This window comes from Scomber japonicus, chromosome 15 (assembly GCF_027409825.1).
Source record: "Scomber japonicus isolate fScoJap1 chromosome 15, fScoJap1.pri, whole genome shotgun sequence".
NCBI lineage: Eukaryota > Metazoa > Chordata > Actinopteri > Scombriformes > Scombridae > Scomber > Scomber japonicus.
Window position 1 is genome coordinate 17,382,459 of NC_070592.1, and position 72,089 is coordinate 17,454,547.

A 72,089-nucleotide genomic window follows, 5' to 3' on the forward strand; every position below is an offset into this window, starting at 1 on the left:
ATCACATTTTAAATTTTTGGTCAATTCAATTCAATTCAATTCAATACACTTTATTTGTCCCCGAGGGGCAATTTAAAAGGTATGAGGAGCAGCATTTGCCAGAACCCTTTGGTACTGTATTCTGAATTAGAGGCAGTCAAAGGTTTGGACACACTTTCTCATTTAAGGGATTATGAAGGTGTGTCCAAACTTTTGACTGGTACTGAAATACTAGGCTAATGGTCTGTAACTTTTTACTTTGCAATTCAAGTAAAACAAATATTAGCACAGCTTTACCTTCCTTTACTGGTAGAGCAGCCAGCTCATTGTATATGTCGTTCGTCACTTGCAATTTCTAGCAGAAAGAAAGACAACAACACTCTTACAATGGTACTTAAAAAAAACATACAAACAAGTTGGCCATCCTACTTTACTGAATTATGCTCTCATTTATCTGCTGGATACTTTACTATCATTTAAACTGTTTTTAATATTTACCATTTACAGTTTAATGGGAATCAAATGGTTTTATCAGAACATTTAAGAACCACATTTTAGTATCACTCTGAAATCGTATACTTCAAAACCCATCAACACAGAACACCGAAGAGTTCCCCCTGAGAAATAGAGAGATTCGTCATCATTGACGAACCTGACAAAGAAGATGTTCATTTTTAAACAGTACTTTGCCTTAAAAATAAATACAATATATGGCAGGATAGTTTTCCTTCTAGCTGTGCATGCTCCTGCACGGTGCGCCAAATGATTGAGACTGATTTTCTGCCAAGAAGTGTGGTAGAGGGCGAGGGATAGAAAGAGTTAATGGGTCACCTGGAAGTCCCGGGCTCCTACGCCTTTCTCGACTTCAGCCAAGTGAGCCACAATCTCATCCAATTTGTCCTTAAACTCTGATGGCCCGACACTCCAGGTAGGGAACTTCATTTTCTGGTTAGGACATTCAGAGCACACAGTTAGCACATATAGCTTCACAAGCACCCTACATTATCTAAGAAAAGATTCATCAAGCACGTACCACATAGTTATAATGGTGGTTGAAGCTCCTGACATGACTGGACTGTTTCAACCTGTCTGGGCACACCTGACAGTAGACTTGTTGCCTTCCTTCACATGACACTGCAATCAGCTGGTTTACACCTATAAAGACAAAAATGCAAACTTAAACTGAAAGGAGACCAATTCAGACTCAGAGTCTTTTTTTTTTTAAATATATGAATAATACTTACCAATTTTATGACGACTTTCAGTTGACATGGTCTTACTCACAGAGGTATGTAATGGCTCTGTGGGGGGATTCTTATGTTCAGATATGGGAATGGTCCCGTGAGGAGCAGCAGGTGGGTTACTCTTACAGATAGGTGGAGCAACTTTAGCATTAGACCCCACTGAATTCTTCATATGTGCAGCATTCATGGAGGCTTCAGTACTGTTACATTTAATTGACTTTTTCTTAGCAGAGCTCACCACAGATTGAGATGCAGTTACCGAATTTTCAGAGCAGTCTGCAATCTTGGAGGCAAGTGGAGCTCTGCTTGTGGCTTCATGCCTCACTGTGGATCCTGCATGAGGGGTGGGTGCAGCTTTATGTGAAGTGGCTGTAACTTTGGATGCAGTTTCAGTTCTAGGGTCCATTGGTCTTGATGCCGTTACTGATTTTTTGGATGAAGTCGCATTTGAGATTGTTGCAATAGAGGTGGAGGTGGGTCCTGTCACTTTGGAGGTGGTGGTGGTGGTTGTAGGGGACCTAGAGATGGCTGCTGTACATTTGTTGGCAGTTTCTCCCAAATTGGTGGTTATAATACAACTGGGGGTGGGGGCTGCAAGTTTGGAGGCTCTTGCTTTCAAATTGGTGGGGTCTGGATTAGAACTGGAGGTTTTAGATGTTAACTTGGAGACAGCTGCCTTGGATTTGGCAGAAGTAGAATCTGAAGTTGCTGCAGTTTGACCCGTCCCCACTACTTTGGATGTGGTGGTTCTGTTTAATGATCCCATAGTTGTCCTTGGAGTGATTTCAGCTTTGGAGTGGGTTTCTGTGGAATCTGGATGCACACACTGTGTGTTTGTCCCACTTTTGGACAGGTGTAGGTGTCTTTTTGTGTCTTTTCTACTTCTGGATGCAGTCGGACAGCTGTTTGTGTTGTCAGCAGACTCAGGCACTTTGATACAGGTCATTTTAACATCAACTTCATTTGAGTCGTGGGGGAGTTCCTTTGTTTTGGAGGTGTTTTCAGTCATTACACATACTGATGATGGCTGTGCCTCAAGGTCTTGTGAATTATCAGTCTCCATCGCCACCTCCTTTGAAATAAAACAACCATATTTAGAGAACTGTCAAAGAACTAGACACTAAAACAATTACTGCCCATGACACACATAAACATGCTTGAGCTACAGAGAATTTGTCCCTTGCATTTGGAGGACGGGTTCAGGTCTCTTGCTCACCAAATGGCCACGGCTGAAGTTAAAGAAAACAAAAAAAAAAACCAGCCACCATCCACTACGTTTAGACAACTTGTCTGCCAACAAGTGTGAGAAAAAACAGACTTAAGCGCTAAAACAATAAAGTATAGGTGTGTGTGCTGTTTGTGATTCTGACTCATTCAGCATTAAACACCATTGTTCCAACAAACTTCTTTGCTATCTGGAAGGAGGCTCCAGAGCACACACGAAAGATCTGCTTTTTTACCCCAAGGCATCAGAACTCTGAACAACCTCTGAAAGCTGCCCCTCTACACGCCCACCTGCGATTCTCCAGATTATGACTCTTTGACCCCCGATCATACACTAAAGATCCTTAAAGGTTAACAGAACAGCAGTAATAAAGGATGCACTCAAAGGAATGCAGTTTCTTGTTTAAAATGTTTTCTACCTCATCGTTGGTACAAAACTTTTATTTTACTATAACATATTAAGAAATAACATTTGGTTTCCATCTGCAGCCTGGTTGTTACACAATCAAATACAACTTTTAAACATGTGTTGTTAATCTGACTGTCTGGTATTATTAGATTTAGAATATGTGGAGTAAAATTTGGATTACAATTATTGACAATTAATAATGTTGTATCTGCTAAAAGGGAACTTGATTGTTTAATCATCCCATAGTTGTCCTTGGAGTGATTTCAGCTTTGGAGTGGGTTTCTGTGGAATCTGGATGCACACACTGTGTGTGTTTGTCCCACTTTTGGACAGGTGTAGGTGTCTTTTTGTGTCTTTTCTACTTCTGGATGCAGTCGGACAGCTGTTTGTGTTGTCAGCAGACTCAGGCACTTTGATACAGGTCATTTTAACATCAACTTCATTTGAGTCGTGGGGGAGTTCCTTTGTTTTGGAGGTGTTTTCAGTCATTACACATACTGATGATGGCTGTGCCTCAAGGTCTTGTGAATTATCAGTCTCCATCGCCACCTCCTTTGAAATAAAACAACCATATTTAGAGAACTGTCAAAGAACTAGACACTAAAACAATTACTGCCCATGACACACATAAACATGCTTGAGTTACAGAGAATTTGTCCCTTGCATTTGGAGGACGGGTTCAGGTCTCTTGCTCACCAAATGGCCATGGCTGAAGTTAAAGACAACAAAAAAAAAAACCAGCCACCATCCACTACGTTTAGACAACTTGTCTGACTTAAGCGCTAAAACAATAAAGTATAGGTGTGTGTGCTGTTTGTGCTTCTGACTCAGCATTCAACACCATCGTTCCAACAAACTTCTTTGCCATCTGGAAGGAGGCTCCAGAGCACACACGAAAGATCTGCAAGAATAGTTTTTTACCCCAAGGCATCAGAACTCTGAACAACCTCTGAAAGCTGCCCCTCTACACACCCACCTGCGATTCTCCAGATTATGACTCTTTGACCCCCGATCATACACTTAGCAGAACTGCAGTAAGAAAGGATGCACTCAAAGGAATGCAGTTTCTTGTTTAAAATGTTTTCTACCTCATCATTGGTACAAAACTTTTATTTTACTATAACATATTAAGAAATAACATTTGCTTTCCATCTGCAGCCTGGTTGTTACACAATCAAATACAACTTTTAAACATGTGTTGTTAATCTGACTGTCTGGTATTATTAGATTTAGAATATGTGGAGTAAAATTTGGATTACAAATATTGACAATTAATAATGTAGTATCTGCTAAAAGGGAACTTGATTGTTGACTATTATCTGCTATTGATAATCAAAACTGAGGGCATTATGTTAAAGGAAGAGATGTATGTTATTCTGCACTTACTTACTGAACAAGCACGTGATTAAATATACCAGACTTTTATTATTTTTAAAAATCCAGTAAGAAGGGCAACCGAACATATTGGGATGACCTGAGGTGAACTCTTTTTTTAAAAACTGACGCCTGAGTTTCTAAAAACTAATGGTGTATTTTGGTGGAAAGTCCCGTGCTTATTGAAAATGACCACCTGCTCATTAATTTTAACTGAGCAGATATCAAAAATATAAGAAACCAGGTGCAGATTAGATCATTAAAAGGGACTTCTAACAACAAATATTGGTGCCAAAAGATAAGATAATGTTTTTTGGCAGAAAGATGATTGGATGAAACCATCTGGCCGTGGGGAGGAGTCAGTATAACCACCCCCAGGTTTGTTTGGGTAAAAGTAGAAGGGAAAACAGACTAGACTTTGTCTGTGTATGGTTCTGTGTTTTGCAGCCGGCAATAAAACCCTACTGCTTACAGCTTGGATGAGTCCTTGGTGATTTTTGATTGAATATTTTGAGACCCCAAAACCTTTTTTGAACAACGAAATGTCAGACAGTTTGAATGAAATTGAATTAAGTTTAAATTAAGTAAAAAAAACTTTTCCTGTTATGTGTTTCACCAGCCCAATTCTGACTAACAAAGGGAGGAAATGATTTTGCTATTGTGATCAATGCCTACTTGACCTACCTCGTGGTTGTCCATCCCAAAGCAGAACTCATGTTGAGCATTGAGGGTGGAAGTGCCTACAGGCTCAACATCCGACAGAGTTGAGGTTGAAGCGATTTCTCGCCCACTGTCCGGCTGAGCCACAAGACCCCTCACAGTCTGACTGGCTGTGAAGATGATGGAAAATACAGACGATATACAGTTTGGTATAAGTTCACACTTTTCAAATGTGTGCATCAAATCATTCAATACACTCTTTTTTATAATAGGCTCAAAATGAAACAGAAAGATGAAATAATACACAAAACACTCGTGGGTTGAAGATTAAACAATTATTGTACAATAAGAAGACAGCATACACACAGAGTGACGTCAGCTCATGTCAACAAGCAAAGAGCAAGCCTAAACTGTTAGGCATCTAAGAGAACAAAGAAATCATCTAGGATTGGTCAAACGTATCCCCCTATATGATTTGCACATCTTACACTGGTCATGCATGCCCAAAGTCAGGGCCTCAAGTTATAAATTATTTCTTGACACCTTGATTCAGAGCTTCTACCTTATTTGGATATATAGGCCAAGGCAGAAAAAGAGCAATGGGCCTCTTAATGATAACAAAACACACATTCCACAAGACACAAAGCAGCGATCTCACATCCACAATTTTGGATTGATATGACCAAACCCATTACTGATCCTTGTTCAATTTTACACACAGCTGCTGCCCTCAGGCAAACGCTACAGGACATTAAGAGTACGCACAAATAGATTACACAACAGCTTTTACGCTAAAGCCATAAATGCACTTAACTGCATTAAATAATGGTAATTATTTATTTCTTTTTGTTTCTGCACTTTAAAAGATGGCATCTCAATTTCGTTGTGCTTTGTACAATGACAAGACTTTCTATTCTATTCTATTCTATTCTAACATCAGATCATCAACAAGCAAAGAACAAACCTAATCTATTACAGTATCTAAAGGAATAAATGAATGATCTGTGATTGGTTGAACATGTTAACCTACATGACTATGGCCATTCATTTACATATGCATACATACTTATTACCCAAAAGTCATGTCACACAGGCTGTAGGTTTTCCAATAAAACTTATCCACTTGAGCTTATGGCTGACGCGTGTTCTCCAACAAATTGAGTTCTTCTCAGTAGATTGTCTTTCAGATTTATTTGACAAAAATACAAAAAGAAAAAGCATACAAATCCACAGGTACGTAAACTGTCTGTATCTTGTCTGATCTCCTGAACTCTATCCAAAACGTTTCTAATGGCTCAAAACAGTGTGAACACGGTCAGAAAAACCGGGAGCTCCTCTCTCCGACAGGTCATTCACAACTTAGCTTCTAAAACGCAGCGCCTCAAACGCTTAGACACTCTTAAAGCTACAGGCTCCTATTTTTATCTACTACATGAGAACCATTAATGACATTATAAAATGAAATACCAATATTTTGTGTTACCAAACCAGTGCAAATTTTAACAAAATACTAATTATGACTTATGAATTAACATTTTTAAATGCAATTAAATCATGAACTAATATTAATCCCAAAATATAATCAATCATGAACTTAACTCACTATGAAATACTTAAATTATTCATATGGCACCTACACAGGCCATAAATGATCAACTGGCACTGAACCATGTCCTGCCTTTTTTCAAAGACCCTAAAACCTTCACCTTATCTTGACACAACCTGGTAACCATCAGACTCCCTAATGTAGTCAATGAGAGCATTCCTCAGGATGGGTCAAGGCAGGGGTCATACATCCACACATCCCAAAACAGCACACAGTCATGTATTAAAATGATAAACTACACTTGTTGCTTCTTTACTTTTACCAAGGAAAGGTGTGCACTTACCTGCCTGAAAGTTTTGTTTTGAGATGATGTTGTAATTCTCTTCATCCAGATCAATAACCTGAAGTCCAGATACACACAACAATTACTTTTTAAAAAAAATGTACATCCAACTCTGTCCAGGACAGGCCGAAGTAAATAAGTCATACATTTGAACTCAGCTTGACATTTACAACCATTTTTGTACAAGAGAAAGAATTTTGACAAGGACCAAACCTGAGCCTCTCCAAATCCTTCATCTTTTTCAAACAAAGCAGCCAAATGCCTTATCTCCTCCCTCCAGTGATCTCCTTGTGGAGGCGAGACTTTCTGTAACCCCTAATGTCAGGAACATATAAAGGGGTATTACCACACTTTTACACAAAGAGATCACAATTAACACAAAAAAAATAATGTATGGTTGCCACCCGTATATTTGTATATGTACAGTATGTCATAAAAGCCACCGTAAAGAGTTACATTTTTGGTTTGCACGTTGTTTGCCGTCTTGTATCTGTGTGTGTTTAATCTTGCAATGAAGAAATTAAATTATATGGTCAGCTTCAAAAATAAGTTGATAGTAAACAATTTCCAATTTTACACTATGCATAACATAAGATGAAATGAAACCCCAAAGCTTCTTTCAGTTTCTTATCACTTCTTTTATATCACTCGGATGCTACAGCAACATAACCCCTTTGTGCATTTATCCTAGCATGAATTGTGCCACTGCTATTTCTTGGTTGTAATAGGAATGCTTCAATGACTGAACACACATGGTGTCCACAAAGTAATTACAAAAGCAATTGATGAGATATGTTCATCAGATTTGTTCTATGTACTCAGTGGTTATCAACTTATTTAATCACATTGCATTTGTGTATCGAACAAATATAGGGGACATCAAAGACCTGAAGCACTGATGCCATTGCCACCATTGATGAGGCTATGCTACAGTGAACATGGCAAACACAGCAAATCTACGTAGGTGCCAGAATGTATTCCTCAGTCTGAGTTCAGCAAAGAAACACTGTCCATGGGGACATCAAGACTAAAATGACCTTAACTTTTACATTAACTTCCTATGATTTTGCTAACGTGGTATAAATATTTGCAGAATGGTGGAATGACTACATGGATCAATAAATCTTTCAACATACATGTAACAGTATTGTACTATGATAGTGCCTGTTCCCATCCTCTAACATTTACTCACCACCAGATACATCTTCTGGTGATCAAATCCAGTAACATGGCAGATGATATCCTTCTCTGGGATCTTCAGAGAGCAGCACTCACAGAGGTAGATGGGGTCGCGCTGATCACCATTGCATTCAAAAAGTGCACCCAAGCCTGTAAGATATATTGTTCAACATTAAAAGGTGTGCTATCAATCTTCCATCTGGCTAGCAGGTTTCTTCACAGACATAGTGAAACTGTAAAAGTAATTAAGCTCAGGTAGATGTAAAACATACAACTTAATAACAATGTAATGAGAAATCACAGTGACGGCACGCAAGTGGTCGAGTGGTTAAGAGCGCATGCCATGTACGCAACAGACCCCGGTTCAAGTCCCAGCCGGCAGACCTTTCTGCATGTCACACCCCCCTCTCTCTCCCATAATTTCCTGTCTCTCTACTTTCAAATAAAGGCGTCTATGCCAGAGAAAATCTTAAAAAAAAAAAAAAAAAAATCACAGTGAGAATTTCTGCCTGTGAAGGAAATCTTATATCTAATCTGTTTTTCTGATGTAGTATGTACAAATTGTGAACACAATGTATTCTCTCTGTCTGAATGTGTGTTTGAATGAACTGTCTGGGTAAAGAGCGCTGAACTCAACGACTGGTCATAAACAAACTGAAATTCGGCCGAATAGCGAGACTCTGTCTCTGTTTGCTGACTTCTGTTGGTTGTTCTTTTCAAATCGACTTGATACACTGTAAAAAATTATTAGGGCCCAAGCACTACAGTGCGAAGGCCCTATTGTAATCGTCAAGATTATTAGGGCCCAAGCACTACCAGTGCGAAGGCCCTATTGTATCTGTAGAGATTATTATCGTTCCTATAAAGTAAACGCATTTTTGACAGCCTAAACTTGCCCAAAAAGTCACCAAAATGTGCAATCATGTCCAACCCAGCGAAAAATTTGATATTTTAAGGTGCGCCAAAATGGCTGTGGCAAAATGGCTCTGTAGCGCCCCCTAGAAAATTTAAAAAAGCGAGCCCCACCCCTGAGATTGTCCTAGACAAACGAAATTCGGTACACATATGTATCATGTAAAGACGCACAAAAAAGTCTCTTGGACCCATACCCTCACTCCTACAGGAAGTCGGCCATTTTGATTGAATCTGCGTTTTTGCCGCGATTTCGGCGATTTTCACGCATCGCATTTGAGCGAACTCCTCCTAGGGATTTAATCCGACCGACTTCAAATTCACTCAGAAACATTTTGAGACATTGGAGATGAAAAGTTATCAAAAACTTTCTGATTAGGGATCCGGTTTGGCCGTGGCGGCGCCGACAATTTCCTTCACCATTCCATCCTTCGCCATGAAATTTCAAACCCTCATAACTTGACTCCACATGGTCTGAGCTTTTCCAAATTTAATATGTTTGTTCAGTGTCCCAGTCTGAACACATGTACAGTCTCATATTTAGTGACAGTCATAGCGCCACCTACTGGCAACAGGAAGTCACTTGCTTCAGTCTTTCACTGATTACTCCCATAATCTTAAGTATTTATACCTCAAATTAACTCAGCTGAGACATAAGACCTTGGTGATGCTACATTCTGCAACTCATGACCCATCATCAAATACCGTTGACATGACAACACATTCAACGCCATGATAATACGATTACAGTTTTTAGGGGCAAAGGATGCCTCCACGGTAACGAAACTCAACACACACGTCTGGAGTGGGTTCATTTAACATCCTATGTACTTCAATGGGATGGGAGTGGCTAAACGGCTCAATAGCGCCCCCTTGAATATTTCAAAATTGAACCTCCGCCTTCCCGATTGACATAGAAGAATGAAACTCGCTAGGTTTATGTATCATCTCCAGACGCACAAAAACGCCATTTGGACCTATATCCTAAGTCCAACAGGAAGTCGGCCATCTTGGGAAAAATGCTATATTTTGCTGAGTTTTTTGGTCATTTCCAGGCCTCATATTTGAACGCACTAGTCCTAGGGATTTCATCCCATCCACTTCAAATTCACACACAGTCATCTTGAGACATTGGAGATGACAAGTTATCAAAAGCTTTTTCGCCCGTCATTCCTGGTTGCCGTGGTGACGCGGTGAATTTCGATGCCTCGCCATGAAATTTAAAACCCTCATAACTTGACTCCACATGGTCTGAGCTTTTCCAAATTCACCAAAGCAAGCCAGACCTGGCGAAAAATTTGATATTTTATGGTTTTTGTAAATGGGCGTGGCAAAATGGCTCTGTAGCGCCCCCTTGAGAAATGAAAAACATCGATCCCCTCGCCATAGATTGACATAGAGAAACGAAACTTGGTACACATGTTCATCATGTCAAGACGCACAAAAAACGTCAGGTGCCCATGACGTCACTCCAACAGGAAGTCGGCCATTTTGAATCAAAGTATTGATTTTAATGCCGATTGTGGCATCATATTTGAACGAACTAGTCCTAGAGATTTCATCCCATCCACTTCAAATTCACACAGAGTCATCTTGAGACATTGGCGATGAAAAGCTATCAAAAGCTTTTTTGTCCGTCATTCCTGGTTGCCGTGGTGACGTGGCGATTTTCGATGTCTCGCCATGAAATTTCAAACCCTCATAACTTGACTCCACATGGTCTGAGCTTTTCCAAATTTAATATGCTTTTTCAGCGTCCTGGTCTGAACACATGTACAGTCTCATATTTAGTGACAGTCATAGCGCCACCTACTGGCAACAGGAAGTCACTTGCTTCAGTCTTTCACTGATTACTCCCATAATCTTAAGTATTTAAACCTGAAATTCACTCAGCTGAGACATAACGCCTGTCATCAAAATCTTTTTGATGACTTCTTCCTGTTGGGCGTGGCTGTGCAAACAATTTCGATGCTTCGCCATAAAGCAGGAAGTCGTTATAACTCCTACTGACATTGTCCCACCTACACCAAATTGATCACACATGTAGAGGGTCCCGCCCTGAACACATCTATGAATCAATACTGCTTCATATACACAGCGCCACCTCCTGGACACAGGAAGTCAGCCTCATATGACAAACATTATCCGATTTACATGAAATGTACAGGATGTGTTCTCCACATCACACACTGCAACATGACATATAATTGGTGGGTGATCTCTAGCCCCACCTAGTGGACACATGCAATGTGACTTAGCCCCATCACACAGTGTTCATTACAACCCCCGGTGCCAAGACGTCTACGTGCCCGCTGTGTCTGCCGTGTAACTGCAGCACGCACCGACATGCGCGTACGGGGCGGTGCGTGGGGGGGCTTGGGCCCGATCATCGCTGCTTGCAGCTTTAATTATTATTATTATTATTCGTCTCCCACAACGAACGCCTTTTTGCCCCACTGAACGTGCCCCAAAAGTCACCAAAATGTGCAATCATGTTCGGCCCGGCGAAAATTTTGATATTTTATGGTTTGCATAAATGGGCGTGGCAAAATGGCTCTGTAGCGCCCCCTCGAAAATTTAAAAAAGCGAGCCCCACCCCTGAGATTGTCCTACACAAACGAAATTCAGTACACATATGTATCGTGTAAAGACGCACAAAAAAGTCTCTTGTACCCATACCCTCACTCCTACAGGAAGTCGGCCATTTTCTATCGAATATGCGTTTTTGGCGATTTCCACGCATCTCATTTGACCTAACTCCTCCTAGAGATTTAATCTGACCGACTTCAAATTCACTCAGAAACATCTTGAGACATTGGAGATGAAAAGTTATCAAAAACTTTCTGATTAGGGATCCGGTTTGGCCGTGGCGGCGCCGACAATTTCCTTCACCATTCGATCCTTCGCCATGAAATTTCAAACCCTCATAACTTGACTCCACATAGTCTGAGCTTTTCCAAATTTAATATGCTTGTTCAGTGTCCCGGTCTGAACACATGTACAGTCTCATATTTAGTGACAGTCATAGCGCCACCTACTGGCAACAGGAAGTCACTTGCTTCAGTCTTTCACTGATTACTCCCATAATCTTAAGTATTTATACCTGAAATTGACTCAGCTGAGACATAAGACCTTGGTGATGCTACATTCTGCAACTCATGACCCATCATCAAATACCGTTGCCATGACAACACATTCAACGCCATGAAAGTACGATTACAGTTTTCAGGGGCAAAGGATGCCTCCATGGTAATGAAACTCAACACACACGTCTGGAGTGGGTTCATTTAACATCCTATATACTTCAATGGGATGGGCGTGGCTAAACGGCTCAATAGCGCCCCCTTGAATATTTCAAAATTGAACCTCAGCCTTCTCGATTGACGTAGAAGAATGAAACTCGGTAGGTTTATGTATCATCTCCAGACGCACAAAATCGCCATTTGGACCCATACCCTAAATCCAACAGGAAGTCGGCCATCTTGGGAAAAATGCTCTATTTTGGTGAGTTTTTTTGTCATTTCCAGGCCTCATATTAGAACCAACTACTCCTAGGGATTTCATCCCATCCACTTCAAATTCACACAGAGTCATCTTGAGACATTGGAGATGACAAGTTATCAAAAGCTTTTTTATGACTTCTTCCTGTTGGGCGTGGCTGTGCAAACAATTTCGATGCTTCGCCATGAAGCAGGAAGTCCTTATAACTCCTACAGACATTGTCCCGTCTACACCAAATTGATCACACATGTAGAGGGTCCCGCCCTGAACACATCTATGCATCAATACTGCTTCATATACACAGCGCCACCTACTGGACACAGGAAGTCAGCCTCATATGACAAACATTATCCTATTTACATGAAATTTACAGGATGTGTTCTCCACATCACACACTGCAACATGACATATAATTGGTGGGTGATCTCTAGCGCCACCTAGTGGACACATGCAATGTGACTTAGCCCCATCACACAATGTTCATTAGGGGACCCGGGTGCCAAGACGTGTACGTGCCCGCTGTGTCTGCCGTGTATCTGCGGCACATACCGACATGCGCATACGGGGCGGTGCGTGGGGGGGCTTGGGCCCGATCATCGCTGCTTGCAGCTTTAATTTCAATTTATGATTGGGCTCAGTGTTGTTAATGATTCTGCAATTATTATTCCTCACCACAGAGCAGTATTTTTGCCACCACACTTCCATGAACTTCTGTTTGCTCCATCGTTAATAAGCTAACTCACTAAAAGCCTCGAATTAACCATTTTAATGTTTAGAGCTGTCATGGAAGAAAATATAGGGTTAACCTGCTGAATCAGGTTAACAGGCAATCCTTAGCTTACTGAATGAACTCACAACTCACACAATGTTTTAAAATTATATTCTGATTGGCTAATGTTTATCCTTGTGAAACACTTATTTCTGAAAACTGCAAAGCCAGCAAAACAAGATAACATCATGAACGTGGTGATTAAAAAAAAGGAAAGTTTAACAAATTCTGGACCCATGGATACTAACCACATGCTTTCCCATGGCAAAGTGCTGCAGTCACTCACAGCAATTAAACAATGATGATAATCAATGAATAACTCATACACAATCATTTCTTTGACAGAGCCGAAATGATCTTCAGTCCTGTAAATAAAAAAAAATTAAAAAAATGGAGGAAGGACTCAGGTGAGTCTACAAAATCATTGTGTCAAAATTATGGGTAATGAGTTTGCCAGTTTCATCGACTCTTTGGACAATAAACGTACTGTAATAACAGCATTGACGGTGGACAGCTTGTTGAAGCAATTTTCAATCATAAAACAAAGACTGACTCCGACCTTGGAATTTTTGCTGGTAAGTAAGGCCTCAGAGCACAGGGAAAAAAAGGAAGGAAAAAAAGAAAGCACTGACCAATCACAGTCTCTCGGCTCTTTTGCTTGATGTACTGCCACAACTTCATTCCTGGTTGTTTCTCATCAGAAGTAACTGTAATCACAATAATAGACTGAGATAGTTTCACAGAAACACTGAGAAGACTACACCACAAACTTTAATGTGACATCTACATACCTTCATCAATCTGACTCGATTTACAACTTTCTTCTTTAACTGCTGTGATTGCCTCCCTTTGTCCACAACCTGCCGTTATTTGGGATTCATCACAAGAAGCATCTTCTTTGGAGGTGAGTCGCTGTCTTTTTTTACCCATTTCTCTGTCCACATGTTCATCAGAACCTGTGTCCTGTGGTTTTACAGTCGTGTTTCTTGGCCTCTTTCTTTCATTAGCTTGGTACATGCAATTCTTCAAGGCATCTTTGCTTGTGGTGCCTTCTTTTTCCGTCTCTGCTGCATCACCTTGGCTAGTGTTCTGACAGTTTTCTCGAGTCTCCTCACTTGGTTTTCTTGTTGTCGGTTTTATAGGCTCCTCCATCTCCTTTTTTATCTTTTGGCATTTCTCACTGACTTCATTCTTCATCTCGTCTGAACTGGTTTTTGAAAACTGCTCTTTTCCCTTCTCTGATTCTTTTTCACTCTGTGGAAGAGTTTCCTTTGCAGCTACTGCTTTTTCTCCACTTTCATTGCTGCTATTATTGCTGATTTCATCATCAACTTCTGCTTCAATATTTTTCCCAGTCTCACTACTGTCTGTTGACTTTTTATTGGTCTTTGTCTCAGATGCCTCCTTTATAATGCTGTTTTTCGGATTGTTCTCTCCCACAGGGATCTTGCCCACCTCATTCAGAGTTTCTCTGGGGACTGAGAAAGAGACAATAGAAATACATTTAATTATAATCATCACAATGTTTGTATTCACTGAGCTAGTCTTTTTTAGTGATTATCAGTAGTGTAAAACAAATATTGTAGATTTTTAGGCAACTAACTTGTGATACACTTGTGATATTCTTCTTAATAGCCAAACTATATTTAAAAAGAAAAATAACTTCATGAAACACTACTAAAAACTAATTTACATAGTTTCACTATGGGTCAGGGTGCAGTATGCATATAAAACAATCTTCATATTTGACTAGTCTTACCCAACTTCTTCTTGTTAGTAATTGGAGGTTTAAGCTTTCCTTTGCCCTCTCTCTTTTTTGCACATGCCAGGATGTTTGTTGCTGAAATGTAAACAGCACAAGAACAGTGTGAAAAACAGGCTACAATATAACTGACAATGTGGAGCATTCATTGCATTACAAATACTCACCTGTATGGTAGGAGCAGGGCTCCCAGATGGGCTTGTCCAACTTTATTACCTTTGAAGGCAGAAAATGTTGAAACAAAATCATGAGCACATGACTATAGGAGATGCCACAGTAGTTTTAAATTACGTTCTGGTGCATAAATTAAATGTTTGCTACTGAATACCTGTACATGTGATATCCCGTGAATACGTGCTGCCTGTTTTGCCAAGTCCAGTAATGTCTCTACATTCACAGTGTCGGCTTTCAGCGAGCCTGGGTGGAAAAGTTTCTGCACACACAATTACACATGCACAAACACACAAACACAGATACACACATATCAGCTGCATGTTAAAACACTCTTGTTGGACAATATCCTTATATAATATCTGATTAGCATAGACATTCAGACATATCTTCTGAATTGCCATTACTGTACTTGTGTGTTTTCATCAGCCCCAAGACTGACAAAAGACACATAATATGTAATATATCTAGCATTGGATGGTGACATTACAGTGGTGGTGACATTTTTAATTTACTCATTTCTGTTGTGACCACCACCAACAGCTGCTGCAAATTTTCCCCAGAACAGAAAATATTGATGTAATCCACAAATTTCAATATTCTTGATACTTTGCATGTAATTTATATACGAAACAAACAATTTAAGGCCTAACACTGACCCCTGTGGGACTCCACAAGTAATATCTAAACAGTCAAATGCACAAATTGTTGCCTTTTTCCTCTATCGCTTTTCAAATCAATTCAGTTCTACCCGTCCGACACCATCACTTTCCATTTTGTAACCAATGATATCTTTTAGTATCTATAAATACCCAATGTGAGCATGATTGGTCAGTGCTGATCCTGAAGATGCAAAGATGAGAAGAAACAAGTAGTTCTTTTCAATGCAGGTTTAACAAGAGCTCAGGTCTAAGGTTACATGCATGAATCAAATGACAATGCACAAACAGACAGGAGCTTCAGGGCCCTGATCACAGGGCCTGGCCAAGTATTTTTGTTCAAATCCTGTAGTGCCTTCCCTTAGGCTTAGAGACCCTTGACCTCAGGCCTTTCTCTCACTGAGTGATTTACCATACTGTAAGCCAGTGTTCCTCAAATACAAATCTTAGAGGTCCACAAAAATTGTTTTCAATGAGTCATTAGTCAGTCAAGCCACAACAAATCAATGTATCCACCACCAACCAACTTAACAATACAGTGGTGTATAGTAGAAAAATAGAATATATGACTCAACTACAAAATGTATTATTAATTTGAACTAAATGTTCATAAAAACAAAAAAATTAAATAAATACTCAAAAACAAAATACATTGCCAACCCCTGCAAATAATCCAAAACACATATCAACACTTGTCTTTCACAATGCAGGCACAAAGGACACAAGAAAGGTGGAAAGACCTGTAGTGCTGTGCATCAAAAGTGACTCAACTATAAAGTAAAAATGTGGGTCGCTCAGGTCGCGCTGCAACTGCGCTTTCCCAACAAGTCACAGCTATCAGCGCATTGTTGCCATGGAGACTAAAATACACACGGTGAAGGACTGGAGTCACACATCCATACCAGCGATAAAACGGATAATTCCCACTCGCGCGAACACTCGTATTTAATAATAATATTTTATGGAAGATTTTTCCTTTTTTAAGATTAGACCAGGGTCCGCAGATAGTTGTCCTCCTCGCCGCCGCCTCCTCCCCAAGACTAGACTCAGTCAGCACCATGGGTGATCAAGCCTTTTGTTTCTGCTGCCACTCATCTGTGGAACGCCCTTCCCGAACAGCTGAGGGCGCCACAGTCTATTGATATTTTGTATTTTAATTATTTTCTGATGTTTTATGTTTTGTTTGTCTTGTAGCACTTTGAGTTTTGCTTTGGAAATGTAAAGTGCTTTATAAACCAAATGTATTATTATTATTATTATCTGGTTATTTCTTCTATTAACTCCATTAATGCCATAGATGTTGATCTGTTTGTTCTTAATCCATAAAGTACGGACTGTCCGTCAACAATGTACGCTTCTCATTGAAATTGTCCAAACTACGAATAAAAGGTTTTTTTCACTATCTTAAGGAACAGAGAAAGTAAAGACACGGGCCTATCATGGATCAAGTGATGTCTATCCCCAGCTTTACATAATGAGATAAGTAGTTTTCATTTTACATGGAAATGCATCAGTTCTGAATAACAGGTTATAGATTTAAGTTAGTGGGTTTACATCAACGATTTTCTTGACTAAAGTCATATGTTTATACTTGCTCACAGTTTCCATAATTTCATTTTCTTCTACGGCTCTCAGAACAAATTAGTTTGGATTTCTATCTAAATAGCCCCCACCACCCAATTTTCTGCAGATCATTGATTCCATCATTACATACATGCCCCAATAACTTACAATATAAATGAGGCTCGAGTATGAAAAATAAAAATGACCAACTTGAGTAATGGGTTGGGGGTTTTTTTGTTTTTTTTCATACAAATATAATTCAAAAGACAACTTCCACCACCCTCATCTTGAATCCCTCAAGGCGAAATGCAAGGTAGCCTACATTTAAAGCTAACTTATGAAAGCTACGGCTAACCAAGCTACATTAGCGATTATTTTCTTCAGATATCCATCTCAAATACTTTTCTGATTAATCATTTAACCTGTAAGACATCCAACCACTGCACAGGCTGACTAAAAATAGCTTGTTTTCCCCCAAAATCTTTTCAGTTTAACATTACTGTGATGATGCTAACATTAGCGCGTTAAAATTGGGAAAAGCAGCAAATACAGTACTCACACTTGAGAAGCTAGAATAGCGAGTGTTTGGGCCATTTTGAAAAAAATCATAGGTTATCAAACTCGAAAGTCATACGTTGTCAACTAATTTGATTAACAATAACCAACTCACCTGCATGCCAGTTTAGCTCAGCATCACAATGCAGTTTAGACATAAATTGCAAAGATGAATATTGATGAAAGCACTCACCTGTGACAAACTATTGTTGGTACCTTTTATAGTAGCTATAGCTACCTTTTTTTTGAGTTACATTGAAAATTACTTGAAAATATTATGGAAATGAAAGCAAGTCTCCATGGTAACGGCGCTTCCTCTTTGTTTCATTATGATAATGTGGTGCTATCTGTGACATTTTGAAAGCATTAGGCTAAGTGTGTTGTGTAATATGAATGTACCCAAGACGACAGTGGAAAAGTAGCTACTGAAGACAGTTGACCTTTTGCAAGACATGTTAGTTATCATTTAGCAGGAGTAACCCTTAAAGGCAGAACAAAACATGTCTAGCAATATCAAGGCCTGTGACCATATATGGTGAAAAAGAACAGTCTGTAGGCCTACTAACGATGATAAAGAAGTAGCTGTCTCTCAAGGCAAAGAAGACATGAAAACAACAAGGGGGGCTACTGCCCTGTAGGCATAGATAGAGGATGTCTTGGGTTCTGTAGTTTCAGAAACAGGAACTATCTCACTACACCGGACGTTGCTTAAGGGGGTCACATGAAGTCAGATATCCTGGAATGTGAGAAGGCTAAGCATGGAGTCAGATCAACAGCCAATCAGAAGAAGACAACACATCACACATTGCATAAACATGTTGTATTGTATATAAGACTGGGTCAGGGAAAAGCACAGTCAGTCAGACTTTGTGAACTGACACACACACGTGACACACACTGTTGTTCGTCAGGGATAGGAAGATCTCGACCCAGAGATCTGTATGCTTTATTCATTTACTGCTAAATAAAATGCTGTATTGAGACCCAATATCTTCTCCTATTGCTTTAAAACAAACATGCGACTCAGCTCACACATAGTGTAAGATTAGCTAGTGAAGAGAGCTCAAGTCCAACAATGTATATTATTGTATGTTCATGGCAACTGTATGTATTGACTACATTGTATACAGTGTGGAGCCTTATGTGAAACATAATGTATCCTTAGTCAACAACCTCTATGTGCACAGTTTGGTTCAGGTACCATGAGCTAATGAACCAGGCAGGGCTCTCCCTGAAGAGGAAATGCTCTGTTTGCTGTGTGATTAAGGTGAGACGGATGTTATGACTGTGGTCATGTCTCAGTCTGCTGTGTGTGTGCACTTGTGTGCCCTGTGTCTTTTTGTTTTCAGTTTCACATGCAAATAGGTGTGGGCCATAGCTGTGAGATGATTGGTCGAAATGTTTCACGCCCTGGCCTGTGATTGGCTGCAGCTGGGAAACCTCCTGATATATACAGAGCCAAGATGGCAGTCTGGTGGCAGCAGGCATTCCTCATCCTCCTCCTCTCCCAACCGGCCACACTTCTGCTTTGTCCATACCTTGTTTGAGATTATTTCTTTTGTTTTCTAACATTTGTTTTCTTAGGTCTATTTCTTACTTTCTAGACAGGATCAGGTTGTTATTTTGGCCTTAGTCCACCCTGAAGCCTAATAACTCAGCATTATACTTTATGTATATCTATATGTTCATCTATATATTTTTGTAAATAAATGATTTTCCTTATATTCAAACAAATCTCTGTTTGTGGCTACATGGGATTTGGGGAAGATAGGACCTTCTCATGTTATGTCCTAGGCACCCCTAGACTGGGGCATAACACTGAAGACAAAGTCCATTTCAAAAAATGGCAGACTGCCTGGACTGATCCCTCATCCACCAGTGGTACATAATCTTATTAACAACATTATTTACAAGCTAATCATTAAGGTAAATAATTAGAAAATGGCACATGGCACAGAGCCTTTATACAATTTCATGCTCAGCAAATCAGTCATTTGATTAACAAACAGTTGCCTTTTCCTGTTGGCGTGCTTCCAGCAGACATACTCCTTACATCCCAAATCCCTTTGATGTTGGTAATTATGGTGATCTCGGTTCCATCCAATTTCTGGTTGGAGGTATTACTTTCTGCAGCAAATACTTAGTACGTATTAAGTACTAGCGTCTCGTTTTTGCCCTTACAGTGACCTCTAACTTATAATGTGCAGAATTATTCATATAATGATCACTAATTGTCATACTTGCTAACACAGTACTGTGATTATTGTGGCTATGGAATAATATTTCTTGCTGGAGGCCCCCAAAAATTCTCTCACAGTCTGGACTATAACTCACCTAATCTACCCCCTACAGCACTAACTACCTGTGAGAGACTGCATTTCAATCCTCTACAGTATGTCCTCTACAAATGGCAGAATTGACAATAAAGTTGACTGATTTTTTGCTGTAAGCACAGAAACTAACCTCACCAATAAAATGTATGCAGCATGATCAGGGGCTAAAATGGACAAGTGCAATTACTCCAAGATGACATTACTTTAAAAATGGAACAACTAACAATTTAAAAGCTTGTAGAAACAGTGCTTCTGGTATTAGGTGTCATATGAGATCATTGATTGTTTCTTAACATGACATACTGTGCCATTTTGCCTGCCTTTACACTGCAGAGTTTAAAGCAATAATAAGATCACACAATCACCACGAATGAAAAACAATGCACTGAGAAGTGTTAACTAAAAACACTCACCAGAAATGTTACAACATGTTCCCAACTGAACACATGTGCATCACATTCATCTCCGGACAGCCTCTTAGCACAGAGCAAACACAGAAATGCCATTTCTGTGGGACGATGATGGCTGAAACGCACCTCATGCCTGACCAGAAACTGCTTACCTACAATAATGAGGTGAAGAAAAGTCAAAAACATCCACATTGAGGTTAAGGATTGTGTTCAATGCTACTGAAGTCAGAGGTGCTTGTTTAGGCTTTTCTATCATTTGTAAGTGCAAGCTGGAGAATTCTTTCATCGCGCTTGTCGTTGTCTCATACTGGACCTACTATTGTGTGAAATTAATATGCAAAATCAAGAAAACATATTTATCAATGATTAACCATCTTCATAGTGCACTTCTGATATCTAGCACGACCTTTCTCTCTGTAGGTACTCACCCAGCAGAGGAAATCTGTCATTCTCTTGGAGTTTGCTGTACGTTTCACATGGTGGAACTAAACAGACAAAACAGGCAGATGTGCACAAGTTAGATGAATATAATCAGGGCAATAATTTCATTTATGTAATTACGGAGAAGCAATGTTTTTTACCACTTACCTTGGCGCTTTAAGGAAGCGTAGTGTAGTTCAAGTCTCTCCATCACTGCAGACACAATCAAGAAAGAGATGCAATTTAGCTTCATATCTCATGTTTAGAGTAGGCTTGGCAACAGGCACAACCAAATCCAATTAATTAAATTCTCATTAAGCACAAATCACCAATTGCTTCATAAAATAATGTGGCTAAAAAGATACAGGTACAAGCCAAAACTGTTGTCTTGGCATTAATTGATGGCATCTCAAAACACAAGCTGTTCTAATTAAAACAAGAGAAAAAATACAGCAAGTGTGTACCTAACTAGCTTTGATTAAGTTTACCCACCTTTGCGGTAACTAGGTGGGCTGAGGTCATTCAACATCCAGATAGGGACATCAAGTATCTGAGAAAAGAATGATTTTCAATCAAAATATTATGACTCTTTGCAAGTAAGACTAACCTAGTTATAATTAATTACATTAACAATTAATATTAAAACCATCCTCTAAGAATAAAAACATCTAATATAAATTAATTAATTAAAAACAATAGGTAGACCTTAACAGCGTGCTATGTATCCGTTAAATCACTTCTGTACATCTCTGAACCTAAGTGAACATATTAATAAAAATTTAAAAAAGTTTGTATTCTGTGAATTGGTCTTTTACCTTCACCATCAAGGGACTGACTCCTTTTCTACTCTCCTCCTCGCTCGCCACTGATCTCATGGCTGCCACATCCAGATGGTCCTTCCAGCCAAATGGCAGCTGCCAGGGATTCTGGTACAACTAAAAAATAAGGACAAGAGATGGCCATTACATTAATGTTTTCACTACTTACAACAAACTTCATTGTGTTATCCAACACTTTATCATGTGTTTTAGTCATTCACAAAAAGGGGACCTTTTCCTCAGTGCTGCTCATGTGGGAATGTTGGGTCTCTTTAAATTAAAGCGTAAGGTCAAGACCTGCTCTATGTGTGAGATGACTTTATTGTGATTTGGAGCTATATGAATAAAGATTGATTGAATTGGCAGGTTTTATATTGCTGATTGCACACACACACACACACACACACACACACACACACAATGCATTATGAGGAAAGGTTTGATAAACTTGATACATGAGAAGGGAAACCCAATCAAACTATGTGGCAGCTACAGACTGAATATAATTACCTGGATATTGTAGTGCAAAGTTTAGGTGATAATTACTAATAATGAACAATGCTGTATCTGTTAAAAGGGTACTTGATTGTTGACCATCATATGCTAAAGATGATCAAATCTGAAGGCATTATGTTAAGCGAAGAAGTATATGTAAATCTGCATCTACTGAAAAAGAATGCTTTTTGCAAGGGTCAGCAATATTGACAGTATAAAAGATGCCCCAAATTTTGTCATTTATACATAGATTCTGTCTGTGTATTGTGATTCCGGGTTTTGCTGTCGACAATAAAACTCTAACTGCATTCAGCTGGACGTCTCCTGGTGATTCCTGATTCCTTTTTTTGAACTTCAACATTTTTTGAACAACGAGAAACTTATTGATATTTTGTCACATTAATATGTAATATAAATGTATGACAAAAAGGACACATACACATCGATTGCAAATACACACAAATTTGTGTTACGACTTCAACACCATTTAAATTGCCTGGACATTACTGTGGTCAACACAAATCATTTGAGGAAATATCTTTAATAAAAGCTCACCATTGTGTGTATGAGATGTCTTCGAGAGTCCATGTGTTTTATGAGACATGACTCAGGGAAACTGGCCTCACAAGCAAAGCACACATAAATAGATTTAGACTGATCCTGAGTGCTGAGACAAGTCACAACCAGGGACACGCCTAAACAGACACAAATACAAAAAAGTAGTACGACATTACACATTGTTGTTATTTATTTTAATAGTTAAACGACAACAAGTGGGTAGCTCACCGACAACTGGCCGTCCTTCCCTTGATCTCTTTTTGAGGTGATCGTATAAGCCCAGATAGGGTTCGCAAGCTACACACTCTGACAGAAAGAGGGTAAAGAGGAGCTAATACATGAACAACTTTATAAAATCAACTTCGACTTTGTGCCCCATTTTCCCATATTTAGCAGAGATATGTCAGATGAACACTAGTCAATTTCTGGACATTTTCATACCATTAATCATTGAGACAAAATGAATGAATGAATGCAGGGGTTCATCCTACAGCAAGATAATGACCCAAAACATAAGTCCAAGTTATGCCAGAACTACCTCAGGAAAAAAGATGGTGGGCTTAAAAACATTTTTTCAATAAAAAACTGGAAAAATTGTGGTGTTCTAAACATTTTGACCAACATTACTCATTGTATTGTTTTAAACTAATAAAGTGTTTCATCATGTTTTAAAAGAAGGAGAAAGATTTACCTGTTTGGTTGAAACCATCTTCTTCGTTCGCTGTAAGTAAGAATGACATCAATGAACACTGTACCACATTTATAATCACTGTTACATCACACAAAATACAGGAAATGAGAAAAGTGAACGATACCTTTGCCAAATAATCTCTTCAACGCCTGGGGAAGAACATTACAAAAAGATCTTGTGTAAGGTCATATTTTGTAGCACATCATGAATAATAAATCCTGATGTTAAGACTTTCTGTTGTAACGTATGAAAATGTTGATTTACCTGTTGGTGTTCCCCCTGAAACACGTGCTGGAAATACTGATAGGTATTCATAAAGATCATGTTGCAGTCCTGTTATAAGACACAAGGGTGAAACTAATGAAAAATCAAGCAGTGTACTGGACAAGCTTGTTCCTCAGAACATGGATTATAGTTGATACAGTAACAATATTCAGGATACTGTAGTGAAATAAATGTCTTCACCTGACAACGCAGTCTGTACGATGATGATGATGATGATGATGATGATGATGATACAGGAGTGCGCTCTACAAAGGAAAAACAAAGTCCTGCTTCATTCAGTGGTAATTATTTGGATTAAAATAGACAATCACAAAAGTCAAATGATATTGACACTGGTTTGAGAGTTACAAGTATTTAACATTTCCAAGACAACAGCTGACATTAGTTTAACAGTTTGATACGAATATACATCATCCGTTCTGCAAAAGGGGCTATTAAAGCCTGCTTTCACAACATTTAATTGCACTTTGCAAACACAATTTTACAATTAGTTTATTTTTTGTCTTTTAATTGGAACTTTTTGAAGAGAAAATGGGAAAAACTATTTGTCTAACTATCTCAATGTAAGATAAGTCCCAAACAAGATAATTGGTCCACTGGAAAAACTCCAACTAGTCAACAATGAAATAATACACACCGAGCTTCTTCCCCGGTGTGATGCTGGTAACCAAGCTGCCTTCCATGTTTTCCTTTGTGATGGCTTCCAGTTTCTTCAAAGCTAAAAGCCACCATAGGCTGAATTAATAAAAACATCATCATAGTTTCCATTGATCCAATACGCTAAGATAAATACAGCATATCGACTAAAATACCAACCTTCTGCATAACAGGAGAAGTTTACTGATGTGAATACATCAGGCTCCAGATTCACTTGCTATTAAGACATATAAGCCACACAGTGTCACATGAATACAAAGAAAAGCATCAGTTAGGGAATATTGAAACAAGTGCACTTATCAGACTGTGCATGCAGTAAAATAAGCTCTATTACCTTCATATCAGCATTTTCAGTTCCATGAATTTCCAGTGTCTGCTTTGCAAACTCAAGCATCGCTGAGGCAAAGGAGTTGTTGTTAATAGTGTAGCATTCCTTTGACAGCAAAGTGGAGGGGTGCCATGCTTTCTGCACAAATTAAAACCGATATGGATTACATGTTTGCCCTACAGCAACATTTCCAGTGTGGTGCAAATTGCTGTTATTTCCCTGGTGAGAAACAAAAGTCATCAGTGGCAGCTGACTTTAAAGTACTTTATACTCATTCAATACTGTTCAGTAGGGGTGTGACGAGTTATCGTGAGACGAAAACGCGACGATATTTCTCGTCGAAGTGAATTTTGTGTCACGAAGCTATAATTAAGGGGCGCACCAAAAAAAAAACAAAAAAACTTTGTGATAATTAGATTCTTTATTTACTTTATATTTATATATTAGAATTTGTTTCTACTCTTTATAATTTACTTGTCTATATTTGTGATTGTATTTAAAGGTATATAGGAATATGTAGAATGAGCAGAACAACGCCATCTAATGTCTCGAGATCGTAGTCGCAACAACCAAAAAGTAATTCCAGCAGTCGGGTTGCCAGGTCCGGTGCCGGATTTTATTTTAGCTCTAACTCTGTAAATATACCACTTTATCCACATGTCTAACCTTTTTAGGTGAGAAAGTATCCCTTTAGATCCACAATGTGACGCTAATTTGTCCAAATAACATCTGCTTAAAGTTTTGTTCCTGCGAATTCGGAGCCACTCAAGTTAGCCGTAGCGAGTAACGCACTTCCGGTCATTTTCACAAAATAAAACACCCGTTGCCTTTTATTATTAAGAAAACCATAACGATAGAGTTGGTGCCTTTATTTTGAAAACAGGAAGCGAACATACCCTCGCTGTAACCAAAGTCCTTCTAAGGCAAGTCATCTCACTCGGCGGCAAAATTGGCCACGCCTCCGGGCAGCTATTTGGCCATAGGAAGACCAACTGGCTATCTAAATGAATAGGGAGAGAGCTGTATCTCCATTTTCCGAGGTCTAAGGGACATAAAAAACATATGTTTTGAAATCACGATGAAAATCAAACTATAATCGCTGAAAGGGTTTGATGGTTTGGTATCAATTTAACGTTTTAAAAGCCTTTTTCCTTACAGGCATCTTGGACTGCGCATGCGCAATACTTCACGACAGTCTTCATTTACGGCAGGCACTGACAGCAAGACGTCATCTTACGCTCACAGCAGAGACAGGAGTTTGCTCACAGTCAACTTTCCCAGATCATGCCACAATTTTGGATAAAGCATTACAAAATATATGTACACAAAGTAGTATAAACTGCTGATCATGTGTTTTAAAATGTCGCTGTTGAAAATGACTTCCAAGTGTCGCAAAAACGTGACCGCGTAGGACCAGCAAAATGATTGGAGCAACGGCACCAGAAGAGGCGGGACATGTGCAAACACCGGCCATCTTGGCGTTACGTAGTTTCCCTATGCATTTCAATGGGAGTGATATGTCTCCTCTTATTATAATGTCTCTGCTGTAACTGACTTGAAACCACCGAGGTACATTATATTGTAACGCCAGTGGGAGTAGCAGCAATGTCTCTGCATGAACTGCCTAATCCTAAACACCGATTGGCTTGTGTGTGGTGTCGTCAGAAGCAGAAGAGGCTCACGGTCGTAAACATCTAGTCATGTGTAGTCTGAGATGGACGCGCAGGTCAGGAAATGACGTAAACGGACCGTATATGGTTTGTTATTTGTGTTATTACATTACGTGTTGGACTAAATACATGGACATATTGAGGAAAATATTCCGGTTTTATGAAAACGGATTTCATATTTCACAAGAATGGATACTTGGCGAGCTGTACAGAAAGTCCTGAGTCATAAGATGATCGTTGTGGATAAAGGGAAGACTTTGAAGGTATGTAGGCATGATAGCTTTTCTCACTTAGCTGAGTGGCTAGCCGAGCTAATCGGTAATACTATTACGGCTGTGAGCAACCATATAAGTCGTGAGTGGTCTTGAATGAATCAGAACAATCTAAGCTTTCCAACAATGTACGGCATGAGTATATATGTTTAAGGGTTGGTGTTTAAAACATTCAGAAGACCGTGTGGCTACCTCCTAACATCCGTCCCGTCCCGTGAACGGAACAGCGTGCGTTAAGAGGTTAATGATCAAATATCAAAATCCGATTAGCGTCAGAAAGTCAACCCACTCTCCACATTTCCATTGCTACCGTTTTGATACTTCATGGTACACAAACAAATAGCATCTCATATGAAAGCTAAGACCCTGGCGAGTTCAACAGTACCACTATTATTGAGCTAAAAACTCAGTGAACCAGCAGCATACAAAGGTAAACAACCACTTATTTACAGTGACTAACAGATATTCTGTCTTACCTTCAAAGTTTTGTGATGAAAAGTTGTACTTGAGAGCAAAAAACGCTGGTTTTAGTAAGTCCAACACGGCCGTGTTTGTTTACAACTCCATTTCACCCAGTGCCTGCCTACAGTAGCTGCACCGGAACAACAGACAACCCTGGCAACCCGCAATTCCGGCCGTTAATTGGCTGGTACAATGTACACAGAACGTGTCAGAACGTCATTGACAAACCCGTCAAAAAATTTTAAAAATATTAATTCAGGCTAAATTTTTTTTTATGGAAAAGCAATACTTTCATTCTGTACCCCTCAAAACGCCCCGTGGCTGTATTATTTAAAAAAATATATAGCTTTTAATAAATATTCTACATATTCAACCTTTAAATATTGTATTTATGGTTGTTATTTCCATAAATACCAAAATGATCCATCTATAAAATATCTATATGGGGAAAGCTTTTACAGTGCTGCATACTGCATATGATAATTATATATTTAGAAAGTAGAACTAAAGTGATTCATTACAAGATGATTAGTTAAAACATTTCAATTCAAATTCCATTTTTTGAATTTCAAATAAAAGAACAGTCATTTATTTCCTCATTGAAGTTTTCTTAAAAATATAGTTAAAATCTTGTCTCGTCTCAATCTCGTGAACCCAATATCGTGTCTCGTCTCGTGAGCTGAGTGTATCGTCACACCCCTACTGTTCAGCTCAGGAGGGACACAATTCTTTTACCCAAACGGTGTAAAGAAGTCTTACAAATCCTCCGGCGTTGAGCGAGGTCTTTGTACACTAGTTGTCACATACACCACAGATGTGATGTTCGCATAGTGACGTTCATGTTTTTCCCTAAAAGGGAGGGGACTATTTATTCAAGTCAGAGTTCAAAACTGCTCTCACAGATAGTAGCTGTATTCATTACTCAAACAAACCAGAAACTGCTGACACCACAAAAATAACACATATATTCTGTCATTCCTTGGTGTTAAAACCACTAACAACCCCGCACCCTTAATGCTTCCACAATTCGGTCTCTTCGTCAAATAACCATCCATATACATTATATATTATGTAAATCATTCATATATTATACATACATTCAATATACAATTTATTCTGTTTAATATTCAGTGTCACTTCTGGCACTTTACTGTACAGCTTTTACCATACACTATAGAGTATACACTTGACTTGCACAGATGAACAATCTATGTTACCATCACTGCATGGTGTATATTCAGGACACAGTCCCTTCTCTCTATTCTATTTTTATTTTATTCTAGCACATATTTTTAGATTTTATTTAGTCAGTTTTAGTTATTGTATATAATTTTGCATCTTTATTGTATTTGTTTCTCACTCAACACATTTATTTTTTGTGATTTATGTGAATTAGCTGCTGTAACACAGCAATTTCCCTTTGGGATTAATAAGGTATTCAATCTAAACATACCCCCCATGACAAATTATGTTTATTCTTGCCTCATTAGACCTCTTTGAGATTGTGTGGCAACACTTATTTTAATAATATTCTCAATGGTGTCATGGCTACTTACAAAGTAACAGAAGACGTGGTCAAAGCTCAGGACATGTTTGATGATCATGGAGGCAGCCAAAGTTAGGTTGCAGAGCGTGCAGAGGAAGTGTCTCCTCCCAGTCTTTCCAACACAAATGCATTCAACAAGGTGCTGCATGCCTACAACAGGGGAATAAACTTTAGTACAAAAAAAAAACTGAATTTTGATTTAATTCAGACTATAGGAAATGTTTTGTTCAATCAGGTGTCATGTTATGTACATTTACTGACCGAGAAGTGGATGCTTTCTGTTGCCATCTTTTTGGTAAGTTTGTATCATCTTCCTCTTTGGCCTGCCAGCTAGAAAGGAAATGAGGCACAAGTGAAGGAGTGTAGACTGAAGGAGGAGAGTGGATGTAAGACATGAATACAGATATAGATTGAGAGATCAGTCTCACCTCAAAATCCATTTATTAGCTATTTTGGAGCTTTGGATGATGTCATTTTCATGAGCAGATTAAGTTTTCTCAGTTGTCACTGAATAGCAGATGTTTACATTTACATGTTTTCTGATTACTTTTAGACTTCTCATCCACATTGGCTTAATAGCAGAGGTTTTTAAGCAAACATACATCATACACATGATATGGTTGAAAGCTCCAGAACAGCTACTCAATGGACTTTGTGGTGAGATTATTTTCTTGGCTGTGGTTTCCAAGGTCAAGAATGGTCTTTGAACCTCAGCATGCATATATTAGCTGGTTGGAGTGATTAATACAAATAGTGATTACATCAAAGGGCCAAAAACAATGTTTGACTTTTGGGAAAGGGTTAGATTGAATTGTTTATTGAATTCTGAAACTTTTTAACCTTTTTTATCTTGAGACTCATCCTGAGAAAAAAGTGTACACACCTTCGAGCAGCTTGAGAAGCTTTTCATTTTCACTGAAAAAGTGCATCACTGTGGGAAGAAGCATCAGATCACTTTCATTAACACGCAATTTAATAAAGTTCTTTAACAAATATTTTGTGGCAAAATTTTAGGATGACATACCTTCAGAGTAGGTACTTGTTTTACACTGTTCTAACAGCTTTTCAGGCAAATCCAAAAACTGCAGAGACAAAAAAAAAGGGTGATATATAGAGTTTTCACACACTTTTGCTGCCATATGAAGATATAACTTAAAAGACATGAACATTGTGTGCAGAGCAGACACCTTAGGAGAACACAACCCACCTTTAAAACTCGTCCAAGCTGTAACCCTATTTTAAAATATACATTTCCATTAGGTACAAACCTGTAGCTGTTCAGGCCCTCTGCTAGCAAGTGCATTCTTGATCCGATGGCTAAGAGTGAGATTCATATTCTTGCTGGGCATCCAGCTGAAACTCAGCCCATTTGGGTCAGCATAGTTCTAAAATTTAAAAAAATGAATAAATTGTACTTCCCAATTTTAAACATGGACTCAGTTTTTAATGACGTCAGGCACTCACAAAGTAGTTGAGGCTGTGGTCACCAGAGGAGAGGTGGTTTAATATCCTGTCTGAAGGACACTTTTCCTCACAGATATGGCAAAGGTAAAAGAAGGTTGACGACTCTGGACTGAAGCACACAGTCAGCATAGACAGGCCTAGGAAAAATACAGAAAAGTTACTCCCAACATGTTGAACTTCTCATATCTGCAGCAGCAGCACTGTACATCATCTCACAGGTGATGTTTACATTCCTATTAATGAGAAAGACGCGATTCAAGTCCAAATTACACAATACATGTATATCATAAAAACAAGTACAGACAATATTTCCATTTTATTATTTAGCATTGATGATAAGGTGTGCAAACCTTTTTCAATATAGATTTCAAGATTTGTCATTTCTGTGTTGTGTGTCACGTGCACTTAAAGACACTCTACTCACCTATGATGGATTGCTTGGTTGTATATTTGAATCCTGGACTCACAACAACAATGGTGGGAATGTTGGCTGTAAAGAAAACATAAGTGAAACCAAAAAATGATCAACAGTTGAGCTTCACAGGACATCCCATGATACTTCAACACTACACTTCAAATTGACAGGTAGCATAATGGAGATAATTATTAATTTTATATATGGATTCCATATACTGAATGTTTTGTATACTCCAGTAAACATGTCTTGTCAAAATAATATATGAAATTACCTCATAATCTGATCTGCAGTAATGAGAGAAACACTTATATTGACAAGATTTGTTGCGTTGTATTAACTAAAATGTGAAGTGGAACTTATGGGAACTTTGAAATTCCATTGAGGCCTGACATATTGTGATGATGCTTTTCTTTGATGATCCTGGAGTTCCCGATGATGACAGGAGAAGGAGCTTTCTTCATTGTACATTTAATACAAGCTTGGGTCAGGCCTAACACATATATAATTATGATTACGTGAGGCAGGGTAACTGGTCGAAGTACACTTATCAAATGAGCACATAGAAGTGTATAAAAGAATAATGTAAAAATATTTGGTTACATGTTTCACACATCTTTTTTGGTCTGGTTACATCTATGGGTTACAGTGTAGTGAATTCAATCAGTAAGAGCATACTAAAGCACATTAACTCAGCAGGTGTTAACCAAACAGTTCATTCTTAACCATTTCTCAATCTTCAGTATAGCCTTTACCAAATGCAACTATCATGACTGAATAGTAATGCAACGTTCTAATGAAACATTTACACTACACCATGCTTGAAACAAAGCTTTCACACGAGGAAAAAACTGAGTTGCGAGGAGAAGCAAATAAAATCATCCTAAATCAGTACACGAGTTCCTTGTTTTATGAATGAAGTGGTACACAGGTCAAAGCAGTTGCACTGTGTGTATTTGAACAATCAGCAACAGTCACCACTGCAAACATTGCCTGCACTGAAGGGGTACTAACTGTAATGGATAACAAAATCTAGATAAGTACCCCGAATTGAGATGGTAGGCCTACCTTGTAATAGAAGAACAGCACACGTTTTGTACAGTACCTCATTCCTCTCTAGTCATAACATTTTGTTCTCCTGTGTACATGATGACACACAGGAACATAAACCCAAAAATAAACACATGGGTGACTGAAAATTATTGCGAATCGTCTTACATTACACAGTAATACACCATGAAACTCAGCAAGACCCCAGGAAAAGGCAAGTAAAAAAAAAAAATCTGCTTTGCAAATGTTTTATTGGCTAAGAAATATATTCAAAATGTCTGTAAGGTCTGAAGGGTACACAGAATGTTTTTGGTTGAGTAACACTAAATGCAAACAGAAAACACCACAGAGAACCTTCAACACTAACAAAAAGGTAGGAGAAGATGCATGCTTACCATAACACTTGAACACATCTAAAAACAGGTTTAAAAAAAGAGAAGAAGATGATGTTACAAGTCTGAATGTTTTACAGGAACTTAAAGATTAATGAAGTGGACATAATGTCTGAATATTAGTATTCAGAAACAATAAGTTAAATGTATACAAAAAGGACAGGTAAAAAAAAATAAGGATTACTTTTCTGGAAGACTTCTTCCATTTTCTGTAGGTAAAGAAGGAAACATGCAGAGTGGTTTATTAATGTCGAGACAAACACAGCAACAGAAATCTTTCATGATGCAGGTCTACACATGACCAGACAGTTAACATTACTGTCTATCTAATGCTGATTATAAGAGTACTAACAGAAGTACACTAACACACCACTGAGTGTATTTTGTAGGGGTGTGACGATACACTCAGCTCATGAGACGAGACGATATTGGGCTCACGAGATCGAGACGAGACGAGACGAGATTTTAACTATATTTAAGAAAACTTCAATGAGCAAATACATGACTGTTCTTTAATTTGAAATTCACAAAATGGAAATTGAATTGAAATGTTTTAACTAATCATCTTGTAATTAATCACTTTAGTTCTACTTTCTAAATATATAATTATCATATGCAGTATGCAGCACTGTAAGATTCCCTTGCTCCTCCTACTTCAGGCTTTCAGTGTAGAGACCTGAGGTCATCTCATAGTTCTGACTGAGATCTTCTCAGCAGGTAGAAGCTGCAACAAGGTTAATGACCCACACATGACATTATAAAAAGAAGACATGACGTGCAAATGAGCGATAGAAAACTTTAGGTTAAGTAATTAACCCCAGTTCTCTGAAACATGAGTGAGGTATCTCACTATGGGACACGCTCCCTGCGCTTGTCCCCAGAAGCTATTTTTCATTACGCCAGTCCTGACTGGCAGATAGACGTGACGTCCGCTCCTTGGAGGGGCTTCCTCTTCCATATAAAGCCGGGCGTAACGTCATCCATTCAGTCTGAGCAAGCACACCTCTTCCTCGCTCCGGTGAGATACCTCACTCATGTGTCAGAGAACCAGGGTTAATTTCTTAACCTAAAGTTTTCTTTCAACATTCATTTCGGTATCTCACTATGGGATATAGAGACTCCCGTATTGCCAGACCAGCTTACCAGTTACCACTTACCGAAGACCAGTTATTAATACACCGCCAATCAAATAGGCATATTTGCTGCTGAACCTACGCGCAAAACTGTGTGAGACAGTGTAGGCGTAGTAACATCCAATCTGTCAAAATCTGGAGAAAGTGTGAGGTGTGGCCCAGCTGGCAGCTGCACATATCTCCCCAATAGAAATACCCTGAAACAGTGCCCACGACGCAGCCATACCGCGTGTTTAATGAGCACGTAGCCTCGCGGTGGGTTGCAAACCCCTGCTATCATAGGCCAGGGCAATAGCCTCCACAATCCAGTGTGACAAACGCTGTTTTGTAAGAAGCTTCCCCAGGTTGACACTGGTTGAAGGCGCCGAGCCCCCTTCATAAACTGACAAACGAGGGGCTGCTGACCTGCCGTTTTGTCTCTGAAGCCTATGTGACAAGTCGTTAAAGCGGGTAAGTACACTTTGACAGTGGAGAAAGCCAAACCTTTGTCCAGCAGCTCCTGCAGAAAAGTAAAAATAGCAGGGACAGAGCTCTGGAAAGCCACCATTCCTGTTTTTACGCACCAATCCTCAAACACGCGCCACTTGCCATCATATGCGCTGCGTGTGGAGGCAGCTCTGGCACTCTGAATAGTGGCAATGACACCCTGTGGGAGCCCAACAGCAGCCAGATTTAACCTTTCACGGGCCAGGCCCATAGAGCTATGCGCTCTGGATGAGGATAGAATATCTCTCCGCGTGCCTGCGTCAGGAGATTCCTGCGGAGGGCCAGAGGCCACAGCTGGCCGCACAACAGCTGAAATATCTCCGCTAGCCAGTGTTTTCCCTGCTAGCGGGGGGCTATCAAGATGAGCGTCAGACCCCAATGGGGGAAATGCGTACAGGAGGACACAAGGCCATTCATGCGCCAAGGCATCCAACCTCATCGGGGCGTTCTGACCGGTGAGGGAGTAAAACAGAGGGCACTGAGCGTTCTCCTCTGACGCAAAGAGATCTATCTTCGCTAGGCCATATTTCTCCCATATCTGAGCCACCACCTCGCTGTGGAGTTTCCAATCCTTGTAGCGAGGGTTGCCCCTGGACAGCGTGAGTGGCTCTCAGTGATAGCAGGTGGGAGCCGCTCCACATTATCAGTCTGTGTGCCAACATGTGCAGACGACGTGAGCACAGCCCTCCCTGTCTGTTGATATATGCCACCACCGTGGTATTGTCCGTTGTGTCCAGAACATGCTGTCCTCTCAAAAAGGGCAGAAAATGTTTCAGCGCCAGTGACACAGCCTGAAGTTCCAAGCAGTTTATGTGAAACAACTGCATCTATGAGCTCCATGTGCCATTTACTATTCAGCCCTCGTAAGTGGCTCCCCAGCCCGCTCGAGAGGCATCCGTAGTAATAACCTTCCGGACTAGGATCGTTCCCATGGTAACTCCTGTTGTTAGGAAAGCTGTGCGTCTCCAAGGACGCAAAGCCAGGATGCACGCCGTAGGGACCGAGACTTGGCGATGTCCGTGGCGCGTCGGGATCAGGTTGAGCGACGCTACCCACCGCTGAAAAGGTCTCATGTGTGAACGGTGAGAGAATAAGAGTCTCAGGTTTTTGATATTATAAGCTTGCATTAATGCCACTATACAAGGCAGCGCTTACATAACTAGCTAGTACAGACACGTGTACAAAACTTGTGCAACTTGACTCAGCATATAAGTGCAGTTCCCGGGAAAACAGATATCAAAACAGGATATGGCAGGGTGCGATTGAAAGTGCAGATACCATGACAAGATCAAGTTGTGCAAGAGCGACGGCCGACTGTCAAAAGTGGTAAACAATAGGGTAAAGGCGGGGGAGCGCGGAACTGTGTATAAAAAAGGGAAATAGAGAACTGCTCGGGAGAACACTCTGGGTGTAAGTGCTGTTGCACTGTGTACTGAGTGTTCTCCGCTTTATGCATACTGCGAAATAAACAGGTGATTTTCTGAACAACTCCGGTCTTCTGAGTGCTTCTTTCTGCATCAACCAACTTCGGGGAAGCCAGTCAAGGGGGGCTTCAACAACGGCCAAACGGAATGACCGTCAGAGCCGATGCCATTAGCCCCAGCATTCTCAGACATATCCTGAATTTTAGCCTCTGCGGAAAAGTGCCAGACAAGCCTGAAAGGCTTTCATCCTTTCCGCTGACAGGCGCGCTCTGAATGTGGTCGAGTCCAGAGACAGACCGATGAAAGTGATGTTCTGAGTTGGGATCAAAACACTCTTTTCCCAGTTCACTATGAAACCCAAAGTGGCCAGATGTGACGTGAGCAGTCCAGTGTGAGCCTGATTTGCTGGGGGGACTGTGCAGCTAAAAGCCAATCATCTATGTATGTAGCCAAGTGCATTCCTCCCTCCCTTAGAGGAGCAATGGCAGCCTCGGTGCATTTTACAAACACCCGTGGGCTTACTGAAAGGCCGAATGGGAGCACCAAATACTGGTATGTTATGCCTATGCTCCCGCACAGGAGATATTTCCTGCACCAGAAAACATCTTTATTAACAAGTTCAGAGAGAAGGAACACTGGTATGTGTTTGCCTGCTGCAGGTCCGACCTTCCTTCTCTTCATGTGGCTGTGAACTGCGAGTGCCGGCACGGCCTCTGCATGCCTCTTGAAGGGCTCGGAACATGGCCTCTTAGAAGAAGAACTTGGTAGAAACAGAACATCTTTCAGAGGGGGTGAAGCAGGCGTCTGACTGGACCTGACTGGACCTGCCAGCCCCCCTAGACAGTGCACTAGGGTGCGCGCATCTTCTTCTTACCCCCGTGAGTGGCAGGGGGGGCAGCTTGGTTCCCCTGCATCACATTGGCTGCAAAGGGCTTCTTAGCCCATGCACCCTTAAGTTTAAGGTGGCTTGCTCGGGGCGCGCCTGGGCTTGGGGCTGATGTTTTGGGATGCGGTACACTGGCCGGGTCACAGCCTTCTCCTTCTGAGAAAGGCTGGAGAGGTTCAGCCACCTAGCCCTTTCTTGAGCGACCATCAGGGCCATGGCTCTTCCAGAGGCTTGGACGGCACACCTGTGCAGATGCAGGCAGAGATCCGTTACCACGCACACTTTGTTCCACAGGGCTGGACTGGGTGAGGCTGTCATGTCATCCTGCAGTTCAGCTTGGTAGGCCATTAGCAGCGACGATGCGTTCACTGACATGGCCACTGCTTTGTAGCTCTTTTCAGTCAGTGAAGACTGAAAGCACTCGGCCTTTGATGGTAGTGTGGGGCCCGCTGCCATCATGGTGGACTTCTGCGAGAGATGGAGGTGGGATGCCAGCAGAGGTTCGACCAGAGGAAGGTGGGAAAAACCCCTCTCTTCCATGTCGGCCTAGTCCAGCGCCAAGCCTCCCTGGGCAAGGTTCTTGGCTGAGAGAGGATTGCTCCAAGACCGCATCGCCTCCTCCAGGCACTCGGGGAAGACCGGCAGCAGCTGACTAGTAGAGGCTTTGACTTTGGGCAGCCTTCTCCCCTCGTAGCGAGACGTGGTGGCTTCTGGCCACGCGATGCCAAGCTTTGCAGCTGCTCTCTGACATCTGATATTGTGCAGGTCGGTGCCGGCAGGCGGGTTTGGAGACCCACTGCACACATGACCCTCGGGAACCGGCTTTGCCAGTGAGGGGGTAAATGGGTCGTCCAGGTTCTCGTAGTCATAGTCAGACCCGAGGCTAATGGACTCGTCCCCTGAGTCAGAGTCGTCAACCATGATGTCACTGTGTTCCGCCATCAGGCAAGTTCCAGGCTCATCTAGGTCAGTTAGCAGAGCAATAGCATCGAGCTGCTTGCCCCAGCCGGCACTCGTAGGGATGGCGTTTTCCTCGGGGCTCTCCGCTAGCTCCTGTGACGGAGGGTTGGTTACCCCCATCATAGGGTCCGCTGTCGACAGGCTAGTTTGGCGTGCTAGCCTGCATTGGTGGGTCTTGTCAGACAGGCGTGCACAGTGCACACAAGTAACCGGGGATGCTAGTGCAGCTTGGGCATGTTGCAGCCCGAGGCACGCAGCACAAGCAGAGTGGGTGTCGGCTCGCGCTATCTTGTTGCCGCACACACACACACACACACACACACATGTCCTCGTCCGTGGCTTGACCTTTTCCATGGTGAGGGAAGGTACAGGCTCCATCATTCTGTTAGCTCCATAGCTACTGTTTGGAGACAGTCTAGCAGTTGTTCTCAGATAGCTTTGAGCGAGTGGTTAGCTCGCTCTGTGAACTGTATTGCTAGTTCAGCTACACCTGCTGTCTGAGAGCGAAAAGAGGTTTGAGACTGAATGGATGACGTTACGCCCGGCTTTATATGGAAGAGGAAGCCCCTCCTCCAAGAAGCGGACGTCACTTCTATCTGCCAGTCAGGACTGGCGTAATAAAAAATAGCTTCTGGGGACAAGCGCAGGGAGCGTGTCCCATGAAACGAATGTTGAAACAGAACCGATCGTCTTTTTTTTTTTGGTGCGCCCTGTTGAAGCCGATTTGTCTGGCTTCCCCGAAGTTGGTTGACGCAGAAAGAAGTGCTCAGAAGGCCGGAGTTGTTTAGAAAATCACCAGTTTATTTCGCTGTATGCATAAAGCGGAGATCACTCATTACACAGTGCAACAGCACTTCCCCTTACACCCAGAGAGATCTGCTGACCAGTTCCTTTTTATACATAGGTCCGCGCTCCCCCGCCCTTGCCCTGTTGTTTATCATTCTTGACCGTTATTCTTACACAACTTGCTTCTTATCACTCTTTTGCAGTTTCAGCAATTTCAGCAGTTTCAGTCATACCCTGCCATATCCTGTTTTTGGCAGATATTTTCCGAGAACTATCCCAGACGACACGTTTGTACATGTGTTTATTTTAGGTGGTTATGTAAGCACTGCCTTTTATACTGGCATTTATGCAAGCTAATGCTATAGGAATGCTTATGATTATCTTCTCCCTACAGCCCCTTAATAATAGCTTTGCAAGACAAAATTAATTTTGACGAGAAATATCGTCGCATTTTCATCTTGCGTGGCACGAGATCTCGTCACACCCCTAGCATTTTGCAATCTGGTGGTTATCACCTCACAAAAGAAAATCATAAAAATAGAAAGTGAAATGGAAGCTCAAGGTCCTCATGCATATGTAGTCACTAATTCAAAAGTACACAGTGGCTAATAGGAATATGGCTTTATTACCCAAACTTTTATTTTTAATCTAACCTGTTGAATGATTCAAAGTGTGAATTTTGTGCTAACCAAAATAAGCTTAAATTAACATCAAGTTTAATGCCCACCTGGTGATGATCCGTGGAGCGCAAATGTTTTGTTAAATCAAAAAAACTCTTAAACTCAGCAAGGCACACCTGCAACAAGAAAAGGAAGGGGAAGAAAAATTACATCAGGAAGTCAAAGTCAGGAAGTTTTCTGTTAAATGTGTCAAGATTTGGACAGTATCCAGCTACAAATCCTGTTCATGTTCACTTCAAATGGGCATTGGAACAATTTTTCTGGTATTATATAACAGAGAAACCCCCACCAGTAAAGCTCTACATTACATTTCTGTTTATATAATATCGTTGGCTGTTAGTGATAACAATACTGTATGCTATATATGGAGGATAGTTATATTAAAAAAAAAAAGCACACTAATTGAGAGAGAGACTTGAGGTAAAATGTCTCCAAAGCTTGATGAAAAGGGCAGTAACAGGTTCGAATACTTTGACAGCCCCCAGATAATTTTTTTGTTTTTGCTACCCCTTGTGTGATGGAGAACAGCTGGCATGCCATAAGCTGGTTCTTTTCTGTTTGTCCATTGCCATTTGACTCATGCATGTAGCTTAAACTTGCATTGAAGAGAACTCCTTGTTTTATCTCATCTTTGGGTCTTCAAGATCATCACAGACCAATCATACCCACATCGGCATAAATAGCATAGCAGGTGATTCAGTGATGACGGTAGTAGAGTTTGGTTTTCCCTGTCACTTATTTCGGCTTGACTGTTGCAGTTTGATCTGCATTGCATCTCCTTCAAAGATGGAGATAAGCATTTTTTCGCCTTGCATGCAAGAACATCACATTGCTTAATTGACAAAGAGGTCAAAAGATCAACCAAAGAAAGATCAAGGAGGAGAGAGTTCAACTCTATGTGTGATGGAGGGTCAGAGACAGGTCGGGGAGGTGTCACTCTTGACTTTTGTTAAAACTTCTGCTTGTCTACTGATTAAGGGAACTGAGAAACCGTTATGATGCTATCTATGGAATATGTCTGCCAGTTATGTTAAGTAAAGAACAGTATAAAACCAATCTGATAACACTCCACGAGGAGCCTTTTCTACTGTAACTCTGTCTGTTACATTGTCTGTTGCACAAGTTTAATAAATTCAACTTCAACTTTGATATTTCGAATCCAGTCTCCTTTATTAAGGGTAAATCATTAATTTCATACAACAAAAGGCAACACACAATTCTTGTCCAGCACAGCATCAACGACAAGTTTGGTGGATAAAGCTTTGTGTACTGGATAGGAGTTTTATGACATGTTTTCATTTTGAGTTGTAACAGACAGTCTGAACTGGGGATTGATCAATTCTGGTTTTTAGGACCTGGACAAACTCAGCACCGGCATCAGAATAGATCTAGATTCATGATTAAGTTGTACAAAAGGAAAAAAAAAAGTATCCATATTGTACTAGTAAACATATTCTGATTATTTAACATTAGAGCTTCTTCTCAGTATTATTGTGCAACCTGTCTGTGCCAAATATTATGCATTACACGTTATCATGAAAAAGAGTGCAGCCAGAGCATTTGCAGGATATGAATATCCTGTTTTCACGTAACAGGATGTTCTCGCCACCCAAACCTATTTTTTTGGGGGGTGGGGTGTGTCTCAAGCACATAATAAGCAGACATCTTGATACTGCCCTCATCCCAATACAGATGGTGTGAATTAAAATTTTTGCTTGTGGTAAAGCAATAAAGAGTTACATTTTTTTCCAACTGTGCCAATCCTTTCCAGAAAGATGTTCTGGTTAATGAATAATCCACAGAACTGTTTTTCTATGTCCTACTTTCTGCCAAACTTATAGACCCCATGAAGAACCAATTTCTCAAAATATTCATACTTTTTCAACACACCCTCATCAAACGCCAATATTGAACTGCCTGCTAACATCTGAAGTCACAGTGACAAGTTAATTTCTCTTCAGCCAGAGGCACAAATAAGAGCAGTAGCAAGTCCAAAATGCTGCAACACTGCAGTTGAGAACACACCACAATTAAAAGTGGATTGATTGAAGCCAGACTATATCATGAGTTCTCTCAACATTGTAATTAACTTCAACCTGACGTTAGTGGCACATTAGGGGTATAAAAGTAGGCCTACCTGTATTTATCCCAAACCATTCAGTACAGGATGTTCAACTCACAACTTTCCTCAGTGTTGCCAAAAATAGATTAATAATCCACTTACTCTGAGGTGGGAATCTTTGGGAATCTCACAATTCAGGGTTAAGGTAAAGGAGCACTGAAGTTCTGCAACCTGACTTACAAACTAAAAAGGTGTGGTTTCCTTTTAGTCATCACACAATCATATGGAGCTTTACTAGTTTCCAAACGTAATTATTTCTATACAAGTGAGTGTTGTTGCAAGCAAAATGGCTCTATGAATGGTAATGTCGGTCCGTAGTTCGTTGGCGCATCACTTTGATCCAGTGGGAGCAGATGTTTCTGTGATGATCTTGAAGAGTTCTTTCTTTTATACACATTTAAAGAGGGAACAGCATATATAGTAATGTCAGGTATTTCCCAAGAGGTTACCTAAACAGAGTATGATCTAGGCATCTGGGGCCTGGCCAAGTATTTTTGTCCAGTGTGTGTGTGTGTGTGTATGTATGTATGTGTGTGTGTGTGTGTGTCCATACTGTGTAACAAATATGGAATACAGATATGAAAAGCATACTAACATCCAGTCTAAAATACCTGAAGTATTTGGATTGGATGGACTGCCATGCAATTCTGTACATATATAATGTATGTAGGCTATATGTACTGCAGCTCACTTTACCGCATTTCTATTTTAACAGGTCCCAGACCTGAAGCAGCAATAAACTTAGAAAACTGCACCTTTTGACAGAAGGCACATGTCATGACCACATATGATTTGGCGGAACCCCAAAAAGAACAAGCATCCGGAGTGGGCCAATGTGATTGTAGCACATAGCATCACCCAAACTGAAAAGTATAAAGAATTAAAAATGCATATTCAGGGCTTCTTCTACAGAACCTCCGAGCGAAGTAGACTAAATCCGCAGCTGCGTATAATCCCTTGCGTTGATCTTTGATCTTTCAAACATTGCCTGCATCACTTTCTTCATATCTGAACATGGGTGGTGAAATGGGGATAAAACATTTCAATGGTTAAACAATGTAACACTTGAGTGCTGCTTTTCTCAATAGCCAACAACAAAGCATTTTGGCTTTTGGGGAACAAATGGTTAGTACTTAGCATTGTTCCCTGCTGTCTGCATTGCTCAGGACCCTCTGATCTTTATCACAGTGGTTCTCAAACATTTGACCCAGATCCCCCGTCTGATAAAATATCTGCTCTTAGATGTTTTATTAAGCTACAGAAAGTGAATGAAACTCGTGACCAAAATAGCCACACATTCTGTCACTGTGTTACTTAAAGGTGGATTTATATAATAATAAATATTATATAGGCTATAATAAATGATTTCGTTCGTAGCATTTTTTTCGTTGGTAACCCCCTCAAGGACCCCGGAACTCAAAAGCGCTCACAAAGCGCCGTAAAACATGTAAACAAAACAAGTTGCGTGTTTTGACCCACCTGGCAGCTTAAACTGGGGTATTCCATGGTCTGAAGTCAGCGGTGCGCAGCAAACAAAACACTCAGAGAGGAACTGAAATTAAAGAAGTTGTTGTCACTTGCAACAACATTACTTCAAACATTGTGTCTGGAGAGAAACACCCCGGTCCACAAGAGTCCCGATTTAAGTTTCCGTAACAGTTTGCCGATATGTAGAATGTAGAATTAATACAAATCTGCAGCAGCTGTTGTAGTTTTCTAAAATGGAGCTGGTTGACCCCTCCCCTGTTCATTTGAGGACACGCAAAAAAAACCCGAGACCCGCTCACTGACAAGCCTTTGCGCAATGATGTGACACACAGTAGCCTATTAGGTGCCCTCTCTTACACCGTCCATACTTGTGTTTGTGATGTTGCTTTCTCTGTTCTTCAAAAATATCTTCAGACTCTCAAAAATCACCAGGACTCTTCTGAGTTGAGAGCAGTAGAGCAGTATCCACACACAGACATGGTCTATGAGAAAAGAGTTAAAAATGCCATATTTAGGTGTCCTTTTTATTTTAGACCTACAAAACTTGCGGACGTTTGCTGGAAAGTACGTCGATCTAGAAACCACAGTAATGTGTAGACTGTCGATGTTTCTGTATGTCACTCATGTAAATTGTATGTAAATTTAATGTGATTGTAGCAACTACATACTGTTGTGCACGTCAAGTTTCCTCCTTGGGGACAAAAAAGTTTATTTTGATTTGCTTTGATCTCCTCCCATGATATTATCTCCACGTGCTAACGTCCCAAACATACTATAGACTGTACATAAAACATACGGAAGAGTATTAGGGCCACTGAAAAAAATAGAATTCTGAGGAAAAACTACATTTTGGGTTTTGGAAAAAAGTCAGAAAGTCTAATATAATAATAATCTAATATTAGCTACACACCAATTTTCTGCTGACAGTATTATTTTCCCCTCAGCATTGTTTTTTTCCTTCTTCAAAATACACTATTATGTTCTGGAATTCTCCTACTGCATTTAAAATAATAATGATAATAATAATAATGTAAACTGATATATATTTGGTTACATGTTTCACACACTTTTTCATTTGGTTACATTTCACATCTGTGGGTTACAGTACAGCAAACTCAATCAGTAGGTGCACATTAAATCAGCAGGTGTAGGATAAACATTCTACACTCTTAACCACATATCATAATCTTTGGTGTGGTCATCATAAACATAATCATTAAATGCAATTCTCATTGTGGGTATCAGATATTTACCTACAGTTTATACCACAACTGTCGATTTACATTTACATCTTTAATTTGATGTCACTGTGAATTCAGTGGCGGAGCTAGACTTTTATCCTTGGGGTAGCAAGGGGGTGGCCAAGTGTATTTCAGGGGGGCAATGGTTTATAGACATAACGAGTGCTGCACAGCCTACCTGTTTATGTTGTGTTTACTATTTTTTTTTAAATTTCTACATGGACTTATGGATGTTGGTCTTGTCTTGTGTTGACATGTCATGACTGGTCATTTTTGTCTTATACTGTATACGTACACACACACACACACACACACACACACACACACACACACACACACACTGTGATTATTTTTGGTGCAGAATTTACAAGTTAATTAAGGCTTATTGACCTTTCTTATATACACATGTAAGCAGTAATTTTCAATCATGCTTAAGTAGCCACATACTAAGCAGACAAAAGGTGCAATTTTGAATGCAATCGCAGTCAAAGATTTCAAATCTGCAACTGTTTTTGCGGTGCCGTCAATCATCTGGGGGGGCAGTTGGGGTAGCCAATCAGATTTCGGGGGGGTCAATTGCTCCCCTAGCCACCCCTGTAGCTCCGCCCCTGTGTGAATTATGTTGTTCTCCTAAAATGAATAAACAAAAAAATTAAGTTAACCTGTTTTGTGTTAAATTGATGCAACAAAACTAGAGTTAAATAATCTGAAGCAGACAAGAGTTTTAGGCAAATACTCAAAGACAAATGAAGAGACACAATATCATTTTCTTTTAGGTCAGGTCATTTAATCAAATTAAACTTTGCGCCCACACACATTTACACACATGCACGCACATGCACACACGCACACACACGAGCACAAAGTCCTTGATTGCAATCGGGTGAAACAGGCCATGGAACTACATTTTAGGATTTCTTTGACAGTAGAAAACACAGAAGGCATCTTGACATTTGAAAGTACAACAGTGGAAGGTTTTAGCTGTAAACCGTGTAAATAAAATGTTACCCGAACTTAAAACTCTCACTTAAAATAATCATCTATTTGCATCAATAAATGAGTGGTAACCTTCAGAGACAATTTAAATTTCGATCATCACAGTATATTACAGTGAGTGATGATAGACCCATTGCTCCTGGAAGACCCAGCAGAGAGAAATGAAAATGGTAACAACAGTGAAAGTCAGGAAGGACGCAGAAGTGTTGAATGTAGAGATTGTGGAGTGAGGCCATGGTTTGTTCTTTCACACTAGAGTGCTTTTATACCCTTCAAAAATATGTAATGAAAAACAAGACAAACAACTTGATGAGAGACGAGGTAACAAAAAAAGTCATTCACTATCATCGTTGACCTGAAATACGGTGATATTTAGCTCTCAAAATAATATTCGCATACAAAAATCATCCATCTTTCTTCTCAGACTGGTTGGTTCTTTATGATGGTGATTTTCTATATTTTTCTTATTGTCAACAAATGTCGACTCATGCAGAGCCAGTGAACTGATCTACTAACAAGTATTGTGTGTGTATCGAAAGCCTGATGTTATATTGATATTGTATTCCTCTGTGCCATAGACCTCCATTGTTGTCCAAAAACTAATAATGACACATTAATGACCCACACTGCACTGGGTGATATGTTCCTTCAACCCAAAGAGGGTGATTACTGTAATTTAATTAGAAATGGCTTCAAAGACTAATAACAGCGATTAGTCTGCAGAGAGTAGTTCTGTGTGCAGCAGACACTACTGAGTATGCACATCAATATGGTTCAGTTAACAGAACTTTGCTAGCTTGTTGTACTACACAAGCTAGCAACCTCTTGACTTTATACTGAAGTTCTTTTAGAAATGTATAATGTAACACTGTGAAGCAATGGCGTCTGCTGTACACAGAGCTACTCTCTGGAGACTGAAAACCTGATTGCTATTACTACTATTTGGAGCTGTTTCTAAATAAGCTACTGTTGCTGTACTCTCCGAGGTAAAGAAACATGCTATCTAGCAGTGTTTTTAATAGGTTTTGGACAACAGTGGAGGTCCATGGCATGGAGGAATACAATAAATCAGGCTTTGGCTACACACATAATACTTGTTAGTAGATCTGTTCATTGCTGATTTAGCTAGGTACACGAGAATTGTTGACAATAAGAAAAATAAAGAAAATCATCAGCCTTGTCCTTTAAAAGGTGCAGTGTGTAGAATTTAGTGGCATCTAGCGGAACGGACTTGGCAGAAATATGTTTAAATTAATCTTTAATCACCTGAAAATAAGAATTGTGTTTCCATAACATTAGAATGAGCCCTTTATATTTACATAGAAAGTGGACCCCCTTCCACAGAGCCCACCATGCTGCACTGCCATGTTTCTACAGTAGCCCAGAACGGACAAACCAAACTCTGGCTCTAGAAAGGGCGTTTCATGTTTATTGTGAGTTTTTTGCCACAATAGGTTCTCCTACAGGCTTGGAAGGGGGCGGTGCTGGGTATTCACTTGGCTGTAATCTGCAACCTCACATCTAGATGCCACTGAATCCAGCACTTTGATACTTTAAGGATAAGATGTCCTTAAGCTATCATCTCTCTTGGCACATTTCCCACTCCATACTTGCTATTTTACAATCACAAACCCATCCTCTTCTACTCTACCACCCACATACAGTATGTATCCCTGTAACCCCCCTCCCTTTTCGCTGACTGTCTGACCCTTCACCCTACACCCTGAACTGAGTTTTATTTTTAGTCCCGTCATAGCTCGTCATGGGAGGCGGATTCATCTGCTTTAAGTTTAAACTCGCTCTCTGTAATCTTCCCATCTCCATTACGGTCCTGGTTGGAGAACATGTTGTCAATGATACGATAGGGATCGAAGCCAGGAGCCAGGCGACCTTTACCCTCGTTCACCTGCCGTATGATGTAGTCAGTGAACTATAGAGACAAAGAAAGGAAAGGAAAAGGGTAAATTGAGGATGCACGGACAGAAGCAAAAAGGGGAAATGTATATTCAAATAAAAACACTGTTTGGACATACCTCAGAGGGCTCCACCTGCTTGTTGTTGTCAGCGTCCATCTCAGTGAAGAGGTCAGGTGACACATCATCGTTCCAGATGAACATGTAGCCCTCAGGAAGTCCTTCCTCTATTTCCACCAGCTCAATGTCGAAAATAAGCACAGCACTCCCTGGAACTTCGTCAGCTAGTCAAAGGAATAGTTTAATGTACAGTACTTAGAATCATTTTATTGTTAAAGGTTAAATGAGAAGATCAGTATCACTCTCATGTCTGTACAATAAATATGAAGCTGAATGAATGAACGAAAGATTTCTGAAAATGTTTACAAGTGATTGTTTATCATTATTAAAAATATTGTCTGTAGAAAAATTAGAGTCATATCCTGAGCATAGAAGCTTTATAACTGCAAAATGGTGTTTTTGGTATTTTTTCATGACAGACTGCGCTTTCTTGAAAATGCATGTGTATGTGTGCATTTCGATGCAATCCATAACAAATTTAAACATTTCTAAACATGCTTTATTCTAAAAAATAGTAGAGGATAGTGAAGAGATATTCCAGAGATATTTCAGAGACCTTTAGAGTTTATACCGTACTTTAGTAGTTGTCAACTACCTTTTCAATAAGAGGCACATTTCACCATAAATTGCCACACTTACTTTTATGTGTACATGTATTGTGTGTACATATACAGTGTGTGTGTGTGTGTGTGTGTGTGTGTGTGTGTGTGTGTGCGTGTGTGTGTTTTACTTACTGACTCCTCTCTCTCCATAGCCCAGGTGAGGAGGTATAACAACGTGTCTCTTTTCTCCCACACACATGTCCATCAGTCCATCCTCCATCCCTGGGACTACCTGGTTGGCTCCCAGGACGATGTTGTATGTCTTTCCATAATTATACCTGAAATAAATGGAGTGGGAGTGAAACAAATATACATGGATATATTGCCTATATTTTTTACACTTATCAGATCATAATTTCTGATAATAATTTTCAATACGTGAGAGGTTTATTCTCCTCATATCCCGGAATAATCAAATTGACATAACTTTAAAAGACTGTGTTGCTTTGTCACGGTCAGGATGACAATTTTTGACCCAATATCAGACAAGTTCAGGCATGTCTGTATCTTATCAGGCAGTCATGAGGCCGTAGCTGGGTTGAATCCAGAAACTACTGTCGTTTTGGGAGTGAAACTGGTCAGCTGAAGACTTTCAAAGCATTCTTGAAAGATGTGGATTATCTCTTATAATTATTACATTGAACATTAAACCTAACAGGTCAAGGCTGATGGCCACCCACATAGAGCCTGCTTCTGCTCAAGGTTTCTTCCCATTAAAAGGAGAGTTTTTCCTTGCCGCTGTTGCCAAGTGCTTGCTCATGGGGGAATGTTGGCAAAATGACAAAAATACAGCACATTTCTTACAACACCTGTGAGGGTCCTAAAACCTTATTTAGGTCACAGTCACATAGCTTGAGGTGTATATACAGCTGATTTTGTTCACACTCATCTTTCCGTTCATGTATATTCTTAACTTGGCTTAGTGTCATATAAGGTGGGTGGTGTGTACTACAGGTATCCAAGCAATTGTGTTTTGTGTGTGTGTGTGTGTGTATAAAAGCAGACTGTAGTGAGTATGCTGTGCGCTCTCTATCTCTCAGCTGAGATGTTTTTACTGAACTATGATGTTTAAGAAAGTGCTTATGCTGTTTTAAAGCTGGTGTTGGTACACCTGGCTCATTATTCACACAGGTTATGAATAATAAGTGTAATATGAGTTATGTGTTATACTCCCAATGATGCTAATAAACTAACCTTCTTGCACTGATTACAACACAAGACTTCCGATACTTAATGAGAGACGATGTTACCATTCTTTAAAACTATGTCTCTCTAGTTTTGTTTCTTTTTTTGTTTTGTTTTTCAGTTTTCCTTGGCCGGGAATCCTTAAAGTGCAGATGATCTTAACAGGTCAATGTTACTCACGTAGAGTCAATGGATGTGTCGTCCATCAAAGAGGCATTGTAGTGATATTTGACAAAGTCTCCCTTCTTCGTTTGCTTAATACACTCATCTGGCATGTGAGTGACTGTGATCTCAGTGTTATCTTCTGGGTTGTGGAAGTCGATGATGTCAACGTCAAACACCAGAACAGCTGAACCTGGGATCTTAGTGCCTGAGAGAAAGAAGGCAGTGAGATCTGATATTATAAAATGCAAATTGTTTCTGATACATAACTGGATATTTAAGCTTTACACACACACACACCTGTGCCCTCCTCTCCATAGCCGAGATGTGGGGGGATGGTGATGGTCCGTTTCTCTCCAATGCAGACTCCAATCAGACCCTCATCCATGCCAGCGATCACATAGCCTCGACCCACATAGGTGTCATAGGTACGATTACGAGAGTAGCTGTGGAGCAGAAAATATTAAGAAAAATATTATTATCATACCATCAATATATTATTAACAGTCACAGACAAACCAGGACCTGAATATTAAGATAGCCTTTTGATGATAGTAAACAGTCTTTAATCAAATGCTCAGGGTATTAAGATATAAAATCTTACAGAGACTACAGGATGTTAAATGTGTCAGTTATAAGGAACAGTTTCAGAGAAATTTTACCCTCAAAACCACTGTGACTCAGCTGCAACCAGTAGTGGTGTGTATTAGACATGCAAACATCTGTGGTTTGTGTGTGAGTTAAACAGATAAATGGTGTGGTTTTGTCAAGAGCATCAAATTACTGGTAGATGTAAATGTATGAAGGCATAAAAAATATGCGTCACAGGAAGTAAACAGATGTACTTCGTGTGGAAATATGCATCCTGTTATCTCAGAGTGCAACAAGAGAGTCCTTGAATTTTATACAGGACGTGCAAAATAATTTCTTTTCTTTTTTTATAGAAGTAACAACGAAGAGAACAAGGCATGTGATGATAAAAACAAGAAGTCCTGTAAATGGTTCTCAATTGTAAATGATCAAAGCAGGTGTTTCAAACATGTGTATTCTTTCTAAAGTTGTCACAAAGCAATTTGATAAGAAAATCAGACCTTTGATTACTGCATACTTGCAATATTTAATTTTAATAATTTACTCTCAGACTTGTATTCTTTGATGATATAGGAGGTAGAACTTAAAAAAAGAAAGGAAATTATTTAGAAGATACAAACAGAACATTTCCACAAGTGGTTTTAAGTTTCAATTCATTACTCATTGAATCTTCAGTATGCAGAGAGAAGCTGCCACCTTGAGGCTACTTGAGGAACAACAGACAAAACCACAAAACATTTGCTGAAAATCTACCTACTATTTCTAACCCAAAGATTTACTATTAACCTTCTGTGCAATTAAGTAAAATAATGTAAATTAAACCCACACACACCTGGAATCAAAAAAGGTCCCATCGAGAAGGCTGCCATTATAGTGGTAACGCACAAAGTCTCCAGCAACAGTCTTCCTCATGCAGGACTCAGGCACTTTCTGATTGGTCACTGTGATCCCATCTCTGGGGTTGTGGAGGTCCAGGAGTACAACATCAAACACCAAAGACGCCTGACCTGGGATGTCACTACCTGAAGAGAGGAGAAGAAGAAATGGTGGAAGATGAGAGGGAGGGCCAAGGATAAAGAAGACGGTAGAGAAGGAGATGAGAAAGAACAACAGAAATATATTTTAACCAACCTTCATCCAGTAACAACTTGACATTGAGTAAAAATCATTTTATAAAATAACCTATTCCAAACAATTTCTAAGAAAAAGAGTAAACCTTCACTACAAGTAATAAAAAATGTAAATGTGGCAGTTTGGGATCATTTATATATACATTTTAATCTATTTATGTGTTGCTCTAGCATACTGTATAAAGCAATGTGTAATTTTAATGTTTGACTATATATAAACTGACTTAAATAGACTACCTCACTCTGGATGTGAATATATTTTGCTTCTTTACTAATGGAGGTTATTTGGAAATATGACTGGGCTGGAAAAAACATTAAACTTTTACACATAAGTTTGAAAGTCTCTCGATAGTAAATACTGCAACAACCTGTCACTTAAAGAGTCACAAGCTTGAAGGTGTGCTGAGGGAATATGAGAGGAAACATCTTTCTGATTTTATTACTATGTAAATATGTGGTGAGCAAGAATCAAGCTGGATTCAATGAATTCAAGTAACTGTCACTCAAATTTCATTTTAAAAAATTCAATTAGTTGTGGAATTTCTCAAAGTTTGTGACAGTAAGAAGATGTGAAAAGTTGCTGGTCTAACAGGTGTGAAAGAGTGATAAAACTGTTAAGATGCATGGTGTGTGTGATGTACTGCCCCTTCATGCCCCAAGTGTCAAGTCACTGTCAGGAGTATAATTAGACTCAAGGAAACAAATGATCATAATAAAAAAGATGTTACCGTCTCCGTTCTCTCCGTATCCAAGTGATGGTGGCATAGTGATGATGCGTCTCTCTCCAACACACATTCCCAGAAGGCCCTGATCCATACCTGCGATCAGCCAGCCAATCCCGACGTAAGTGTCATAGGTGCGCATGCGGGTGTGGCTGCAGCAAAGAGCGGAGGAGAGAAGTTACGTGTACGTGTGTGTGTGAAATGTGGGAATGTGTGTGTGAATGAGGTGATGAAAGTGTGGAACAAACCTGGAATCAAAGAGCGTTCCGTCCAGCAGGGTGCCATTGTAGTGGTAGCGGACGTAGTCAGAAACCTCCACCTTTCTGGAGCAGATCAGAGGGGTATGGTAGGTGTTACTCTGGACGCCATCTTCTGAGTTCCATACATCGAGCAGCAAGACGTCAAAATGGAGAATGGAGTCGGGAGGGATGATGTTACCTGAAGAGAAGATGAGATCAATCAGTTTCTATTTCAAACAGCTGTACTAAATGTAATGACTCTTTATTATTCTTCACATATCAGTGCATGTATTTGTAATGTTTGTCTTGTTTAATTACAGACTGACCAGTTAAAGATACTGGGATGTTGGCTGAACATCTGGTTAGATGCCATCCATCATTGGAGCTAAGATGTCAGGTAATATATTGAAAATTGCCATGATGAAATTTAGGTTAAGAAGAGATTCAAATGTCAGTAAAACAATTTGGTTTACTCTCTAATCGAGTGTCACTTACAGTATAAATCTCCAAATACTTACACCTGTCCTTTGTGTTCCCTCCCTACTCATCCGTCTGTGTATTCTATATATCACACATACATATCACTGTATGAGAAACCATAATGACTGCAGGTCCTTTGGTATATAGGCTACAGTAGTTTTAATCCTCCTAAGTCCTCCTTTGCAATATTCTAAAAACCTTGTAGTATTGTGGCAGTGTTTAGCTCAGTGGGTAGAGCATGTGTGCTCCCCATGTGTTGAGGCTATAGTCCTCCCTGCAGGCAACCCCAGTTCGAATCCTGCATCGAACGGTCTGCATGTCATTTCCCCCTCTCTGCCTCAGTTTCCTGTTTCTCTCTACTAACCTGTATATTAAACCTTAAACAAAAAAACCCTAATAAAGTAATGTGTCTAACTTCTGTATCGTGCCATATTTCATGACATAACATTGGGAGGAATATAAAAAATAATAAATCATAGAATATAAAAAGTTGAAAATTGATGGGTGGATGTCATGGTATTATTGGTTGTAACTGGCTGGTTCTAACCTACGTAAGCACGTCATATTCTGTTTTACAGGAAGCAAACATAATTGGATTTTGACATAAGAATACAAAAACATGTCTTTTTTTGTATTTGATTGGCATATATTGTTAAACAGGGCACAATATGATTGGGGATGTAACCTAAAAGGGTTCAAAACTCTCAACTTTAAGGCCACAAGTTTTTCTTGAAGTCAAGCTTTGCTGGAGTTTTGACTGTTTTTTCTTCCCCATACAGCTTGCAAGTATGTGAGGAAGTTGTGCCAGAAATCCCAACCCTGCCTCATAAATTTCTGGGAAATAAAACTGAGTGCTGTTGGGAAGGACACTGATTAAAACTGCTGCACAGTAAATAAAGATTTACATCAGTGGGTTTTCCTCCGTCATTAGGCATTTTGAATGTGGGTGTTCGATTCCAAAATTCAAACTAAAACAGTGTACATGCAAGAGCATTAATCTATATTGGAAAACAAATTGAATGTGTTGCTTTATTTTACTTAGATGCACTTACTTTTGAAGACTTTCACACTTTGAACACCTGAGTGATTTAATCTGAATTTACAACAAAACCAGATGTGAAGATACTCATCACCTTATCAGCCTACATTAAAGGCTAAATAGCATCAGTGAAATCAACACAAATTTGAATGTAAACTAAGAAATACTTGAGTTTGTGTTTAGCTGACTAAAGAAGAAAAAAAGACATAAAACACCTATGCTCTCCACTTGTTGGGATAAATGTTTTTGTATTGTATAAAATTGTTTTTAATTGTATAAAAACTGTGTACTTCCACAAACAAAGCTATTCATGTCATTAATTAATGCCAATTTTCCAGACATACCAAAGAAGGCATGACCTTAGTCACCTCAGTGGAAGCTCCTGAGCATCAATGACTTCGCAGTCTATTCAGTTAAAGCTGCACTCACCGACATTTATGCAACATCTTAACCAGCTGTGTTTGCAAACATGAACATGCTGTCTACAATTTACTAACATCAACTTGTATTTTCTTCTGTTTCAGACAGTTATCCCTCACTGCAGCTTGGCTTCACCATCATGAATTTCCCTTGAGAGCCTCTCAAAGCTTTGTGAGTGTGAAGGAGACACAGATGAGGAGAAGAAGGTGCCACCCACAGCAGGGACGGTTTGGGTGGCAGCCATTAATTCTTTACTACTGCTGAGGTGGCGGGCCTCTTTCCACTTTAAATTTGTTTCCCTCTTTCTCTCTCTCTTTATTGTATTTTCTCTCTCTCATGTTTCCTCTTATTCAGACTGGTTGTAGGCTCAGCTTTTACCTGTCTACACATGTCCCACCTCTCTCCTCCCTCTCCCATTATCTAACTATTTAAAGCACACGCACACACACACACACACACACACACAAATACAAACACAGACACACCGGGTTCTACATGTAAACAGAGCCTTAACATTTTTCTTCTTATCACTACAATCATATGAAAACACATTATTTCTGAGACAAACATAATGCTACTGTGGACAGTTTCTTTATGGTCGCATACAGATCTTAAAAAATGTTATTGTCTGAAGGCTCATGAGGGATGCTCTGACATTGGCGGCGTTAGTATTTCTAGTTGCTGACATTTTTTATCGTGTGGCCTGCTTCCTGGTCTGTGATGTCTGTCTGATGTCATTAAAGATGGATGCTTAGGAACGGACAACTTCCACTCTGCTTTAACTGACTCTGATGCAACACAGCTCCCTCATACTTCTGCCAACATTTAACCAAATTCTCTCATTGTTAAGGCGAACTGGCCAGCCGTGTGCTCACTCATCTGCATATTTATAATGACTCCCCAGAGGAATAAACTCCAGTCCTGTCGTCAAACGTTTGTAATGAGCATGTTATAGTCTGTCCAGACAATAACTCAGTGGCATGATGGGAGATAGGGATGCTTAAGTGACAGGAAGTTTAATACACACTACAACATACGTACCATATCCCTGTTTCCCATAAGCAAGGTGTGGTGGGATTTTTACCAGTCTTCTTTCGTTGACACACATTCCCACCAGAGCTTTATCCATCCCTTGGATCAGCTGTTTCTTGCCAACAAACACGTTGTAGGTGCTGCCACGGTCGTAACTGGGAAACACAAATGTACTTATGAGGACTTTAATTAGTGATAGTACATCCATGCATTCAATGGCTAATTCCAGAAACTGCTAATTTAACCAGAACCCCACTTTCATCAAGACGATAAGACGAGAGATGTCTCAAAATACAATCTTCTTACACTGTCTCATGCATATTACAACTGCAAAAATCATGTGACTGTAAATTAAATATTAGGTTTTGGACTGTTGACCAGACCAAACAAGCATATTGAATACTGATGGCTCCCCAAGTGGAGTAAAGGGACTTTGAGAGAAGTGGGTTCCAGCTAAATGAATGAGGACTGAGTATCCAGTGTGAACCTAATTCTATAAAGTCTCATCTTCTTGCAAATCATCCATCTGATGAGGTAGGAGTTCTTTGTGTAATCCAATAGAGGGTCATAAATATTACAAGGATTTATAGCCCTTGGGTTAAGCATAAATGAATCCAGATCTGCAGTCAGCCTGTTTGCTTGCGTGGCTTCCAGGGACGAACCAACGCGCACTTTTACGCATCACGCACGCTGTTCTCACTGTGCACCCTAGTTTGCAGAACAAACTGGGGTGCGACAGTATAAAGTCATCATCTGTGTGATACTCACCTCGAGTCGAACTTCTTGCCGTCCGGAAACATGCCGTTGTAATGATACCTGACATAATCCCCATCTTTGACTGCGCGCACACACTGCTCTGGCACGAAAGTTTTCTCAATTAAGATGTCGTCTAACGGTACCACAGGAGCGTTGGAGGCGGCGTACGCCACCAGCACCGACATATACAACACGAGCCGCACGCACTGGATCATTTTCAATAACGACAAACTTCTAAACGATGGAGATAAGTATGGGTAAGGCCTGTATGTGTGTATCTGTGCGTGCGCTGCCTCCCTGTTCCCCGGTACTTTGATTTCCTCTACTCCGACCTGGGTATAAGTCCTGCCCCCGGTCCTAGTATAGGAATAATCACACGTCAAGTTAGGCAAAAAACTACACGACTTCCGGTCACACTTAAAAATAAAACTTCTACTGATCGCCTGAAAATCACATTCTGCATTGTTTTATCAAGTACAAGTGAAACATAAAATGACGTAAGATACGTGATCCAATGTGCGTGAGACACAAACAAATTCAAACAAAGCTTAAGTAGCCAGTGATGCTATTATTTTGAAATTGCAAGCTGTATTTCCTGTCTGAGTCCGCTTCTTTGTTGATAAACTAACGCACTTTGGGGATTGAATGGGATAGCTTGGGCACCACGTATTGCTCTTGCGCAGTGAAGCCTCTGCGATGTGTCAACGTGGTAACGTAGGGGTCTCCACACAGCTGCAGGCACATCCCCCCCCTCTGGATCAGTTTAAGCATAACATCTGGCTAAACCTCAGAACTGCAGTCGAAATTTGAACTATGAGCAGGACTTATACTAGTGCTTGCTCTAAGGTGATATTAGGCATGGATACTGATGTGTTGGTGATGTAGGCCTTTAGAGTGGAGGGGGGGTAGACCAGGCAGGAATGTCTGTACGTGGCAGTGGGAGGAGGAGGAGGAACACCAGGGGTCTAATTAGTGATCGAGAGGGTTAAAACTTTAGAGAGAAGTATTTTATGGGAATAATGCGTTGATTAGGCCTTAAAATCAAACAAAGATGCAAACCCACATTGCCCCTTACCTAAAAAATAAATACATTTAGTTACGATGTACAGTTTTAAATGGTTTATTCTCTGTGAGGTTTTGCTTATACTGTGGACAGAACAGCAGCAGTGATTTATACTTCTGTGATCTAGTGGGAGGAGGTACTCTAGAAGGTGGGGGCCGCCTGTTCTTACTCTGCGCCCGGGGGAGGGGAGGCTTTATCCGGATACGTGGTGGAACTTGAGGCGGTCCTACGCAGGCCGACCGTCCGGAATCATCCCAACCAACCAGCCTCCATCCACCAGTTACCAAACTTTAACATGGCACCCTCCACTTCTTCTCGACTGTTCTCTGCGCTGTTGATCGCATTGTCCGTTACTGCGGTGAACTCGCAGTATGAAAAATATAGCTTCAGGAGCTTCCCCAAGCATGAGCTGATGCCTCTGGAGTCCGCGTACAAATACGCGCTGGACCAGTACACCGGGGAGAAGTGGAAGGACACCGTGGAGTATATGGAGATGTCTCTGAGGCTCTACCGGCTGCTGCGGGACAGCGAGGCCTTCTGCAACCTCAACTGCAGCTCCGTCAGGCTGGACGACGAGGAGAAGTTTGCGGAGTTCCCGGAGCTGCGGGCGTTTGGGAACGTGGTGAAGAGGGCTCAGTGTCTGAAGCGCTGCAAACAGGGGCTGCCCGCTTTTAGACAGGCCATGCCCAGCCGGGACACCATAGATGAGTTTGAGAGGAGGGAGCCGTACAGATACCTGCAGTACGCTTACTTTAAAGTAAGCAAATATGTCTAATATGTGGGGGTCAAATCGATAGGAGCCGCATGTTTGAATGGAGAAGTAAGAGAAAGGTGACAACTCTTTGTGGGAGCCAGTGCATCCACAGTTTCTCCCAAATCTCAGTCATGTTTTTCCTGAAATGTGTTTTGACGTCACATACAGTAGCTTACGTGCCACGGATACGCTTTTTGGCTACAAAGGCTGCAAAACCCAGGGGGGACCCATTGCTTATGTGTTTTCTTGTTAATTTATTATTATTGTTATTATGAGGAAATTAAGTTCTGGGGAGGGGACAAAGATTAGTACAATTCTGCTGGTTGATCATCCTTCTTCCACGGTCTAGGGTTAAGCTTTGGGTCACAGCCCTTTAAGTCTTAAAATCACAGGTCAAAGGTTAGAATTAGTCATGTTTAGTTTTGTGTGATTGAGTGATTGTTCTAATTAACTCGAATAATCAATACTGTGTGTGCACAGATGTGTATGAATGAATAGAGAAACATAATGCATGCCTCCATACAGATGTGTGTGACACTTTGCTGGCATGGTTTGGATCCACATGCTCCTTTAGACTGATCAACGTGAATGCTATGCTACAGGCTTGGCCTTGATTTCGAACCAGGTGAACACCAATGGGAGATTTAAGGCCCACAAGTCTAAACTCCGATCATCAAAACACCAAATGAGTGAATAACTTTTGGAAGGATGGTTACAATAGACTGATAGAAAACAGCTGATAGACACTTAAAGTTGTTTTTCTTTAATTTATCACCGGTCAGTATGTAGTCTGTTAATTTAAATTTTATTTTAACGCTAGAATATAACTAAAAGTTTCCTTCCATCTACAATGCAGTCATATTATAACAGTAGAAATCTTAAGATGGAGCCTCTTTGGACCATACATTATCACCATCTGTTCTTAGTGCTTATTTGTTTTGTGTTTTGAGGTACTTCACAGTACTTCAGTAATGTTTTCACACAGTAATTTTTTCTATATTAATGAGGTCAAACATAAAATAGCTTTTAATGTTGTGTTTGTGTTCTTTCTTGCAGTCTGACAATCTGGGCAAGGCGGTGTCTGCTGCCCACACCTTCCTGCTGAAGCACCCCAAAGATGAGATGATGCAGAGGAACATGGCATACTACAAGAGCATGCCTGGGGCCGAAGAATATCTCAAAGACCTGGAGACCAAATCCTATGAAGTATATATATACACACACACACATACACACACATACACACAAAAACAGTCATTATGATATCTGGTCATCATGGGGAGACACACCCATATCCACCATCCCGTCATCCAGTATGGTGGGTATGGGTGTGTGCATATGATGTGGTCTCAGCTTGTGGTAACATGGACTCACACACAACCAACGCTTCTCAAAATGAGTTTAAGGATCCGTCAGTGGCCTGAGCAAATAATGTGGTGTTCAGGGTCATTATGCAAAAACAAAACTCAAAGTTTCATTTGGAGCACTGTTTTGATCTGAGGTTTCATCTTCACTCTCTACCTCACAAAATGATCACTTAAATATTATTGCCTCTGAATAAAATCTCACCAAAGGACGATCTGTGCTCAAGTGTGAATGTAGAAAATGTGAGTGCTCCTGATATAGACAGCAATAGTGATAGAAATAGTTAAATACATGATTGAATTTGTCAAGAAAATCCTGTTAAACCATGTGAATTGCCACAATATTGCAATCATGAATGACTTTTAAATGTTTTTGTCGTGGCTTGTTGCAGACATTGTTTGTGCGTGCCGTGAGGGCGTATAACGGGGAAAACTTCCGTACATCAGTGTCAGACATGGAGTTGGCTCTGCGGGACTTCTTAAAGGTCTATGATGAGTGTCTGGCTGCGTCTGAGGGCCCCAGGGACGTCAAAGACTTTAAAGATTTTTACCCCTCTATAGCAGGTCAGTTCATCCCCCATCATGTCAATACCTCAGTCCTTTATCTATAGTCTATATAGTACATAACTGCATTTCATTTCTTTCATAGTCCTCTTGGTCTCTGCCTTTGTTGTTTGTTTTCATTTGACAACTTCTTCAATAAGTTGGTTTTCTCTGCGTTTATTGTTTGTTGTTTTTTTTTTAACTTTTTGAAAACTCACCTGTCTAATGAACAGCTTGGTTTTCTTTCCTCTCCAGATCACTACATTGAGGTCCTGGAGAGGAAAGTTACATGTGAGAGTGACCTGACACCTGTCGTTGGGGGCTTCATCGTTGAGAAGTTTGTGGCCACCATGTACCACTACTTACAGTTCGCCTACTACAAATGTGAGTATCAAATTGTTTTCATTTTGCAATTGCTGACACACAGTCAGCACACACTGAGCACTTTTATTCTTTGGAGTTATAGTTTATCAAGCAAGTTCCCTGGATTAAGCTCTAATTGGTGTGTTTTCAGTGAATGACCTAAAAAACGCAGTGCCGTGCGCAGCCAGCTACATGCTCTTTGACCCCAGCGATGACGTCATGAAGAATAATGTTGCCTATTACAAGTTTCACAAAAGCCAGTGGGGGCTGACAGACGAGGATTTCCTCCCCAGATCAGTAAGACATGTTAATGATTGCATATTTTATACCAAGACAGTTAATTCTACTTCATTTTACAAAATTCAAACATAAACACAATTTCTTTATTGTTTGTTTTGTGTCTGCAGGAATCAGTGCGGTACCACAACCAGACCACCATGCAGCTACAGATGTTGGAGTTCTCCAAACAGCGCCTAGTGAGCGACGATGAGGTGAGTGCCCATGTTTACATAGTTTTGTGTATTTGTACATTTCAGGGTATTTGCTCAGGTGAAATGACGATAATATACAGTCCACTCTTAGAAATAGACCTGTGTGGATTAAGTTGGATTAGGCTGTTTGCAGCTCTGTCCTTGTGTAATTTATGGAAAAACCCTGGATTCTTCCATCTGGTCACATGACTCCCTTGCAGTACAATGTGGGCCCTGTTTTTATCAGGCTGCAATATCACAGAGCTCCATGGGATGGCAGCATGACACTTGGCATTTCTTTAAGTTATTATGATGCAGCACAAGGACTGTGACCATCAGGGCAACCCTGTGTAAACCAGATTACATGCTGCATGTGGTAAATACTGTTCAGCTCTTGACTGTAATCTCTTAAAATATGTCAGATATGAGAAATCTGAGATATAACTGTGAGTGGGAGGATTTATGCTAATTCACTTGGTGCAGATGTCTCTTTGAAATAAAACGAATGCTTATCTTCGGTTTATTCTTTTTGTGTATGTGTCCGCAGGGGGAGGTGGTGGAGTTTATAGATGAGTTCCTGGATGAGGGTGATGAGCCAACAGTGGAAAATGTGCATTAATACTGAAGAGAAAACAAACTGCACCAACACTCGCGTTTATTGGGTTTTGTAAGAGGTTCTGATTGGTCACTGTGTTTTTACATGCAGCTCCACATTCTGAATATTTTTCTAGATTCTTATTTTATGCACTAATTATGCAGCTCATAGGCGTGGGCATACAGCACAGTGACTAAATGAGACAAGAATGATGGCAATAGAGATATAAATATTTTAACTCACTGTTTTATGAATTCATTCCTCCACTGTGAAATGTGTATGTTGTGAATGGACATTTTTTCAATAAAATAACTCAACAAACATCAGATGATGAGTAACTATCACAATACTACTTCACAGGAAGTGAGTCCAAACAGGAAAACAGCTGGTGGGAACAGTTGAGCTGAAAGTCCTTTGTTTTGTATTTTAAACCTCATTTTAGCTCACCAAAATCACAAAACCTTTCATATCTAATTCATGTCTCTTAATCCTTGGTTTTCTGAAATGTCAGTCCACAAATGATGGTTTGAAGGATTACTTCTCTTGAGTACCTGTTAAGAATTGTAGCCAGGGACTGTGCACATTCTACGCACGCCTGGTACAGCAGTGTCTTTTATCAAACCATAAAAACACTGAACCAGAGAGGTGTCCAATCAACCCTGCAGTGACTCCCTTGCCAGTTAAAAAAAGGCGCAACTGCTAATTGATTTGTTTTGACACAAAAAATGAAATGTCCACAAAGGTGATGCATTACTTACAGTCCGAAGGTTTCCAAAAACAGAGTACATCCACTTTCTGTCATAAATCAATTTCTCAAACATAGACAGAGGAAAAGGTAATATATCCAATACTGAGCGGTCAAAAACGGTTTACTTCTCCTTAGTGAGGAGTTCCAACCCCTGATTATATCAACATCTCTGCCTACAGTTTTATACCTCATATATTTTGAGCATTTAGCTCACTATACTCACATTTAGCAAATTTTTCTTTCATCTGAGACAGAAATTCATGTAAAACAGCATGTTGTATGTAATTGTTAAAATGTGTGTGTATGTGTATATATATAAAATAAATCTAAATCTCAATGTAAAATCTAAATCAAATATTAAATCTAAATCTAAATGTTGAATCTAAAACTAAATATTAAATCTAAATCTACATATTAAATTTAAATATAAATCTTAATTATAAATATAAATGGTAAATCTAAATGTTAAATTGGCCAACAAGTGTAAAACATCAAACAAACAACCAAAACATCTGTTTAATCAGCTTATTCCAAGTCTAACTGATTGAAACTACTGTTGTTTGCTTCTTCAAACTGTGTCTTGAGAAGGTGATTCTGGTTTCTCCTCTTTTTGATTTTCCTCTTGATGGGTCTGTAGTCTGATCTTCTCCTTTTCCTGCTTCATTAAACCCGTTCTGCACCTTCAGATAAGAAAAAGACATGAGCCAATTTCCACTCACATTATTATAATACATCATACATATTTCTATCACTAAATTACTCTTGAAGTCAACAGTTATATGGATAAACAGGCTGACTATGAGTACACAATGAGCCATGAAGACGAAAGTGCATCAGAATGAGCTTCATGTATAAATAACACATTAGTTAGAGAGATATAGACAGAAAGGAACTTAACTGTGAAATAAACAGAGTAGACAGTAATCATTTTCTGAAGAACAATTTAAATTAATAATAAATATGGACAAGTGAATAATTATAAATCTCTCTTACTCATCTTGTGACATCTTCATTGTATCCGTGTCCCTGTGTGACAGACTGAAGGATTTAAGAACATATATTATTTATTTGTAGATATTATTAAATGATTACAATATTAACTGTGAAACTCCACTGAGCTGAAAGTTGAAATTACCTGTTCTTATGTTTATGTTTCACAATGATGACAATGATGACTACAACAACACAAACAATGACCACTACTATGACCAATACAATGATCAAAGTGAAATCTATGAGAAAAAGAAGAAAAAATGTGATATGGAGCACATTCATACCAACATTCAAACATTCATAAGGCAACTACAGTTGATTTTGACTTTAGAAAACTTTAATTTAACATAATCTAATTAGATCCAGATTCTTCATTAAAACCTGAAAAATTAACCCTAAACATTTATATTTACATACAGTGATGATCAATTTATAAGTCTGTAGTTTATGAAGTGTTTCTCACCATCAGCAGGTGTTTTGATTGCAGGAATCGTCTTAAACACCTGAATTTCAGCAACTGAAAGCAGTCGTGCTGTACATCCAACTAGTGTGTCATTTCCACCGAAAACAGACAGCATAGCTGTAGTGGTGACAGTGACTGTACCGTTGGCGTTGGTGACACTGACTGTGCTGCTGTTAGAGAAGTAGAGGTCTTGTTGTGGGACATTCAGAGTGACTGTGGGAGCAGGACGACCTGTGGCCGAGCAAGACACAACCATCTCTTCAGTAGAGTTTGATTCTCTGATTTGTAGAATGGGTTCATGCAGCTCTGCAAAGACAAAACATTAAAAACATCACATGAACCAAGTTGATGCAAAAATCAAGTAGTTTGCTGATTTCACCTGTTTCACAACATCAAATATATTTGGAGCAGCCTCTGTCACTTTTCATGTCATAGAAAACTTAAGGTTGTTTACATAACCCTGATTCACTCAATAGCGAGTGAGATGTCTCCATATGGGATGCTCGCTGAAGCATTTATCTCATTATGCCAATTCTGATTGGCTGTCAAACATGTTTGTCCACATCAAGGTAGGCTAGTGCCACCTGCCTTAAATATCTCATGTGGACAACACGGCCTCATTCAAGATAAGCACCTCTTCTGGGCGTGCATCCTATAGTGAGACATTGAAATGAATATAAGCAAAGAGAAAATTTAATTTCACAAATTGAGGAAAATGGATTTAGAATAATTAGTGGACAATTTAAGTCCAGCAGAAGAAGTCAAAACTATTCACCATCAATGTCTTCAAATGTGAAGAAAGGACCTCACCATAGACTTGGAGGCAAGTTCTGCCTTTCAGAGAACCACCTGAATACAGAGAGCTAAACCGACAGAGATAGCAGCTTTCATCCTGCTCCACCGCCTTCTTAATAACTATGGAGCAGTTCTGCAGTCCAGCATCTTTAAACTCCACTTTCCCCTGAAAACCAGGATTCACTGTTTGTCCAGAGTATTTGTTGTAGTTGCCAAGATTCTTCTTCTTCCCCTCAGGTGAAAGTTTCTGCCAGGTGACCTGAAGAACATCTTTATACTGCATGACCTGACAGCTGAGATGGGCATCTTCTCCTAGTTTTGCCCACACAGTCGGCTGTGTTAGTATCACATCTGTTAGACCTGCATGAAGGAAAAGAGGCAGATGTTTTTACTACAGTTTAACATTGTGATTTATAATGTAATGAAGCAGTCATTGAAAAAATTTGAAAAATGTTTGTGATATAGTGGATTGTTAAGTGATTTTTGAATTATTTAAGAGATAAAATTATTATATGGAGCTATTATAGCCTTTGTATTAAACAGGCTTTGGCTTGGTGTTGGTTGTTGTGTCTTAGTAGGCTTGTTGTATTATGTATTGGTATTCTCATGATGAATATGAATGTTATGGATGTGTTATTAAAGTATGGTTTTAAAAAATCATATCGACACCAGGGAGAGCTGCAGGCACTATACAATATACAATACACTATATCTAAAAAGGATCTAAACAAACAAACAAAACCTACTCACAGATTATTTCAACATCAACTGTAACTTACATTATAATTATGGATTTCTTTTTCTTACCTTTTTGAAATACCACCACCACAACAAGGAAATACAAGACTGCATAATCTGCTATTGCTGCTCCACATAGATTCAAAGTCCAAAGATATGTGTACATGTATTTATGTGCTGTGGCTGTGGAACTGTAATAATCCAGGTGTAGAACAGTATTTAGGTGTCAGTCTCCTGATTTCCTGTCGGCCTATATGCCATGTACCGACAAATAAAGGCAAAAAAAAAAACCCAAACCCACAAAAACTATTCATCCAATCATTTTGTGAGAACATGATTGATCAATGTAAATCTAGCTGGGCTTTTTTGGATCAAAATGTTACTTCTCTCTTATCAGATCCAGATTCCTCATTAAAACCTGAAAACTTAAACCCAAACATCAGATTAAGAAAGTGATGATCAATTTATAAATCTGTAGTTTTTTAAATGTTACTCACCAGGAATCGTCTTAAACACCTGAATTTCAGGGCCTGAGATCAGTCGTGCTGTACATCGAACTTGTATGTCGTTTCCATGGAAATCAGGCAACACAGCTGTAGTGGTGACAGTGACTGTACCGTTGGCGTTGGTGACACTGACTGTTCTGCTGTTAGTGAAGTAGAGGTCTTGTTGTGGGACATTCAGAGTGACTGTGGGAGCAGGACGACCTGTGGCCGAGCAGGACACAACTGTCTCTTCCGTCGAGTTTGATTCTCTGATTTGTAGAATGGGTTCATGCAGCTCTGCAAAGACAAAACATTAAAAACATCACATGAACCAAGGTGTTAAAAATAATCAAGTAGTTTTCTGATTTCACCTGTTTTATAACACTGTATATCATATATATTTAGAGCAGCATCTGCCACTCTTCATGTCATAGAAAAAAAATAATTTTACAAATTGAGGAAAATGAATTTGGGAATAATTAATGGACAATTTAACTGCAATTTCTGTTTAAGCCCTGCAGGAGAAGATGTGCCGTGTAAAACAAGCTAAAGCTTGATTCCACTACATTTCCCAATTATCCTGAAAGTCTTCAAAAGTAAAGACAGGTACTCACCATAGAGTTGGATGCAGGTTGTGCCTTCCTGAAAACTACCAGTATGCAGAGAGGTATACTGACAAACATAGCATCTTACATCTTGCTGCGTCAGCCTCCTGATAGCTATGGTGGATTTCTTCAATCCAGTTTCTTTAAACACCACTTTCCCCTTAAAACTAGCAACGACTGTTGGTCCAGCAGTTCTGTGGTCATTGGCAATATTAATCCTCCTCCCATCAGGCAACACTTTCTTCCAGGTGGCCTGAATGAAATCCTGAAGATCCATGACCTGACAGCTGAGAGTGGCATCTTCTCCTAGTTTTGCCATCACAGTCGGCTGTGTTAGTATCATATCTGTTATACCTGAGTGGAGAAAAGGGAATGACAGTTATCGATGTGATGTTTTTTTCTATAGTTTAACATTGTGATTTATATTTAATGGAGCAGTCATTGAAAAAATCTGAAAATTTTTGTGATGTAGTGTATTGCTAAGTGATTTTTTAATTATTTAAGAGATAAAACTATTATATGGAGCTATTGTAGCCTTTGTATTGGACAGGCTTTGGCTTGGTGTTGGTTATTGTGTCTTAGTAGGCTTGCTGTGCTATGTATTGCCATTCTCATGATAAATATGAATGATATGCATGTGTAGATACCCTCTCTACATTTAAGAGTAGGCTTAAAACTTTCCTTTTTGATAAAGCTTATAGTTAGGGCCGGCCAGGCTTGTCCTTGACCAGCTCCTAGATTATGCTGCTATAGTCTTAGATTGCTGGGGGACTCCCATGATGCACTGAGCTCCTTTCTCCTCCTCCCTCTCTCTCTCTATCCATCCAACTATATCCATTTACATTCACGCACTATAAATGCATTCACTAACTTAAACTTCTTTCTCAGAGTTCTCTGTGCTTTCTTGTCTCACAGGTAACCTGGGGCTGTAGACGTTGGGATGACAGAATCAATGTCAATGTTGATTTCCAATGTGCTTCTCTCTCAATGTTGATTTTTAATGTGCTTCTCTCTCCTATCTTGTCTCTCTCTCCTCTCTACCCCCCCCCCCCCCTCCTCCACACACACACACACTATATAAATAAAGATTGATTGATTGATTGATATTTTCCAGTTTAACTATAAACACAGTGCACTGACACAGTAAACTACACTGGGGATGTAACAATTACAAATGTATATAAATAATAACACATACAACAAAAAAACATGTACGTATATTAAACTTGAATTAAGAAAAAGGATCAAATATACTTAAAACACTGCCTATGCAACTTTAACTGATATATGGGTCTGGCTCTAGTAGGTATATCTTTTGTTATAAAGTATGGTTAGAAATAATCATACTGACACCAGGGAGTGCTGCAGGCTATAATACACTATAGCTAAAAGGGATCTAAACAAACAAACAAATAAAACCTATTCACGATCGATTATGTAAACATCAACTGTAACTTAAATTATAATTACAGATTTCTTTTTCTTACCATTTTGGAATACCACCACCGCAACAAGGAAATAATATAAGACTGCATGGCTTGCCATTGCTGCTCCACAGAGAATTCAAAGTCCAAGATCTTTGTACATGTACTTCTGTGCAGAAAGGTGTGGCTGTGAGACAGTAGGACTGTATTTATTCAGGTGTAGAGCAGTAGGTGTGAATATGAAAATAATATTTTTTTAAAAGAATATAAATCTGCCTATAAACAACATAACAATCTTATATTACCAGCACATAAACTGATCCTTCCTACATTTCCAAAGGGGAACTTCTGAAATTTAAAATACAGGAATACTCTATTCACTTTGGGAAAAAGATGGGAAACAAAATATAAATTCTGCAAACTAAACTTGATGAAATCTACCTTTAAATGAATGGGCATACATAAGATCCAGAGCTAAATGGATTGAAGAAGGAGAAACAAGTACATCATATCTGTGATTAAGAGAAGAGAAAGAAACTCAATCAAAGCCTTAGTAATTAACGGCCACATCAACACAGATCCATCCTCGATTGCAAAGGAAATAGTGTATTTCTATAGCCAGTTATATTACTCAGGTTATTCTATTAACTGTAGACTCCTTCTTTAACCATATCAAAGCTATGATACTATCTCTCCATCCTAAATATTCCATATGTATGGGGACTCTGTAAGACACACCGCAAGGAAACCAAGCAGACCACCCTGCACCTGTGGGTGTACAAGCAGCAGACAAATTCGAATGAAATGTCACTGCTACCAGAACCATACCGGAACTATTTACAAATATACACTATGTACACAATGGAGGCATGGTCAGTTTGGCCATGTCCTACTGCACTACGCTCAGCACATGCTCAGTGAACGGGGTACCGGCTGCTACATTCATGCAGTAGAACCTAATAAAGGTGGATGAGGTCGGCCAAGAGGCCGGCGTACAAATCTCAGACGGGGAGCACCTCTCCACAGGGCCCAGAATGGCTTGGAATGGCTTACCTGCCTCCTTATATGCCTGTTGGATTGCCTCTACAACCCAATGAGACAGGCTACCCTTGGAGACTGGTTGCCCAAGAGTGTCAGTCCTGTAGCAGACAACGAGCTGGTCTGTAGCCCTGTGGCACGAGTCTGCTGAATTTACAGCGTAAAGGTCCTAAAGGCCCACTCGACCCAGCTCCACCATCCTGAGGATGGTGGAAAGGGTGAAGCTCAAGAAACCGGCTGGAGTGGGACTCATACCAGACCTTAGGGTGGAATGCAAGATTCGGGCGCAGCACCACCCCTGCATCCCCAGGCAAGAAGCAGCAGCATTCCTCATACACTGAAACGGCAAGGAGCTTACCCGCCCTTTTTGCCGACACAATACCCAATAAGAATGCTGTCTTGAGGGAAAGCCATCTCAGCTAAACCGTTTCCAGAGGCTCGAATAGCCCATGCTGCAAGGCTGGCAGAACCATCTCCAAATCCCATGGGGAGACGGATGGCCTCCTGGAAGAGGGATCAACCCTACAAGCACCCCTACGAAACTGAGCAATAAGGTCACAACAACCCCTTGCCAGTTTATGAGGTCCAACACTGGCTGCCTTTATGGCTGCCACCATCCCCCTCAAAGTTGAGGGAGACTTGTCTGCCTCCAACATTTCCTGGAGAAACTGAAGGATATCAGGGGCCATGCAGGAAAAGGGATCCATCTGTCTTGAGGTACACCATGATTAAAACATTCACCAACGATATGAATAAGCAGCCCTGGTCGAAGGAGCCTGGGCCACCTACAAAGTGCCTACCACAGACTAAACAATCCCATGGCTAGAAATTCCTGTGGCCACTGATGTGCCAATCGCATCAGTGCCCAAGGTACCTCACCATGAAGAAAAAGAGGGGACAATGAATGGTCTCCCTGGATGCAAAGAGAATGGCCGCAGCCGTGCTGAAGCAATCCCATATTTCGTTCACAACCTCCGGATGCAGCCGCCGATCCGCTGCAAAGTTTTCCTGACCCGGCACATGTGTCCCTCAGGGACTTGAACCGGGGATGAGCCCACTCAAATATTATCTGAGCCAATCTGAAAAGGTGAGGGGAACCTAGGCCCCTATGCCTGTTAATATACGCCGCCGCTACTGTACAGTCTGTTCTCATCAGCACACAGTGGTTCCGCAGCTCTGGCAGGAAGTGCAGAAGAGCCAGATGGATACCCTGCAACTCCAAAACATTTATGTACTGTGCTAACCAGGGTCTCTGCCAATGGCCACAGATGCCCTTGACTTCGTGGACAGCCCCCCCAGTCTACCACAGATACGTCTGATGACACCACCTGACAACGCAACACTGGCCCCAGTGCAATCCCTCCTGCCATGTTGGTCGGCTACTGCCACCAACGCAGAGCTACACACAGTCTGCGTGTCACCTGCACAGATTCCTCTGTGGGTAAAGTCCAAGGCACAGGAGCCAGCACTGCACTGGGAGCATGTTCAGAAGAGCCAGGGGTATGACATGCACTGTGGCTGCCATCAGGCAGTGCTGCCACCAATGCACACAAACAACACTTGGCCGTGGAGGTGTAGCGTTCAGCTGGGAAGTACGCCCCTGTTACCTCCGATGAGGTCAGATTTCACGGGAGACAATGGCTATGCAAGTGAAACCGATGTCACAAGCCGCCACGCTTCTACCAGCCTGTGTGGCAAAGACAGTTGCAGCTATGCAGAAAGGGGCTTGTAGACCAGCTCTCCCAAACACGAAGTAAGTGGATATTGCACACAAGCCGTCAAACACATGCTCTTCTCTATGCTCTCAAGAGAATTAAACACACAACTGCTTGCAGTGGAAATCAAGGAATCGGAATTGCCACACAGGTGTGTGTCTTATGGAATATGTAGGATGGAGAGATAGTCTTGACACAATAGAGAACTTATTCCCTGTATTGATGATGAATTTGTTAAGTTATGCAGATATTAAGCAGATATTACTTTTGATGAGTTGAATAAAGCTATAGAGAGTTTGGCTCTAAACAAGTTGTGACGGTCTCACAGGCAACTTCTACAAACATTTTTCGGACTTATTAATTGAACCGTTCTCACTTATGTTACAGGAAGCTACTGATAGCTTGACTTTGCCTTCCACCATGAAACAAGGTATTATAACTTAAAAGGACCCTAAAATACTAGATAACCTTAGACCAATCACATTATGAACAATGATTACAAACCTGTAACCCATATTTTTGCAAATAGATCAAAAAGTTGTTGCTTCATGTAGAATTAAAAGTCCAAAGACATGTGTACATGTATTTCTGTGCAAACAGATGTGGCTGTGGATCAATAGGTACTGTAATAATCAAGGTGTAGAACAGTATGTAGGTGTTAGTATAAAAATAATGAGTATATAAGTATTTAAATCCACCTATATAATAATATAATGGGATTCACTTCAATGAGGAATAAACAGTTGATTTAACCAGCTGCTGTTTTGCTTTAAACTATTTTTATATTACCTGCACATTTTCTTTTTGGTTTGTTTTATTGTTCATCATCAGTACTTTATAATTATTCACATTTGCTGCATAAAATAACCCCAGGTAGGAGGTTTGTAATCCCTAAATGATTATTCAAAAGAATAAAGGCCAATTCAACTTTCCTCCTGTTTCACACCTTGTACTTCCTTTAGACCTACATGTGAAATATGCACAATCATTACCTACATACCTACATTACCTAATACAGTGTTGGTGCTGTAAATGTTGCAGGTTACCACTGGAAAATGATAATACATTTTTAAAAACTGTAGGCTACATTAATACTGATACCTAATGTGACAGATGAGAAACACTGACATGATTTTAACAGCAATCTCCTACAAAAGTATGACTCTGCTGTCTGCAAGACCACCAAAAGTCACGAGTTGGAGGGGGGGGAACAGCAAGCGTCCTTTTTAGACTTGATCAATTCTGGGGGCTGTGCTGAGCAGAGAGACACAGCCAGAGGAAACACTGAGTTGTTTAATAATGTTTGAACATTGAGTCTCTGTGCAGTTTGTCACACAGCAATGTTAAAAACCCACAGAGGAACATTCCCTCTGTCTTACTGTGTCTCTAACTCTGCGATCGCTTTCTCTCCAGCCTGTTTTTACCTTCTGTCTTTTATAACTACTCCCTTGTCCATACTTATCTATTATCTCCTCTCATTGATTCTCTTCCAAACATTGTTGGAGCATATCACAAAGAAGCAGACGATAAGCCTATAGCTGCTGGAAAGGGGTGGAGGTTGAATGTTAAGATAAAAACGTGATTGTTAGGAGGTTAAGGTCGTAGGTCACAGTCACACCTTGAGATTTGACAAAAGGTCAAGCACTGTTTACACAGACACACACACACACACACGTTTGTCTTTAGGTCTTTGTGAGGACACTCATTGAGCTAATGCTTTTCATAGCCCCTTACCCTGACCTTAACCACTACAATTAAATGCCCAACCTGTACCCTGAACTGGGCCTAACCCACATTTTAACCATAATCTTAAAACCAAGTCCTAACCCTCAGTTTGCCCTTGGTATCTGTGAAATACAGTATATAAATGTCCTCACAACCCAAACCCCCCCCCCCCCCCCCCCCCGACACACACACACACACACACACACACACACACACGCAAATCTGATGTACATTGTGTGTGAATGTGTCCATTTGAACTTGACAGTTAAACAAGTTATGTACAATGCAATAATAACCCCATAGTCACATGTTAAGGACTTTATTGTGGCCTACAGAACACATACACAGTACACCCTTCATCCTGACATTACACTCATCAGGCACTTTGAGATGAAGAAGAAACAGACATGATGAAATAGTAGTATTTTCCTGTTTTGCTTTTTAATATTTACTTTCTTTCAAATCTTGTGCTTGTGATTTTGAATACAGCTCAAGTGATCCCAAATGTAATCTCAGTATTTTTTAATGTTCTCGATGATTATTATCAGTCTTCAAGCATGGACAAAAGCTGACTATAGGAGTACAGTACTTGTGTTTCAACAGCAGTGTGGAGTGGTAAGTGAAGCAGTGGATTTTGAGTGGAGTGGAGATTAGCTGACCCTGTGTAAGACCTGGAGAGGTAATGTCTAATATAAACTAAGCTCGACTGTCCTGGTGAAGAAAGATATGTCCCATTTTCTCAACACCAGTTATGCTACCTTGTGAAGCAGAAAGTTGTCATAGTCAAATACAGATGCTAACAGATGTTAAAAAACCGAAAGGGGCTTCTTTTAGGGTTTTTTTCAAGGACATTTTGATGTGGGCATTATTATTATTATTATTATGATTTTGGACTTTAATTTGGACTTTATTGAATGTATTTGTAATGTGTTTTTAACAATTTGGGACCATTAACATCTTGGAAATAAGTATTTTCATGTACCTTGGATTATGTTACGTCCATAAAAAATATAAAAATACAAAACTTATGCCATTAAAAAACAGAAAATCTACAGATGTTTTATTTCTCATGACCTCACTAGACAATTGCTTCACTTTCAGATACTACAATGTGGAAATAATTTATATCAGTTTGAATTTAGGAAAAGGAGTTGGCTGTTATTCACTAAACCAACCCAAATCCACCAAATCCTTCTTTCATGACCAGATTAGAAAACACGTTTACAAAAGCTCTCTATAATTCAAGTGAGAACACTGGACGTTTTGAAAAGTTGGACACATACTTTTGAGAAAAACAAAATGACACCGTAAAGTGCCTCACTTTATGGTGTCGTCAGTAATAAATTATCATTTTGTTCTTCTAATCAACACCCACTTACACTGATACACCTACAATGAAGCTCTTTCTATTGAAGTTATTGACATACAGTTATAATCTTATACATCACTACAATTACAAACTCTAATCTTTAAGTTTAAATCCTCCTGTGGCTATTTGA

General features: G+C 40.1%; 4 protein-coding genes across 4 annotated transcripts; 1 reads left to right on the forward strand and 3 right to left on the reverse strand.

Moving 5' to 3' along the window:
• Positions 1 to 2,943: 2,943 nt before the first annotated feature.
• Positions 2,944 to 42,306, reverse strand: LOC128374032 (uncharacterized). The gene is made up of 35 exons (XM_053334257.1): positions 42,073 to 42,306; positions 38,519 to 38,587; positions 32,301 to 32,325; positions 32,120 to 32,137; positions 30,684 to 30,749; positions 30,260 to 30,396; positions 30,064 to 30,180; positions 29,820 to 29,877; positions 29,679 to 29,726; positions 29,057 to 29,125; positions 28,806 to 28,945; positions 24,852 to 24,983; positions 24,677 to 24,734; positions 24,498 to 24,578; positions 24,041 to 24,105; positions 23,840 to 23,908; positions 23,700 to 23,724; positions 23,576 to 23,605; positions 23,113 to 23,190; positions 22,882 to 23,021; positions 21,829 to 21,948; positions 21,506 to 21,563; positions 21,182 to 21,226; positions 21,022 to 21,078; positions 20,597 to 20,745; positions 15,231 to 15,335; positions 15,070 to 15,118; positions 14,900 to 14,980; positions 13,932 to 14,618; positions 13,773 to 13,847; positions 7,972 to 8,108; positions 6,993 to 7,094; positions 6,780 to 6,837; positions 4,915 to 5,060; positions 2,944 to 3,408 (listed from the first exon to the last, which is right to left on the reverse strand). Exons 1-35 carry the CDS (start codon positions 42,097 to 42,099, stop codon positions 3,088 to 3,090), a joined length of 3,642 nt encoding a protein of 1,213 aa, XP_053190232.1. The 5' UTR covers positions 42,100 to 42,306; the 3' UTR covers positions 2,944 to 3,087.
• A 1,781-nt stretch (positions 42,307 to 44,087) lies between these two features.
• Positions 44,088 to 55,003, reverse strand: fkbp9 (FKBP prolyl isomerase 9). The gene is made up of 10 exons (XM_053334599.1): positions 54,722 to 55,003; positions 53,963 to 54,108; positions 50,992 to 51,181; positions 50,750 to 50,895; positions 49,724 to 49,913; positions 48,601 to 48,746; positions 48,319 to 48,508; positions 47,086 to 47,231; positions 46,352 to 46,515; positions 44,088 to 46,248 (listed from the first exon to the last, which is right to left on the reverse strand). The coding sequence occupies exons 1-10, from the start codon at positions 54,922 to 54,924 to the stop codon at positions 46,069 to 46,071; spliced, it is 1,701 nt and encodes a 566-aa protein (XP_053190574.1). The 5' UTR covers positions 54,925 to 55,003; the 3' UTR covers positions 44,088 to 46,068.
• Positions 55,004 to 55,952: 949 nt separating this feature from the next.
• crtap (cartilage associated protein) lies at positions 55,953 to 60,343 on the forward strand. The gene is made up of 7 exons (XM_053334231.1): positions 55,953 to 56,529; positions 57,583 to 57,732; positions 58,283 to 58,454; positions 58,689 to 58,817; positions 58,948 to 59,093; positions 59,204 to 59,287; positions 59,814 to 60,343. Exons 1-7 carry the CDS (start codon positions 56,068 to 56,070, stop codon positions 59,883 to 59,885), a joined length of 1,215 nt encoding a protein of 404 aa, XP_053190206.1. The 5' UTR covers positions 55,953 to 56,067; the 3' UTR covers positions 59,886 to 60,343.
• A 1,611-nt stretch (positions 60,344 to 61,954) lies between these two features.
• On the reverse strand, positions 61,955 to 67,857 carry LOC128373903 (uncharacterized). The gene is made up of 8 exons (XM_053334099.1): positions 67,741 to 67,857; positions 67,509 to 67,654; positions 67,166 to 67,281; positions 64,698 to 65,042; positions 64,096 to 64,380; positions 62,876 to 63,220; positions 62,066 to 62,371; positions 61,955 to 61,983 (listed from the first exon to the last, which is right to left on the reverse strand). The coding sequence occupies exons 1-8, from the start codon at positions 67,855 to 67,857 to the stop codon at positions 61,955 to 61,957; spliced, it is 1,689 nt and encodes a 562-aa protein (XP_053190074.1).
• Positions 67,858 to 72,089: the final 4,232 nt, after the last annotated feature.

What these genes read in the sequence shown, in the direction of transcription:
- LOC128374032 (XM_053334257.1), bottom strand. Translation starts at nt 42,099, where the DNA reads ATGGAATACCCCAGTTTAAGCTGCCAG. An exon ending in AACCAAGCAATCCATCATAG is followed by an intron (nt 30,397 to 30,683) that starts GTGAGTAGAGTG and finishes TATTTTTCCTAG; the next exon opens with GCCTGTCTATGCTGACTGTG. An exon ending in CAGAAAGCATCCACTTCTCG is followed by an intron (nt 28,946 to 29,056) that starts GTCAGTAAATGT and finishes CCCCTGTTGTAG; the next exon opens with GCATGCAGCACCTTGTTGAA.
- fkbp9 (XM_053334599.1), bottom strand. Translation starts at nt 54,924, where the DNA reads ATGATCCAGTGCGTGCGGCTCGTGTTGTATATGTCGGTGCTGGTGGCG. An exon ending in ATACGGAGAGAACGGAGACG is followed by an intron (nt 49,914 to 50,749) that starts GTAACATCTTTT and finishes TCCTCTCTTCAG; the next exon opens with GTAGTGACATCCCAGGTCAG. An exon ending in CTATGGAGAGGAGGGCACAG is followed by an intron (nt 48,509 to 48,600) that starts GTGTGTGTGTGT and finishes TCTTTCTCTCAG; the next exon opens with GCACTAAGATCCCAGGTTCA.
- crtap (XM_053334231.1), top strand. Translation starts at nt 56,068, where the DNA reads ATGGCACCCTCCACTTCTTCTCGACTGTTCTCTGCGCTGTTGATCGCA. An exon ending in TGCAGTACGCTTACTTTAAA is followed by an intron (nt 56,530 to 57,582) that starts GTAAGCAAATAT and finishes TCTTTCTTGCAG; the next exon opens with TCTGACAATCTGGGCAAGGC. An exon ending in TTTTTACCCCTCTATAGCAG is followed by an intron (nt 58,455 to 58,688) that starts GTCAGTTCATCC and finishes TTTCCTCTCCAG; the next exon opens with ATCACTACATTGAGGTCCTG.
- LOC128373903 (XM_053334099.1), bottom strand. Translation starts at nt 67,857, where the DNA reads ATGGATCCCTTTTCCTGCATGGCCCCTGATATCCTTCAGTTTCTCCAG. An exon ending in ACAGGCATATAAGGAGGCAG is followed by an intron (nt 65,043 to 67,165) that starts GTAAGCCATTCC and finishes TTCTCCACTCAG; the next exon opens with GTATAACAGATATGATACTA. An exon ending in AACCTGCATCCAACTCTATG is followed by an intron (nt 64,381 to 64,697) that starts GTGAGTACCTGT and finishes TTGTCTTTGCAG; the next exon opens with AGCTGCATGAACCCATTCTA.